The sequence below is a fragment of the Triturus cristatus genome, chromosome 4_1 (assembly GCF_964204655.1).
Source record: "Triturus cristatus chromosome 4_1, aTriCri1.1, whole genome shotgun sequence".
NCBI classification, from domain to species: domain Eukaryota; kingdom Metazoa; phylum Chordata; class Amphibia; order Caudata; family Salamandridae; genus Triturus; species Triturus cristatus.
The window spans coordinates 152,958,479-153,030,396 of NC_140585.1; the positions used below are offsets into that span (position 1 = coordinate 152,958,479).

Sequence of the window (71,918 nt, forward strand, 5' to 3'; positions counted from 1 at the left end):
CGGCGCGTGTTTCCAGGCGCCCCAGGAGCAAAGGAAGAAGAAGCCAGGAGCCCACCCTGGTTCAAGTGCAGCGGTTCAAGGAGCAGAGGAACGGCGCGGGAGCCCACCCCGGCCGCAACAACAACAGCGAGTGAGGAAAAGAAAAGGAGCCATCCGGCCGTGACTGCAAGCCGGTAAGAATATCCCAAGAAGAAAGCGCTAGCGAGCAAACAAAAAGAAAGTGAGAAGAAGGCGGCCATCTTAGGGTCAGGCAAAAGCGGCCATTCAGCGCCGCGGAAGGCCCGGCGGCCATCTTGGTATCAGGCGGGAACTCACAAGGACCCCGTGATCACGCGAGACTTGGGCGGCCATTTTGAAACCAAGCAAAATCAGCCAATCAGGAACGAGAAAGGCCCGGCGGCCATTTTATGGTCAGGAAAGAAAGGTGAATACAAGAAAAAGTGCAAAAAAAGAGAGAATAAGGACAAAAGAAGAAGACAAAGTGCACTAACAAAAATAAAGAGACAATAAGAAAGGAAAAAAAAAAGAATAAAGCAGTTTAAAGTCAGGAAATACAGAAAACAACAAAAAGTGCGGAAACAGCAGAAACAAAGTATAAAGAAGAAGAAAAGCTGTGCAACACAAAGAGACAATAAGAAAGAAAGTAGGATAAGGAAAAGAAAACACGGAAAAACAAAAGGAAGTGAGAAAAAAGAAGGAAAAGCTAAACGAAAGGGACAAATAAGAGAAGAACAGAATAAAAGAAAGAAGTGCCACAGGCCCATAATGACTGAACAAGCGAGTGACAAACCCAGCGCTCAGTACCGTAGACCCCTTCCATTCAACCTATATGAACCACAAGTAGGTATCAAATGGGAGCGATGGGTTCGCAAGTTCGAAAGATACATGCGCTCCACAGATGTAGCAGACGCTAAGCAGGTGGATCTATTTTTAAATCTCGTAGGGGACGAAGTAGACGACCTACTAGTGACATTCCCTGATGACCAAACGGCAACATATAAAGGGCTAATCAAGTGCCTCTCAGACAGATTTGATCCGCAAAGAAACATTGACTTTGAGAGATACACCTTTACAATTGCATTTCAGCACACAGACGAGTCCCTCGACGACTTTGCGACAAGACTGCGCAAATTGGTCACATACTGCGAATTTGACAAGTTTGACAACGAACAAGCAATTTGCCTGCGCATCATTGAGGGATGTCGGTCAATGGAATTCCGCACACAAATTCTGAAAGAACCGACCTCGCTGGAGAAAATTCTAACGATGGCCAGGGCAGGAGCGAGGGCGACGGCGCAAGCAAAGCAGATGTAACTGGGTAAGGAGAGGCAAAGAGAACAAGCTAACCGCATGGTCGGAAGAAGCCGCATGAACAACTGGAAGAAAGAGAACAATGAGCAACAGCCAAGGAAACAACATGAAAAAACATGCTACAGATGCGGACTTGAGTTCCCACACACCGGCGCATGCCCGGCAATGGGTCAGACATGCAGAAAGTGCAACAGGAGCAATCATTTTGCAAGCGCGTGTCTGGGCACACAATTCAGAAGTGAGAGAGGACGACCTGGAAGACCGCGGATGATGACAAACAGATATGCCAGGCACATGGAAACGGCAAACCGCAGCTCGTCAGCTGAATCTGATGGAGAAGCCATGCAAGAAAACGTAGAACGACTATACTTGATGTCCGAAGTTGCTTCTGCAGAAGAAGGGCGAGAAAGCATCCGCCTAATAGAGAAACATCAAGTAAAAAAGACAACAACCGTGAACATAGATGTGGGACAACACAAAACACGTTTCGTGTTAGACAGCGGCACCACATGCAACATCATGTGTGTATCAGAATATGAAAAGATGGAAACAATGCCGGCGCTAGTGCCATCCACGGTTGACGTATTCACGTGGGGATCAAAAAAATCAGTGATCAACATGGGGAAATTTACAGAGACACTGATATATAAAGACAGATCAAGCAAGGAAGACATACATGTACTGAAGGGTGACATTCCAGCACCATGCTTACTGAGTAACGTCACAGCGCAGGTGGTGGGCCTCCTCGCAATTACATACCACATGTCAGAGAAGAAGAACATCCTGCAATGAAGCAGTGAAACCAGTAGTTCAACATCACAGGCGAGTGCCGATACACTTGCAACCGCAAGAAGAGGGGGAAATACAAGCATTGCTAAGTCAGGACATCATAGAGCTGGCAGACGGACCGACACCATGGGTGTCACCAATAGTGGCAGTCCCAAAGAAGAACACATCCAAAATTTGTATCTGTGTCGACATGAGAATACCAAACACAGCAATTGAACGGGAAAGACACCCTGGACCACATCTCAACGACCTGATCAGCTGCCTAACTGGCACATGCCGATTCTCAAAGCTGGACCTGTGCAAAGGATATAATCAGCTAGAGCTTGACCAATAGTCAAGGTACATTACGACATTCTCCACGCACATGGGTCTATTTCGCTACAAGCGGCTGAGTTTTGGCATCTCATGGGCGGCAGAAATATTTCAAGAAACAATACGGCAAGTCATAAGGCCGGTAAAAAACAGCCTCAACTGCAGTGATGACATTCTGGTATTTGGTCGAACAGATGACGAGCATGACAAAGCATTGCGGGACGTATGCTCCCAACTGGAACAGGCAGGTCTAACACTGAATGAAGACAAGTGCGAAATAGGGAGAAACAAACTGGTGTTCTTCGGACACATCTTCTCTAAAAAAGGGATGCGACCAGATCGCAGCAAAGTGGAGACGCTGGAAAAAGCTAAACCTTCGAGCGACATTGCAGACGTGAGGTAATTCCTTGGGCTCGCCAGTTACTGCGCAAGATACATAAAATACTTTGCCACGGTAAGCACACCGCTGAGAGAACTGACAAAACAAGGCCAGACATTCATATGGATAGAAGACTGCAACAAAGCATTTGAGGCCATCAGACATGCAGTGATAGCGTGGACCATCTTGCGTACTTCGATCCCCTGCTGTGCACAGGATTGACGGTGGACGCCAGCCCGGTGTGGCTAGGAGCGATCTTGGCACAACATAGGGCAGGTAAAGAGTCCATAAGAAAAATAGTGGCATTCACAGGCAAAAGCCTGTCCGAAGTTGAGAGGGCATACTCACAGCCGGAAAAAGAAAGCCTCGCAGTAGTATGGGCATGTGAACACTATCACATGTTCATATATGGGAAGCCATTCACCATTATAATGGATCATCAGGCCCTAGTAACGATCTATGGAAATCCCAACGCGAAAATACCACCTAGAATCGAGAGATGGGGCATAAGGCAGATGGACTACAACTTCAAGATCGTGCACAATCCAGCGAAAGAACACAACCCGGTGGACTACATGTCGCGACACCCTTTGCCACAGACACCTGAGGCAACATCAATAGCGGAGGAATACCTGACTGTACTAAAACAAAACACTCCAGCATCAATAACGGTGGCAGAGTTGGAGCTAGAAACAGAGAGGGACGCCACAATGCAGGCGGTCAAAATGGTAACAAGACAACAAAGATGGAGGCATGTCAACAACAACAGCATCATGGAAAATGGAGTGATCAAAGAGGAAATGCTGGCATTCAAAAAGATTCATGAAGAGCTATCAGAGACCAAAAATGAAATAATAATGAAAGGAACAAGAATAGTGATGCCAAGAGCTCTGCGGAGACAGACTGTAAACTTGGCGCACGAATCACACAGAGGCAAAGAGGCAGCAAAGAAACTGTTACGGGAGAAAGTGTGGTTCCCATGGTTGGACAATATGGTGGAGGCCACCGTCACAAACTGCCACATCTGCCAAACGACGGGGCAGCCAGCAAAACCGTAATCGCTACAAATGTCAGAGCTCCCTCAGGCAGTGTGGACTGAACTGGCAGCAGACTTCTATGGGCCTCTGGAAACGGGAAGCTACCTGCTTGTGATAATTGATGAATTCTCCAGGTTTCCCATCGTGCGACAAGTATCGTCAACATCAGCAAGCGCAACACTGCCTACTCTGGGTGACGTATCTGCGGCGTGGGGTTCCCCACAAACACTAAAGACAGACAATGGCCCGCCATTCTCAGGGGAAGAATTTCGAAAATGTATGGACTATTTAGGGATCCATCACAGGAAAATAACGCCTCTGTGGCCACAAGCAAATGGCATGGTGGAAAGATTCATGGGGAACATAAAGAAGGCTGTCCAAAGAGCAAAGCTGGTGCAAATATCAATAGGACAGGCTCTGTGTCAAGTACTAAGGAACTATCGGAACACCCCTCACAGCTCCACAGGACGGTGTCCCGCAGAGCTAGTTCTGGGCAGATCAAGCAGGACAAGGCTACCGCAGCTGTAAGCAACAACAACGCCAGAGCAGATCAGCATTGCCATCAAAGACCATGAGGCCAAGGAGAAAATGAAGGCATATGCCGATGCAAGGAGACATGCCACTCCTGCGCACCTCAAACAAGGGAATAATGTGGTGGTGCGGCAGCGGCAGCTAAGAAAATCGGACAGCCCGTTCTCAAAGGAGCCGTTGACGGTGACCGAGGTAAAAGGGCCCATGAAAACAGCATCAGCAGAACGCTACCACATCACACGAAACAGCTCACACTTCAAGGAACTCAAGATCATGGACGAAGACGGAAGAGATGTCGCAACAGGAGACGCAGGCATGAGACAGGATGAGGACAAGCAGATGGACAAAGGAGAAACACGTCAAAGAAGAGAGTGCAAAAGACCAAAGAGACTGATTGAAGAAATGTAATGAGGACACATTCTCTCTCTCTCTCTCTCTCTCTCTCTCTCTCTCTCTCCAACTATTTGGCATCAACCATCTCTCTGTCATTTCTGCAACAAAGGGTGAGATGTTGTGACCTGGGCACAGGGCACTAGGACCCTGGACCCGACTGGTGGGGAGGGGGGAAGGAACCAGACACCACTTCCGGTCAAGGGGTGGGGGACGGGCACAAAGCCAAGACCAGGGCATGAGGCAGGACATGTGGCCTTTCGATGTAAGCAATACATAAAAGTACTTGAATCCAGCAACCGACTCCTGTTGTGCTTCACTCAATACATACACGACAACTTAGATGAGCTAAACACTACACACCCTTCAGCTGCATTATTAGCCTTTGTATACTCCAGACTCCAGGCAGTGGCAAGGACCCTATGCCCACAAGTTTCCGAAAAGAACCGATTGTGCTGAAGGCGTTTCAGGGGATGCTGACATGCAGCTCAAGTAGGGGCTTGCAGTAGGGAAGAGCCAGAGGATAAGATGTTAGCCTTAGATAGATGGAATGCTGTATTTGACACACCAATGACTCAAAAGAACTGGGAGGCATGCTGCTCGCTCGCAGGGCATCTCACCGCTCATTACAACCTTAGAATAATCCATTTCAAGTATTTGAAACAAATATATGATACCCCTCTCCAAATGCATAGATATGGGCTCAGGGAAAACTCCCGATGTGTGCGATGTGGGAGCCAAGGCACCGACTTCCCGCATCTGGCCTGGGGCTGGGCTCACGTTTATAACTCTTGGTCGCAGGTGGTTCATACCCTGTCAGATATAGTGTGAGTGGGTGCTCCCCACAGCTGTGTCTACTGGGACTGCTCACATCGCCACAATCCTGCAACCGCAAGCTAGTGGCGGCTACCACCCTACAAGCCAAAAGACTGGCGTCGAAACTCTGGGGAGGGAAGTCAGCTCATGGGGCGGAGCAATGGGTGAAGGATGCTCTATTGAGCAGAGAACAGCTCGATATGTTTGTGGAGCAACTTCCGGCAGCATCTCGACCTAAGGCACCTGTTCCCACGTATTTGTTAGCGCACCCTGATGTGACATGATCGCTATACTTTGTAAAGCTATTAAGTGATGGAATATTACCATGGTAAACGCAGGGATAGGGTAGGGATGGACGCGGCCATTTCTGCTGAATGGAAATGTATGCCCTAATATGATGCACTCACTGCAATCAGTTGCTCTGTTTGTTTTAGTCTTTCTGCTTTTTATTGGTTGACTCATGATGAAAATGCTGTAATAAATAACAAATACTAGCAGAGATCCATCAAAAGCCATAAAGCAGGGGTCTCCAACCTATTCTCTAGTGAGAGCTACTTCTGTTCAACAAAAGTCTTCCCGAGGTAATAGCAAATTTTATACCTGTAAAATAGTGACTACACTATGACCACCCAAAACAAGATTTTCAGTAGTTACCACCCAAGTATACCAAGTGCGGTTACCAGCAGAAATTGCTGGGAAAAAGTTCTTCAATATTAAATGCATCCACTTGACTTATGAAGTAACATTCAAATCTTGACATGCCCAGTGGCACAAAGGACATAAGCACAGCAGTACATCTCCCCAGTTCAGCTTGAATTATCATTCACCAGTTTCTGAAAATGCACATTTTTCTATCTAATATTACTTTCCACTGTGGGCAAACAAACTCAATTTTCCAGAAGAAACCCCATTTTTGAAAACTAAAACCGCCTTTAAAATATCAAAATAACTAAATAAACAGTCACTATTGGAGCGATATTGTGTGCCTTTGTGTCTTTTGAGGATATACTTGTTTGCATTGTAAAGAAAATGGTGGTACATTAATGATACAATGCTAATTCTATATGTACTAGATGCCCTTTGACTAATGAATGTTTTTCATAACTGAATTGTAGCTTTAAAGAAGTTTAGGACCTTTGTTTCCTATACCAATAGTTACCCAGGTCCGTGGACAATTGTGGGTTACCCCATTATATCATAATGGATGCTCACCATAGCACCATGGATGCCTGGATTATGCCAGTAATACCCACCATTAAACTAGGGCCACAGTTGTGCCAAGGCTGGAAACCAGAAGGATCAGGGATAAGACCACATATCAGCCATGAACATTAATATGCCAGGAATACGTACATATAGGCCAGTCATTCTCAGAGTAGGTCTATGATGGTTGCCAGCATACCACAACTAGATCAAAAATACTAAAATAGTCAAGGATAGCCATAATTATGCCATTGGCACTATTATGTCAAGAATGGACACACTTATGCCAAATATAACACACTTATGATGGGGCTAGCATTTATTTTTGGCGGTTCTTGGCACAAGGCATAGTTTCAGGAAGCAATAGTGTTTATTATGGGCACACACATAAATGTTGATGAATCTCTTAGTTTTCTCTGTTCTGGATCATACCCTGTTCTCCTCAGGTCTTGAGCTGATCATGCATCTAACTGACACATTTTCACTCTGACTCCTGCAGTCCCGCACTTTGGTGGGTCAGCACTGATTACAGCTCAGGCTACTGCTGCCATACTTTTTTGATGGTGCACGGTTCACACACATGTTGTGACTGATAAAGGAGGGACTGTTAAATGGTCAATCTCCTTGTGGCTTAATTATATTGATATTGGATACAGACTGTCATGAAGCAGATCCTATAAGCTGGCACAGTGTGTGTTTGAGTGTTAATATGAGTTACTGTGATAAGTTTGGCTGGCTGTCACTCTTAGCGTCTTGAGATGATCAGTGCTGCCTTCTCTAATAGGCACCTACTCTGAAATTGATACAGGGCTTGACTTCCCCTCAGAGAGCTACTTTGAAGGTACTGGCGAGCTACCAGTAGCTCCCGAGCTACTCGTTGGAGACCCCTGCCATAAAGTGTCCTTGACGCTCCAAGGGGCTCTGCTGAAGCTGCCAATGCCCCCCAGAGCAGCTCCGTAAATTCGTCGAATCAAGGAAATGTCCAAGGATATGGCAGCGGCAGCCCGGTTCACAGTCAAAGCTATCTGGCCCCTAGTTCCTCTCTGGATTCCTTTCCTCTAGATGAAGACAAACTAATGTTAAAAAATACGGAAATGACGCAGAGCATCTGCTGTCGGATTGACATCAGTTGGAATACAGCGAAAGAAATGTATCAGACTCCGCTTCTCCTCGTAAAAAACTTTAACTTTAACAAAGGTCAAGCTGGGGAACCCGAGATGCCATCTGCCCATCCAATGTTAGGTCTAATGAACGTTTTGTGCAGGACGTTACATAGTCTAGCTGAGTCCGTGACAGTGCAGTCGACAAGATGAGCAAAGGCAAGTCCCGAGAGATTCCCCGACTTCAGTTGAGCGGGCAGTTCACACAGAATGGCCACAACCGAAGACGCGGTCAGGAATACCAACAATCAAGTGATCGCTGAAAGGGAATCATGTTCATGCCCCCCAAATCTGCACAGATTGCCCGCGGTGCCACCTGTTATTAGCTCAATATCGGAGGATTGCAAACAGAAACAAACCACCCAAGGCAACAACAGAGGATTTCAAGACTACATCAAGGGGGCCGCACAGGGAGAAGGCAACTCACATCCTTCAGACATCACAGAGACTGACCAAGAGGTAAGTGGTATTATACACATCCCAAAGGGAAATAAGTCGAAAGCAAGGCGGGCAAGAAACCTAATCTAACACCGAAAACCACATTTACTGTAGGAAAAACATGGAACAAATACGTCTAGAAGTGCCTAAAGTGGTACTGTGGGTATGGGTTCCCGAGAGCTGGCTGCTAGTCCATGCAAAGTTGATTAAGAAAGACCACAAATAAACTGCAAAGCTACAGAAGTGGTCGACAGCCTGGATGGGGAAATCGTAGGTCCACTGGGATCTGCTTTTAACCATCTTTCCCCTCCTTCATTGTCTAATTCTACTAATGCAGGTTTATGTTGTGATAAACTGTGTAAAATCTACACTCATATTAATGGATTCTCCACAGGTAAGAGACCGCCAAAAATAAATAGAGTATGGGCAAATAAAAGTGGAGTGAAAATATGCTCCTGCGCTTTAGAGACCACGTCCAATAGTAGGGAGGGTCTTGTATTTTCGCAAGCCATAGGAGGAAAATCAGGAAATTCAGCATACCAGGCAAGTCAGCCAGGAGAGGCCTATTCCCAGTGCTTAATTTGAGCCAATGGTTTCCGGCCCTCAGCTCCGGCACCTACTCGTCAACACCAGCTCTTATGATAGTCTGCCATATGGCGGCACTGCTTGTATAATTTAGAGACGACCACAGTTGCTTATTAATGCAATATACAGTAAAGATTAATAAAACCTGCCAACCAAGCCATTTTATAGCGTTGGGGAGCTGGAATAGATAGAATTGTCTGGTGTGTGATGGTTAGTAATTGTGTTGTTACTGTCACTGGCAGCACTGGCAGGGACAAAAGGTGGCGGAAGCTGCAGTGGCCTCCTCAAAAGGGCCCTGGAGCTTATTGTTCTACAAATTAAGCACTGCCGCTTCCAATTTTGCCAGGGGGATGATTTCAGCGAAACACAGTTTCATCATCCTAAGCAAAGGCAAGGCCGGTCAGAGTTGTTGACAGTGAGAGTCACTCCAGGATCTAGAGCCCGGGGAGCATTCCTTGGAGGGAGAATCCGCTAGCAAAGGCAAGGTCGGTCAGAGTTGTTGACAGTGAGAGTAACTCCAGGATCTAGAGCCCAGGGGAGCATTCCTTGGAGGGAGTCAAGTCAAGTCAAGTTAGATAATTTATATAGCGCTCTACATACCCAGAGGTCTCAAGGCGCTTGGAGAAGGGTGGGGAAATTACTTGTCGAATATCCAGGTTTTAAGTTGCTTTCTGAATGCTAAGTGGTTCTGAGTGAGGCGAAGGTGAGTGGGAAGTGTGTTCCAGGTTTTAGCCGCTAGGTAGGAGAAGGATCTTCCCCCCATGGTGGTTTTGTTGATGCGAGGTACAGCAGCAAGGGCTTGGTTGGAAGAGCGAAGTTGGCGGGAGGGGGTGTAGAAGGAGAGTCGTGTGTTGAGGCATTCTGGTCCAAGTTCGTAAAGTGCTTTGTGTGCGTGGGTAAGGAGGCGGAATGTTATCCTCTTATTGACGGGGAGCCAGTGGAGGTCTTTCAGGTGACCAGAAATGTGGTCTTTACGCAGGATGTTTAGTATGAGTCTGGCTGATGCGTTCTGGGTGCGTTGGAGTTTTTTCTGAAGTTTTGCGGTGGTACCGGCGTATAGGGTGTTTCCATAGTCCAGGCGGCTTGTAACCAGTGTGTGGGTGACCGTTTTTCTAGTTTCAGTGGGGATCCAGCGAAATGTTTTTTTGAGCATGCGAAGAATGTTGAAGCAAGATGATGAAACGGCGTTGACTTGTCTGGTCATCGAGAGTGAGGAGTCCAGGATGACGCCCAAGTTCCGTGCGTGGTCCGTCGGGATGGGTGCTTTTCCAAGGGCCTCTGGCCACCAAGAGTCGTCCCAGGCAGAGGGGGAGGTACCTAAGATAAGGACTTCTGTTTTGTCTGAATTCAGTTTCAGACGGCTGTGCTTCATCCACTCGGCTACTTCTTTCATTCCTTCATGTAGATTGGTTTTGGCGGTGTTAGGGTCTTTGGTGAGTGAGAGGATCAGTTGGGTGTCATCAGCGTAGGAGATGATGTTGAGGTTGTGTTGGCGAGCGATGGCCGCAAGGGGGCTCATGTATACGTTGAAGAGGGTAGGGCTGAGTGAAGATCCTTGTGGCACGCCACAAATGACTTCAGTGGCATCTGACTTGAATGGTGGGAGGCGGACTCTCTGAGTTCTTCCTGTAAGGAATGAGGTGATCCATTCCAGAGCTTTTCCTTGGATACCGATGTTTCTGAGGCGTTGTAATAGGGTGCTATGACAGACTGTGTCGAAGGCTGCGGAGAGGTCGAGGAGGATGAGGGCGACTGTGTCTCCATTGTCCAGTAGAGTTCGAATGTCGTCTGTTGCAGCGATGAGTGCGGTCTCAGTGCTGTGTTTGGCTCGGAAGCCGGACTGTGAGGAGTCGAGGGATCTGTTGGTTTCGAGGAAGGCGGTGAGCTGGTTGTTGACAGCTTTCTCGATGACTTTGCCCGGGAATGGTAGGAGCGAGATGGGGCAGTAGTTTTTGAGTTCGGTGGGGTCTGCTGTGGGGTTTTTCAGAAGGGCTCTGAGTTCGGCGTGTTTCCAGCTTTCCGGGAAGGTGGCGGAGTTGAGGGAGCAGTTGATGACGTCTCGGAGGTGTGGTGCTATGATGGAATCTGCTTTGTTGAAGATGTGGTGAGGGCATGGGTCTGTGGAGGATCCTGAATGGATGGAATTCATCAGGCGGATGGTGTCCTCAGTGGAGATTGGGTTCCAGTCGTTAAGGATGTTCAGGGGGGGTGGAGGTATGGCAGAAGGTTGGGTGGGTTGGTCTCCGGATTGGTTGTCAAAGCTGTTGTGGATGTCAGCGATTTTGTCGTGGAAGAACGAAGCTAGGGAATCGCAAAGTGTTTGAGAGGGAGTGATGTCGTTGGAGTTGGCAGTGGGGTTGGTAAACTATTTGATGATGTTGAATAATTCCTTGCTGTTGTGGGCGTTGTTGTCTAGTCGGTCTTTAAATGAGGCTTTCTTGGCGGTCCGGATCAGTTGGTGGTGTATGCGGGTGGCGTTTTTGAAGGCGTCCCTGGTGCTGGTGTTTGGGTCTTTTTTCCAGGCCTTCTCAAGGGATCGACAGAGTTTCTTGGATTTCTTAAGATCATCGTTGAACCAGGGGGCGTTTTTGCTGCCTAGTTTGATTTGACGTTTTTTCAAAGGTGCTAGGTTGTCGGCGCTGTTGGTTAGCCATTGAGTGAGGTTGATGGCTGCTTGGTTGGCGTTCGAAGAGTGGGCAGGGGGGTTTTGAAGAAGCGATGAGGAGATCTGGTCGATGGTGATTTTGTTCCAGTTTCTTCGCAAAGTGGGTTGAGGATGGTTGTGGGTTGTGGTCTTTTTGTAGGTAAAGTGAACGCAGCTGTGGTCCGTCCAATGGAGAACTGTGGTGTGACTGAAGGAGATGTGTTTGCTGGAGGTGAGGATAGGGTCGAGTGTGTGACCTGCGTAGTGGGTGGGGGTATTAACAAGTTGCTTGAGTCCGAGGTTGGCGAGATTGTCCAGGAGGGTGGTGGCATTGCTGTCGTTGCTATTATCTAGGTGAAAATTGAGGTCTCCCAGTAGAATGTAGTCCTCGGAGGGGAGGGCGTGTGGGGTGATGAAGTCAGTGATGTCTTCAATGAATTGTGCACGGGGTCCTGGTGGTCTGTAGAGTAGGGTGCCTCTTAGTGTGGTCTTGGGGTCGGTGTGAATCTGGAAGTGAAGGTGCTCGGCGCTAGCGAGGTTGACGTCTGAGCTGGTTGAGATGCGGATGGAATTCTTATGGACGATGGCGATGCCTCCTCCAGTTTGCTTGGTGCGGTCCTTACGGATGATCTTGTAGCCTTCCGGGATGGCAATGGTGATGTCTGGGGCTGAGGAGGCGTTCATCCATGTTTCTGTTAGGAAGGCGACGTCCGGAGAGATGGTGTCTAGTAGATTCCAAAGGTCGATGGCGTGTCTGTGGACCGAACGGGTGTTGAGCAAGATGCATTTAAGGTGGTTGGTGTTGGATCTCTGTTTGGTGTTAGTGGATGAGGAGTTGGTCTTGGTGCCGTCATACTTGCAGGAGTTGCATGTGAACGGTCCATTGGTGTGTCCAGGAGCGGCTTGGGCGCAGTTGGGGAGTCGGCCGGGGTTTAAGGCTAAGAGGGTGGAGGCGTCGTATGTAGTGCGGGTGGGGTGGGTGGTATGGGGGCCAGGGGGTCTGGCGCTGGACGCGGGCTTGGCGCGGACGGGCGTAGACGGGCTTACCTTTGGCGCACCTTCGGCGCAACTGGGGCGCGACCGCTGCGCGTGAATGCTGCGCGCGAATGTATCTGTCATAAGTGGATGGGGAGGGGGGAGGGGCGCGGGAGGGTCAGCAGGGAGGCGGGAGCGGGGAGGAGCCACGGGCTGGGAGTGGAAGCAACAACAACAACAAAAATGGCCTCTTAATGAGAAAACGAAACGGGGCACAGCCGAGGGTCAGCAAGCACAATTAAATAGTTATCAATAGCAGTCTCATGCACAGAGCAGCGCAAACGGCACCAAAAGCGAGCACCTTCTTCACTAATGAATCAATATCCAGCTGTCTAGCAAAGAGAAGTGAAAGTTAATTTAGCGCAGGTAGGGCACTGAAAAGCGCTTAGCGGAAACGATACCAGGCGGGGTCCAGCAGGGTATCAGGCAGCAATGAGGTAGGCAAGCTGGCAGCAGGCGTGGGAGCGTGGGTGAGCGACCGCTTCGGGACAAGCCCAGGTGGTCCCAGGAGGATCCCCTAGCAGCGGAGCAAAGGCAAGCCCGGTCAGAGTTGTTGACAATGAGAGTCACTCCAGGATCTAGAGCCCAGGGGAGCATTCCTTGGAGGGAGGATCCCATAGCAGCAGAGCAAAGGCAAGGCCGGTCAGAATTATTGACAGTGAGAGTCACTCCAGGATCTAGAGCCCGGGGAGCATTCCTTGGAGGGAGGATCCCCTAGCAGCGGAGCACAGGCAAGGCTGGTCAGAGTTGTTGACAGTGAGAGTCACTCCAGGATCTAGAGCCCAGGGAGAATTCCTTGGAGGGAGGATCCCCTGGCAGCGGAGCAAAGGCAAGGCCGGACACAGTTGTTGACAGTGAGAGTCACTCCATGATCTAGAGCCCGGGGAGCATTCCATGGAGGGAGGATCCCCTAGCAGCGGAGCACAGGCAAGGCCGGTCACAGTTGTTGACAGTGAGAGTCACTCCAGGATCTAGAGCCCGGGGAGCATTCCTTGGAGGAAGGATCCCCTAGCAGCGGAGCACAGGCAAGGCTGGTCACAGTTGTTGACAGTGAGAGTCACTCCAGGATCTAGAGCCCAGGGGAGCATTCGTTGGAGGGAGGATCCCCTGGCAGCGGAGCAAAGGCAAGGCCTGTCACAGTTGTTGACAGTGAGAGTCACTCCAGGATCTAGAGCCCGGGGAGCATTCCATGGAGGGAGGATCCCCTAGCAGCGGAGCACAGGCAAGGCCGGTCACAGTTGTTGACAGTGAGAGTCACTCCAGGATCTAGAGCCCGGGGAGCATTCCTTGGAGGGAGGATCCCCTAGCAGCGGAGCAAAGGCAAGGTCGGTCAAAGTTGTTGACAGTGAGAGTCACTCCAGGATCCAGAGCCCAGGGGAGCATTCCTTGGAGGGAGGATCCCCTAGCAGCGGAGCAAAGGCAAGGCCGGTCAGAGTTGTTGACAGTGAGAGTCACTCCAGGATCTAGAGCCCAGGGGAGCATTCGTTGGAGGGAGGATCCCCTAGCAGCGGAGCAAAGGCAAGGCCGGTCAGAGTTGTTGACAGTGAGAGTCACTCCAGGATCTAGAGCCCGGGGAGCATTCCTTGGAGGGAGGATCCCCTAGCAGCGGAGCAAAGGCAAGGCTGGTCAGAGTTGTTGACAGTGAGACTCACTCCAGGATCTAGAGCCGGCGGAGCATTCCTTGGAGGGAGGATCCCCTAGCAGCGGAGCAAAGGCAAGGCCGGTCACAGTTGTTGACAGTGAGAGTCACTCCAGGATCTAGAGCCCGGGGAGCATTCTTTGGAGGGAGGCACTCCTAGCAGCGGAGCACAGGCAAGGCCGGTCACAGTTGTTGACAGTGAGAGTCACTCCAGGATCTAGAGCCCAGGGAGCATTCCTTGGAGGGAGGATCCCCTAGCAGCGGAGCAAAGGCAAGGTCGGTCAGAGTTGTTGACAGTGAGAGTCACTCCAGGATCCAGAGCCCGGGGAGCATTCCTTGGAGGGAGGATCCCCTAGCAGCGGAGCACAGGCAAGGCCGGTCAGAGTTGTTGACAGTGAGAGTCAATCCAGGATCTAGAGCCCGGGGAGCATTCCTTGGAGGGAGGATCCCCTAGCAGCGCAGCAAAGGCAAGGCCGGTCAGAGTTGTTGAGAGTGAGAGTCACTCCAGGATCTAGAGCCCAGGGGAGAATTCCTTGGAGGAAGGATCCCCTAGCAGCGGAGCAAAGGCAAGGCTGGTCAGAGTTGTTGACAGTGAGAGTCACTCCAGGATCTAGAGCCCGGGGAGCCTTCCTTGGAGGGAGGATCCCCTAGCAGCGAAGCAAAGGCAAGGCCAGTCAGAGTTGTTGACAGTGAGAGTCACTCCAGGATCTAGAGCCCGTGGAGCATTCCTTGGAGGGAGGATCCCCTAGCAGCGGAGCACAGGCAAGGCCGGTCACAGTTGTTGACAGTGAGAGTCACTCCAGGATCTAGAGCCCAGGGGAGCATTCATTGGAGACAGGATCCCCTAGCAGCGGGGCAAAGGCAAGGACGGTCAGAGTTGTTGACAGTGAGAGTCACTCCAGGATCTAGAGCCCGGGGAGCATTCCTTGGAGGGAGGATTCCCTAGCAGCGGAGCAAAGGCAAGGCTAGTCAGAGTTGTTGACAGTGAGACTCACTCCAGGATCTAGAGCTCGGGGAGCATTCCTTGGAGGGAGGATCCCCTAGCAGCGGAGCACAGGCAAGGCCGGTCACAGTTGTTGACAGTGAGAGTCACTCCAGGATCTAGAGCCCGGGGAGCATTCCTTGGAGGGAGGAACTCCTAGCAGCGGAGCACAGGCAAGGCCGGTCACAGTTGTTGACAGTGACAGTCACTCCAGTATCTAGAGCCCGGGGAGCATTCCTTGGAGGGAGGATCCCCTAGCAGCGGAGCAAAGGCAAGGTCGGTCAGAGTTGTTGACAGTGAGAGTCACTCCAGGATCCAGAGCCCGGGGAGCATTCCTTGGAGGGAGGATGCCCTAGCAGCGGAGCACAGGCAAGGCCGGTCAGAGTTGTTGAGAGTGAGAGTCACTCCAGGATCTAGAGCCCAGGGGAGCATTCCTTGGAGGGAGGATCCCCTAGCAGCGGAGCAAAGGCAAGGCCTGTCACAGTTGTTGACAGTGAGAGTCACTCCAGGATCTAGAGCCCGGGGAGCATTCCATGGAGGGAGGATCCCCTAGCAGCGGAGCACAGGCAAGGCCGGTCACAGTTGTTGACAGTGAGAGTCACTCCAGGATCTAGAGCCCGGGGAGCATTCCTTGGAGGGAGGATCCCCTAGCAGCGGAGCAAAGGCAAGGTCGGTCAAAGTTGTTGACAGTTAGAGTCACTCCAGGATCCAGAGCCCAGGGGAGCATTCCTTGGAGGGAGGATCCCCTAGCAGCGGAGCACAGGCAAGGCCGGTCAGAGTTGTTGACAGTGAGAGTCACTCCAGGATCTAGAGCCCAGGGGAGCATTCGTTGGAGGGAGGATCCCCTAGCAGCGGAGCAAAGGCAAGGCCGGTCAGAGTTGTTGACAGTGAGAGTCACTCCAGGATCTAGAGCCCGGGGATCTAGAGCCCGGGGAGCATTCTTTGGAGGGAGGAACTCCTAGCAGCGGAGCACAGGCAAGGCCGGTCACAGTTGTTGACAGTGAGAGTCACTCCAGGATCTAGAGCCCAGGGAGCATTCCTTGGAGGGAGGATCCCCTAGCAGCGGAGCAAAGGCAAGGTCGGTCAGAGTTGTTGACAGTGAGAGTTACTCCAGGATCCAGAGCCCGGGGAGCATTCCTTGGAGGGAGGATCCCCTAGCAGCGGAGCACAGGCACAGGTTGTTGACAGTGAGAGTCAATCCAGGATCTAGAGCCCGGGGATTATTCCTTGGAGGGAGGATCCCCTAGCAGCGCAGCAAAGGCAAGGCCGGTCAGAGTTGTTGAGAGTGAGAGTCACTCCAGGATCTAGAGCCCAGGGGAGAATTCCTTGGAGGGAGGATCCTCTAGCAGCGGAGCAAAGGCAAGGCTGGTCAGAGTTGTTGACAGTGAGAGTCACTCCAGGATCTAGAGCCCGGGGAGCATTCCTTGGAGGGAGGATCCCCTAGCAGCGAAGCAAAGGCAAGGCCAGTCAGAGTTGTTGACTGTGAGAGTCACTCCAGGATCTAGAGCCCGTGGAGCATTCCTTGGAGGGAGGATCCCCTAGCAGCGGAGCACAGGCAAGGCCGGTCACAGTTGTTGACAGTGAGAGTCACTCCAGGATCTAGAGCCCAGGGGAGCATTCATTGGAGGCAGGATCCCCTAGCAGCAGGGCAAAGGCAAGGACGGTCAGAGTTGTTGACAGTGAGAGTCACTCCAGGATCTAGAGCCCGGAAAGCATTCCTTGGAGGGAGGATCCCCTAGCAGCGGAGCAAAGGCAAGGCTAGTCAGAGTTGTTGACAGTGAGACTCACTCCAGGATCTAGAGCTCGGGGAGCATTCCTTGGAGGGAGGATCCCCTAGCAGCGGAGCAAAGGCAAGGCCGGTCACAGTTGTTGACAGTGAGAGTCACTCCAGGATCTAGAGCCCAGGGGAGCATTCCTTGGAGGGAGGATCCCCTAGCAGCGGAGCAAAGGCAAGGCCTGTCACAGTTGTTGACAGTGAGAGTCACTCCAGGATCTAGAGCCCGGGGAGCATTCCATGGAGGGAGGATCCCCTGGCAGCGGAGCAAAGGCAAGGCCTGTCACAGTTGTTGACAGTGAGAGTCACTCCAGGATCTAGAGCCCGGGGAGCATTCCATGGAGGGAGGATCCCCTAGCAGCGGAGCACAGGCAAGGCCGGTCACAGTTGTTGACAGTGAGAGTCACTCCAGGATCTAGAGCCCGGGGAGCATTCCTTGGAGGGAGGATCCCCTAGCAGCGGAGCAAAGGCAAGGTCGGTCAAAGTTGTTGACAGTGAGAGTCACTCCAGGATCCAGAGCCCAGGGGAGCATTCCTTGGAGGGAGGATCCCCTAGCAGCGGAGCAAAGGCAAGGCCGGTCAGAGTTGTTGACAGTGAGAGTCACTCCAGGATCTAGAGCCCAGGGGAGCATTCGTTGGAGGGAGGATCCCCTAGCAGCGGAGCAAAGGCAAGGCCGGTCAGAGTTGTTGACAGTGAGAGTCACTCCAGGATCTAGAGCCCGGGGATCTAGAGCCCGGGGATCATTCTTTGGAGGGAGGAACTCCTAGCAGCGGAGCACAGGCAAGGCCGGTCACAGTTGTTGACAGTGAGAGTCACTCCAGGATCTAGAGCCCAGGGAGCATTCCTTGGAGGGAGGATCCCCTAGCAGCGGAGCAAAGGCAAGGTCGGTCAGAGTTGTTGACAGTGAGAGTCACTCCAGGATCCAGAGCCCGGGGAGCATTCCTTGGAGGGAGGATCCCCTAGCAGCGGAGCACAGGCACAGGTTGTTGACAGTGAGAGTCAATCCAGGATCTAGAGCCCGGGGATTATTCCTTGGAGGGAGGATCCCCTAGCAGCGCAGCAAAGGCAAGGCCGGTCAGAGTTGTTGAGAGTGAGAGTCACTCCAGGATCTAGAGCCCAGGGGAGAATTCCTTGGAGGGAGGATCCCCTAGCAGCGGAGCAAAGGCAAGGCTGGTCAGAGTTGTTGACAGTGAGAGTCACTCCAGGATCTAGAGCCCGGGGAGCATTCCTTGGAGGGAGGATCCCCTAGCAGCGAAGCAAAGGCAAGGCCAGTCAGAGTTGTTGACAGTGAGAGTCACTCCAGGATCTAGAGCCCGTGGAGCATTCCTTGGAGGGAGGATCCCCTAGCAGCGGAGCACAGGCAAGGCCGGTCACAGTTGTTGACAGTGAGAGTCACTCCAGGATCTAGAGCCCAGGGGAGCATTCATTGGAGGCAGGATCCCCTAGCAGCAGGGCAAAGGCAAGGACGGTCAGAGTTGTTGACAGTGAGAGTCACTCCAGGATCTAGAGCCCGGAAAGCATTCCTTGGAGGGAGTATCCCCTAGCAGCGGAACAAAGGCAAGGCTAGTCAGAGTTGTTGACAGTGAGACTCACTCCAGGATCTAGAGCTCGGGGAGCATTCCTTGGAGGGAGGATCCCCTAGCAGCGGAGCAAAGGCAAGGCCGGTCACAGTTGTTGACAGTGAGAGTCACTCCAGGATCTAGAGCCCGGGGAGCATTCCTTGGAGGGAGGAACTCCTAGCAGCGGAGCACAGGCAAGGCCGGTCACAGTTGTTGACAGTGACAGTCACTCCAGGATCTAGAGCCCGGGGAGCATTCCTTGGAGGGAGGATCCCCTAGCAGCGGAGCAAAGGCAAGGTCGGTCAGAGTTGTTGACAGTGAGAGTCACTCCAGGATCCAGAGCCCGGGGAGCATTCCTTGGAGGGAGGATGCCCTAGCAGCGGAGCACAGGCAAGGCCGGTCAGAGTTGTTGAGCGTGAGAGTCACTCCAGGATCTAGAGCCCAGGGGAGCATTCCTTGGAGGGAGGATCCCCTAGCAGCGGAGCAAAGGCAAGGCTGGTCAGATTTGTTGACAGTGAGAGTCACTCCAGGATCTAGAGCCCGGGGAGCATTTCTTTGAGGGAGGATCCCCTAGCAGCGAAGCAAAGGCAAGGCCGGTCAGAGTTGTTGACAGTGAGAGTCACTCCAGGATCTAGAGCCCAGGGAGCATTCCTTGGAGGGAGGATCCCCTACCAGCGGAGCAAAGGCAAGGCCGGTCAGAGTTGTTGACAGTGAGAGCCACTCCAGGATCTAGAGCCCGGGGAGCATTCCTTGGAGGGAGGATCCCCTAGCAGGGGAGCACAGGCAAGGCCGGTCACAGTTGTTGACAGTGAGAGTCACAACAGGATCTAGAGCCAAGGGGAGCATATCTTTGAGGGAGGATCCCCTAGCAGCGGAGCAAAGGCAAGGCCGCTCAGAGTTGTTGACAGTGAGAGTCACTCCAGGATCTAGAGCCCAGGGGAGCATTCCTTGGAGGGAGGATCCCCTAGCAGCGGAGCAAAGGCAAGGCCGGTCAGAGTTGTTGACAGTGAGAGTCACTCCAATATCTAGAGCCCGGGGAGCATTCCTTGGAGGGAGGATCCCCTAGTAGCGGAGCACAGGCAAGGCCGGTCAGAGTTGTTGACAGTGAGAGTCACTCCAGGATCTAGAGCCCGGGGAGCATTCCTTGGAAGGAGGATCCCATAGCAGCGGAGCACAGGCAAGGCCGGTCACAGTTGTTGACAGTGAGAGTCACTCCAGGATCTAGAGCCCGGGCGCATTCCTTGGAGGGAGGATCCCCTTGCAGGGGAGCACAGGCAAGGCCGGTCACAGTTGTTGACAGTGAGAGTCACTCCAGGATCGAGAGCCCGGGGAGCATTCCTTGGAGGGAGGATCCGCTAGCAGCAGAGCAAAGGCAAGGCTGGTCAGAGTTGTTGACAGTGAGAGTCACTCCGGGGTCTAGAGCCCAGGGAGCATTCATTGGAGGGAGGATCCCCTAGCAGCGGAGCACAGGCAAGGCCGGTCACAGTTGTTGACAGTGAGAGTCACTCCAGGATCTAGAGCCCAGGGGAGCATTCCTTGGAGGGAGGATCCCCTAGCAGCGGAGCAAAGGCAAGGCCGTCAGAGTTGTTGACAGTGAGAGTCACTCCAGGATCTAGAGCCCGGGGAGCATTCCTTGGAGGGAGGATCCCCTAGCAGCGGAGCACAGGTAAGGCTGGTCACAGTTGTTGACAGTGAGAGTCACTCCAGGATCTAGAGCCCGGGGAGCATTCCTTGGAGGGAGGATCCCCTAGCAGCGGAGCAAAGGCAAGGTCGGTCAAAGTTGTTGACAGTGAGAGTCACTCCAGGATCCAGAGCCCAGGGGAGCATTCCTTGGAGGGAGGATCCCCTAGCAGCGGAGCAAAGGCAAGGCCGGTCAGAGTTGTTGACAGTGAGAGTCACTCCAGGATCTAGAGCCCAGGGGAGCATTCGTTGGAGGGAGGATCCCCTAGCAGCGGAGCAAAGGCAAGGCCGGTCAGAGTTGTTGACAGTGAGAGTCACTCCAGGATCTAGAGCCCGGGGATCTAGAGCCCGGGGAGCATTCTTTGGAGGGAGGAACTCCTAGCAGCGGAGCACAGGCAAGGCCGGTCACAGTTGTTGACAGTGAGAGTCACTCCAGGATCTAGAGCCCAGGGAGCATTCCTTGGAGGGAGGATCCCCTAGCAGCGGAGCAAAGGCAAGGTCGGTCAGAGTTGTTGACAGTGAGAGTCACTCCAGGATCCAGAGCCCGGGGAGCATTCCTTGGAGGGAGGATCCCCTAGCAGCGGAGCACAGGCACAGGTTGTTGACAGTGAGAGTCAATCCAGGATCTAGAGCCCGGGGATTATTCCTTGGAGGGAGGATCCCCTAGCAGCGCAGCAAAGGCAAGGCCGGTCAGAGTTGTTGAGAGTGAGAGTCACTCCAGGATCTAGAGCCCAGGGGAGAATTCCTTGGAGGGAGGATCCCCTAGCAGCGGAGCAAAGGCAAGGCTGGTCAGAGTTGTTGACAGTGAGAGTCACTCCAGGATCTAGAGCCCGGGGAGCATTCCTTGGAGGGAGGATCCCCTAGCAGCGAAGCAAAGGCAAGGCCAGTCAGAGTTGTTGACAGTGAGAGTCACTCCAGGATCTAGAGCCCGTGGAGCATTCCTTGGAGGGAGGATCCCCTAGCAGCGGAGCACAGGCAAGGCCGGTCACAGTTGTTGACAGTGAGAGTCACTCCAGGATCTAGAGCCCAGGGGAGCATTCATTGGAGGCAGGATCCCCTAGCAGCAGGGCAAAGGCAAGGACGGTCAGAGTTGTTGACAGTGAGAGTCACTCCAGGATCTAGAGCCCGAAAAGCATTCCTTGGAGGGAGGATCCCCTAGCAGCGGAGCAAAGGCAAGGCTAGTCAGAGTTGTTGACAGTGAGACTCACTCCAGGATCTAGAGCTCGGGGAGCATTCCTTGGAGGGAGGATCCCCTAGCAGCGGAGCAAAGGCAAGGCCGGTCAAAGTTGTTGACAGTGAGAGTCACTCCAGGATCCAGAGCCCGGGGAGCATTCCTTGGAGGGAGGAACTCCTAGCAGCGGAGCACAGGCAAGGCCGGTCACAGTTGTTGACAGTGACAGTCACTCCAGGATCTAGAGCCCGGGGAGCATTCCTTGGAGGGAGGATCCCCTAGCAGCGGAGCAAAGGCAAGGTCGGTCAGAGTTGTTGACAGTGAGAGTCACTCCAGGATCCAGAGCCCAGGGAGCATTCCTTGGAGGGAGGATGCCCTAGCAGCGGAGCACAGGCAAGGCCGGTCAGAGTTGTTGAGAGTGAGAGTCACTCCAGGATCTAGAGCCCAGGGGAGCATTCCTTGGAGGGAGGATCCCCTAGCAGCGGAGCAAAGGCAAGGCTGGTCAGATTTGTTGACAGTGAGAGTCACTCCAGGATCTAGAGCCCGGGGAGCATTTCTTTGAGGGAGGATCCCCTAGCAGCGAAGCAAAGGCAAGGCCGGTCAGAGTTGTTGACAGTGAGAGTCACTCCAGGATCTAGAGCCCAGGGGAGCATTCCTTGGAGGGAGGATCCCCTACCAGCGGAGCAAAGGCAAGGCCGGTCAGAGTTGTTGACAGTGAGAGTCACTCCAGGATCTAGAGCCCGGGGAGCATTCCTTGGAGGGAGGATCCCCTAGCAGGGGAGCACAGGCAAGGCCGGTCACAGTTGTTGACAGTGAGAGTCACAACAGGATCTAGAGCCAAGGGGAGCATATCTTTGAGGGAGGATCCCCTAGCAGCGGAGCAAAGGCAAGGCCGCTCAGAGTTGTTGACAGTGAGAGTCACTCCAGGATCTAGAGCCCAGGGGAGCATTCCTTGGAGGGAGGATCCCCTAGCAGCGGAGCAAAGGCAAGGCCGGTCAGAGTTGTTGACAGTGAGAGTCACTCCAATATCTAGAGCCCGGGGAGCATTCCTTGGAGGGAGGATCCCCTAGCAGCGGAGCACAGGCAAGGCCGGTCAGAGTTGTTGACAGTGAGAGTCACTCCAGGATCTAGAGCCCGGGGAGCATTCCTTGGAAGGAGGATCCCATAGCAGCGGAGCACAGGCAAGGCCGGTCACAGTTGTTGACAGTGAGAGTCACTCCAGGATCTAGAGCCCGGGGCGCATTCCTTGGAGGGAGGATCCCCTTGCAGGGGAGCACAGGCAAGGCCGGTCACAGTTGTTGACAGTGAGAGTCACTCCAGGATCGAGAGCCCGGGGAGCATTCCTTGGAGGGAGGATCCGCTAGCAGCAGAGCAAAGGCAAGGCTGGTCAGAGTTGTTGACAGTGAGAGTCACTCCGGGGTCTAGAGCCCAGGGAGCATTCATTGGAGGGAGGATCCCCTAGCAGCGGAGCACAGGCAAGGCCGGTCACAGTTGTTGACAGTGAGAGTCACTCCAGGATCTAGAGCCCAGGGGAGCATTCCTTGGAGGGAGGATCCCCTAGCAGCGGAGCAAAGGCAAGGCCGTCAGAGTTGTTGACAGTGAGAGTCACTCCAGGATCTAGAGCCCGGGGAGCATTCCTTGGAGGGAGGATCCCCTAGCAGCGGAGCACAGGTAAGGCTGGTCACAGTTGTTGACAGTGAGAGTCACTCCAGGATCTAGAGCCCGGGGAGCATTCCTTGGAGGGAGGATCCCCTAGCAGCGGAGCAAAGGCAAGGTCGGTCAGAGTTGTTGACAGTGAGAGTCACTCCAGGATCCAGAGCCCAGGGAAGCATTCCTTGGAGGGAGGATCCCCTAGCAGCGGAGCAAAGGCAAGGCCGGTCAGAGTTGTTGACAGTGAGAGTCACTCCAGGATCTAATGCCCAGGGGAGCATTCCTTGGAGGGAGGATCCCCTAGTAGCGGAGCAAAGGCAAGGCCAGTCAGAGTTGTTGACAGTGAGAGTCACTCCAGGATCTAGAGCACTGGGAGCATTCCTTGGAGGGAGGATCACCTAGCAGCCGAGCAAAGGCAAGGCCGGTCAGAGTTGTTGACAGTGAGAGTCACTCCAGGATCTAGAGCCCGGGGAGCATTCCTTGGAGGGAGGATCCACTAGCAGTGGAGCACAGGCAAGGCCAGTCAGAGTTGTTGACAGTGAGAGTCACTCCAGGATCTAGAGCCCGGGGAGCATTCCTTGGAGGGAGGATCCCCTAGCAGGGGAGCACAGGCAAGGCCGGTCACAGTTGTTGACAGTGAGAGTCACTCAAGGATCTAGAGCCCAGGGGAGCATTCCTTGGAGGGAGAATCCCCTAGCAGCGGAGCAAAGGCAAGTCCGGTCAGAGTTGTTGACAGTGAGAGTCACTCCAGGATCTAGAGCCCGGGGAGCATTCCTTGGAGGGAGGATCCCCTAGCAGCGGAGCACAGGCAAGGCCGGTCAGAGTTGTTGACAGTGAGAGTCACTCCAATATCTAGAGCCCGGGGAGCATTCCTTGGAGGGAGGATCCCCTAGCAGCGGAGCACAGGCAAGGCCGGTCAGAGTTGTTGACAGTGAGAGTCACTCCAGGATCTAGAGCCCGGGGAGCATTCCTTGGAGGGAGGATCCCATAGCAGCAGAGCTCAGGCAAGGCCGGTCACAGTTGTTGACAGTGAGAGTCACTCCGGGGTCTAGAGCACGGGGAGCATTCCTTGGAGGGAGGATCCCCTAGCAGCGGAGCACAGGCAAGGCCGGTCACAGTTGTTGACAGTGAGAGTCACTCCAGGATCTAGAGCCCAGGGGAGCATTCCTTGGAGGGAGGATCCCCTAGCAACGAAGCAAAGGCAAAGCCGGTCAGAGTTGTTGACAGTGAGAGTCACTCCAGGATCTAGAGCCCGGGGAGCATTCCTTGGAGGGAGGATCCCCTAGCAGAGGAGCACAGGTAAGGCAGGTCACAGTTGTTGACAGTGAGAGTCACCCCAGGATCTAGAGCCCGGGGAGCATTCCTTGGAGGGAGGATCCCTAGCAGCCGAGCAAAGGCAAGGTCGGTCAGAGTTGTTGACAGTGAGAGTCACTCCAGGATCTAGAGCACTGGGAGCATTCCTTGGAGGGAGGATCACCTAGCAGCGGAGCAAAGGCAAGGCCGGTCAGAGTTTTTGACAGTGAGAGTCACTCCAGGATCTAGAGCCCGGGTAGCATTCCTTGGAGGGAGGATCCACTAGCAGCAGAGCACAGGCAAGGCCGGTCAGAGTTGTTGACAGTGAGAGTCACTCCAGGATCTAGAGCCCGGGGAGCATTTCTTGGAGGGAGGATCCCCTAGCAGGGGAGCACAGGCAAGGCCTGTCACAGTTGTTGACAGTGAGAGTCACTCCAGGATCTAGAGCCCAGGGGAGCATTCTTTGGAGGGAGAATCCCCCAGCAGCGGAGCAAAGGCAAGGCCGGTCAGAGTTGTTGACAGTGAGAGTCACTCCAGGATCTAGAGCCCAGGGGAGCATTCCTTGGAGGGAGGATCCCCTAGCAGCGGTGCAAAGGCAAGGCCGGTCAGAGTTGTTGACAGTGAGAGTCACTCCAATATCTAGAGCCCGGGGAGCATTCCTTGGAGGGAGGATCCCCTAGCAGCGGAGCACAGGCAAGGCCGGTCAGAGTTGTTGACAGTGAGAGTCACTCCAATATCTAGAGCCCGGGGAGCATTCCTTGGAGGGAGGATCCCCTAGCAGCGGAGCACAGGCAAGGCCGGTCAGAGTTGTTGACAGTGAGAGTCACTCCAGGATCTAGAGCCCGGGGAGCATTCCTTGGAGTGAGGATCCCATAGCAGCAGAGCACAGGCAAGGCCGGTCACAGTTGTTGACAGTGAGAGTCACTCCAGGATCTAGAGCCCGGGGCTCATTCCTTGGAGGGAGGATCCCCTTGCAGGGGAGCACAGGCAAGGCCGGTCACAGTTGTTAACAGTGAGAGTCACTCCAGGATCCAGAGCCCGGGGAGCATTCCTTGGAGGGAGGAACTCCTAGCAGCGGAGCACAGGCAAGGCCGGTCACAGTTGTTGACAGTGACAGTCACTCCAGGATCTAGAGCCCGGGGAGCATTCCTTGGAGGGAGGATCCCCTAGCAGCGGAGCAAAGGCAAGGTCGGTCAGAGTTGTTGACAGTGAGAGTCACTCCAGGATCCAGAGCCCGGGGAGCATTCCTTGGAGGGAGGATGCCCTAGCAGCGAAGCACAGGCAAGGCCGGTCAGAGTTGTTGAGAGTGAGAGTCACTCCAGGATCTAGAGCCCAGGGGAGCATTCCTTGGAGGGAGGATCCCCTAGCAGCGGAGCAAAGGCAAGGCTGGTCAGATTTGTTGACAGTGAGAGTCACTCCAGGATCTAGAGCCCGGGGAGCATTTCTTTGAGGGAGGATCCCCTAGCAGCGAAGCAAAGGCAAGGCCAGTCAGAGTTGTTGACAGTGAGAGTCACTCTAGGATCTAGAGCCAGTGGAGCATTCCTTGGAGGGAGGATCCCCTAGCAGCGGAGCACAGGCAAGGCCGGTCACAGTTGTTGACAGTGAGAGTCACTCCAGGATCTAGAGCCCGGGAAGCATTCCTTGGAGGGAGGATCCCCTAGCAGCGGAGCAAAGGCAAGGCCGGTCAGAGTTGTTGACAGTGAGAGTCACTCCAGGATCTAGAGCCCAGGGGAGCATTCCTTGGAGGGAGGATCCCCTACCAGCGGAGCAAAGGCAAGGCCGGTCAGAGTTGTTGACAGTGAGAGTCACTCCAGGATCTAGAGCCCGGGGAGCATTCCTTGGAGGGAGGATCCCCTAGCAGGGGAGCACAGGCAAGGCCGGTCACAGTTGTTGACAGTGAGAGTCACAACAGGATCTAGAGCCAAGGGGAGCATATCTTTGAGGGAGGATCCCCTAGCAGCGGAGCAAAGGCAAGGCCGGTCAGAGTTGTTGACAGTGAGAGTCACTCTAGGATCTAGAGCCCAGGGGAGCATTCCTTGGAGGGAGGATCCCCTAGCAGCGGAGCAAAGGCAAGGCCGGTCAGAGTTGTTGACAGTGAGAGTCACTCCAATATCTAGAGCCCGGGGAGCATTCCTTGGAGGGAGGATCCCCTAGCAGCGGAGCACAGGCAAGGCCGGTCAGAGTTGTTGACAGTGAGAGTCACTCCAGGATCTAGAGCCCGGGGAGCATTCCTTGGAAGGAGGATCCATAGCAGCGGAGCACAGGCAAGGCCGGTCACAGTTGTTGACAGTGAGAGTCACTCCAGGATCTAGAGCCCGGGGCGCATTCCTTGGAGGGAGGATCCCCTTGCAGGGGAGCACAGGAAAGGCCGGTCACAGTTGTTGACAGTGAGAGTCACTCCAGGATCGAGAGCCCGGGGAGCATTCCTTGGAGGGAGGATCCGCTAGCAGCAGAGCAAAGGCAAGGCTGGTCAGAGTTGTTGACAGTGAGAGTCACTCCGGGGTCTAGAGCCCAGGGAGCATTCATTGGAGGGAGGATCCCCTAGCAGCGGAGCACAGGCAAGGCCGGTCACAGTTGTTGACAGTGAGAGTCACTCCAGGATCTAGAGCCCAGGGGAGCATTCCTTGGAGGGAGGATCCCCTAGCCGCGGAGCAAAGGCAAGGCCGGTCAGAGTTGTTGACAGTGAGAGTCACTCCAGGATCTAGAGCCCGGGGAGCATTCCTTGGAGGGAGGATCCCCTAGCAGCGGAGCACAGGTAAGGCTGGTCACAGTTGTTGACAGTGAGAGTCACTCCAGGATCTAGAGCCCGGGGAGCATTCCTTGGAGGGAGGATCCCCTAGCAGCGGAGCAAAGGCAAGGTCGGTCAGAGTTGTTGACAGTGAGAGTCACTCCAGGATCCAGAGCCCAGGGAAGCATTCCTTGGAGGGAGGATCCCCTAGCAGCGGAGCAAAGGCAAGGCCGGTCAGAGTTGTTGACAGTGAGAGTCACTCCAGGATCTAATGCCCAGGGGAGCATTCCTTGGAGGGAGGCTCCCCTAGCAGTGGAGCAAAGGCAAGGCCAGTCAGAGTTGTTGACAGTGAGAGTCACTCCAGGATCTAGAGCACTGGGAGCATTCCTTGGAGGGAGGATCACCTAGCAGCGGAGCAAAGGCAAGGCCGGTCAGAGTTCTTGACAGTGAGAGTCACTCCAGGATCTAGAGCCCGGGGAGCATTCCTTGGAGGGAGGATCCACTAGCAGCGGAGCACAGGCAAGGCCAGTCAGAGTTGTTGACAGTGAGAGTCACTCCAGGATCTAGAGCCCGGGGAGCATTTCTTGGAGGGAGGATCCCCTAGCAGGGGAGCACAGGCAAGGCCGGTCACAGTTGTTGACAGTGAGAGTCACTCAAGGATCTAGAGCCCAGGGGAGCATTCCTTGGAGGGAGAATCCCCTAGCAGCGGAGCAAAGGCAAGTCCGGTCAGAGTTGTTGACAGTGAGAGTCACTCCAATATCTAGAGCCCGGGGAGCATTCCTTGGAGGGAGGATCCCCTAGCAGCGGAGCACAGGCAAGGCCGGTCAGAGTTGTTGACAGTGAGAGTCACTCCAATATCTAGAGCCCGGGGAGCATTCCTTGGAGGGAGGATCCCCTAGCAGCGGAGCACAGGCAAGGCCGGTCAGAGTTGTTGACAGTGAGAGTCACTCCAGGATCTAGAGCCCGGGGAGCATTCCTTGGAGGGAGGATCCCATAGCAGCAGAACTCAGGCAAGGCCGGTCACAGTTGTTGACAGTGAGAGTCACTCCGGGGTCTAGAGCACGGGGAGCATTCCTTGGAGGGAGGATCCCCTAGCAGCGGAGCACAGGCAAGGCCGGTCACAGTTGTTGACAGTGAGAGTCACTCCAGGATCTAGAGCCCAGGGGAGCATTCCTTGGAGGGAGGATCCCCTAGCAACGAAGCAAAGGCAAGGCCGGTCAGAGTTGTTGACAGTGAGAGTCACTCCAGGATCTAGAGCCCGGGGAGCATTCCTTGGAGGGAGGATCCCCTAGCAGAGGAGCACAGGTAAGGCAGGTCACAGTTGTTGACAGTGAGAGTCACCCCAGGATCTAGAGCCAGGGGAGCATTCCTTGGAGGGAGGATCCCTAGCAGCCGAGCAAAGGCAAGGTCGGTCAGAGTTGTTGACAGTGAGAGTCACTCCAGGATCTAGAGCACTGGGAGCATTCTTTGGAGGGAGGATCACCTAGCAGCGGAGCAAAGGCAAGGCCGGTCAGAGTTTTTGACAGTGAGAGTCACTCCAGGATCTAGAGCCCGGGGAGCATTCTTTGGAGGGAGGATCCACTAGCAGCAGAGCACAGGCAAGGCCGGTCAGAGTTGTTGACAGTGAGAGTCACTCCAGGATCTAGAGCCCGGGGAGCATTTCTTGGAGGGAGGATCCCCTAGCAGGGGAGCACAGGCAAGGCCTGTCACAGTTGTTGACAGTGAGAGTCACTCCAGGATCTAGAGCCCAGGGGAGCATTCTTTGGAGGGAGAATCCCCCAGCAGCGGAGCAAAGGCAAGGCCGGTCAGAGTTGTTGACAGTGAGAGTCACTCCAGGATCTAGAGCCCAGGTGAGCATTCCTTGGAGGGAGGATCCCCTAGCAGCGGTGCAAAGGCAAGGCCGGTCAGAGTTGTTGACAGTGAGAGTCACTCCAATATCTAGAGCCCGGGGAGCATTCCTTGGAGGGAGGATCCCCTAGCAGCGGAGCACAGGCAAGTCCGGTCAGAGTTGTTGACAGTGAGAGTCACTCCAATATCTAGAGCCCGGGGAGCATTCCTTGGAGGGAGGATCCCCTAGCAGCGGAGCACAGGCAAGGCCGGTCAGAGTTGTTGACAGTGAGAGTCACTCCAGGATCTAGAGCCCGGGGAGCATTCCTTGGAGTGAGGATCCCATAGCAGCAGAGCACAGGCAAGGCCGGTCACAGTTGTTGACAGTGAGAGTCACTCCAGGATCTAGAGCCCGGGGCTCATTCCTTGGAGGGAGGATCCCCTTGCAGGGGAGCACAGGCAAGGCCGGTCAGAGTTGTTAACAGTGAGAGTCACTCCAGGATCCAGAGCCCGGGGAGCATTCCTTGGAGGGAGGATCCCCTAGCAGCGGAGCAAAGGCAAGGCCGGTCAGAGTTGTTGACAGTGAGAGTCACTCCGGAGTCTAGAGCCTGGGGAGCATTCATTGGAGGGAGGATCCCCTAGCAGCGGAGCACAGGCAAGGCCGGTCACAGTTGTTGACAGTTAGAGTCACTCCAGGATCTAGAGCCCAGGGGAGCATTCCTTGGAGGGAGGATCCCCTAGCAGCGAAGCAAAGGCAAGGCCGGTCACAGTTGTTGACAGTGAGAGTCACTCCAGGATCTAGAGCCCGGGGAGCATTCCTTGGAGGGAGGATCCCCTAGCAGAGGAGCACAGGTAAGGCTGGTCACAGTTGTTGACAGTGAGAGTCACCCCAGGATCTAGAGCCCAGGGAGCATTCCTTGGAGGGAGGATCCCTAGCAGCCGAGCAAAGGCAAGGTCGGTCAGAGTTGTTGACAGTGAGAGTCACTCCAGGATCCAGAGCTCAGGGGAGCATTCCTTGGAGGGAGGATCCCCTAGCAGCGGAGCAAAGGCAAGGCCGGTCAGAGTTGTTGACAATGAGAGTCACTCCAGGATCTAGAGCCCAGGGGAGCATTCCTTGGAGGGAGGATCCCCTAGCAGCGGAGCAAAGGCAAGGCCGGTCAGAGTTGTTGACAGTGAGAGTCACTCCAGGATCTAGAGCACGGGGAGCATTCCTTGGAGGGAGGATCCCCTAGCAGCGGAGCAAAGGCAAGGCCGGTCAGAATTGATGACAGTGAGAGTCACTCCAGGATCCAGAGCCCAGGGGAGCATTCCTTGGAGGGAGGATCCCCTAGCAGCGGAGCAAAGGCAAGGCCGGTCAGAGTTGTTGACAGTGAGAGTCACTCCAGGATCTAGAGCCCAGGGGAGCATTCCTTGGAGGGAGGATCCCTTAGCAGTGGAGCAAAGACAAGGCCGGTCAGAGTTGTTGACAGTGAGAGTCACTCCAGGATCTAGAGCACGGGGAGCATTCCTTGGAGGGAGGATCCCCTAGCAGTGGAGCAAAGGCAAGGCCGGTCAGATTTGTTGACAGTGAGAGTCACTCCAGGATCTAGAGCCCGGGGAGCATTCCTTGGAGGGAGGATCCACTAGCAGCAGAGCACATGCAAGGCCGGTCACAGTTGTTGACAGTGAGAGTCACTCCAGGATCTAGAGCCCGGGGCACATTCCTGGAAGGGAGGATCCCCTAGCAGGGGAGCACAGGCAAGGCCAGTCACAGTTGTTGACAGTGAGAGTCACTCCAGGATCCAGAGCCCGGGGAGCATTCCTTGGAGGGAGGATCCCCTAGCAGCGGAGCAAAGGCAAGGCCGGTCAGAGTTGTTGACAGTGAGAGTCACTCCAGGATCTAGAGCCCGGGGAGCATTCCTTGGAGGGAGGATCCCCTAGCAGCGGAGCACAGGCAAGGCCGGTCACAGTTGTTGACAGTTAGAGTCACTCCAGGATCTAGAGCCCAGGGGAGCATTCCTTGGAGGGAGGATCCCCTAGCAGCAGAGCAAAGGCAAGGCCGGTCAGAGTTGTTGACAGTGAGAGTCACTCCAGGATCTAGAGCCCGGGGAGCATTCCTTGGAGGGAGGATCCCCTAGCAGCGTAGCACAGGCTAGGCCGGTCACAGTTGTTGACAGTGAGAGTCACTTCAGGATCTAGAGCCCGGGGAGCATTCCTTGGAGGGAGGATCCCCTAGCAGCGGAGCACAGGCAAGGCCGGTCAGAGTTGTTGACAGTGAGAGTCAATCCAGGATCTAGAGCCCGGGGAGCATTCCTTGGAGGGAGGATCCCCTAGCAGCGGAGCAAAGCAAGGCCGGTCAGAGTTGTTGACAGTGAGAGTCACTCCAGGATCTAGAGCCCAGGGGAGCATTCCTTGGAGGGAGGATCCCCTAGCAGCGGAGCAGAGGCAAGGCCGGTCACAGTTGTTGACAATGAGAGTCACTCCAGGATCTAGAGCCCGGGGAGCATTCCTTGGAGGGAGGATCCCCTAGCAGCGGAGCAAAGGCAAGGCCGTTCAGAGTTGTTGACAGTGAGAGTCACTCCAGGATCTAGAGCCCGGGGAGCATTCCTTGGAGGGAGGATCCCCTAGCAGCGGAGCACAGGCAAGGCCGGTCACAGTTGTTGACAGTGAGAGTCACTCCAGGATCTAGAGCCCGGGAAGCATTCCTTGGAGGGAGGATCCCCTAGCAGCGGAGCAAAGGCAAGGCCGGTCACAGTTGTTGACAGTGAGAGTCACTCCAGGATCCAGAGCCCGTGGAGCATTCCTTGGAGGGAGGATCCCCTAGCAGCGGAGCAAAGGCAAGGCCGGTCAGAGTTGTTGACAGTGAGAGTCACTCCAGGATCTAGAGCACGGGGAGCATTCCTTGGAGGGAGGATCCCCTAGCAGTGGAGCAAAGGCAAGGCCGGTCAGATTTGTTGACAGTGAGAGTCACTCCAGGATCTAGAGCCCGGGGAGCATTCCTTGGAGGGAGGATCCACTAGCAGCAGAGCACATGCAAGGCCGGTCACAGTTGTTGACAGTGAGAGTCACTCCAGGATCTAGAGCCCGGGGCACATTCCTGGGAGGGAGGATCCCCTAGCAGGGGAGCACAGGCAAGGCCAGTCACAGTTGTTGACAGTGAGAGTCACTCCAGGATCCAGAGCCCGGGGAGCATTCCTTGGAGGGAGGATCCCCTAGCAGCGGAGCAAAGGCAAGGCCGGTCAGAGTTGTTGACAGTGAGAGTCACTCCTGGATCTAGAGCCCGGGGAGCATTCCTTGGTGGGAGGATCCCCTAGCAGCGGAGCACAGGCAAGGCCGGTCACAGTTGTTGACAGTGAGAGTCACTCCAGGATCTAGAGCCCAGGGGAGCATTCCTTGGAGGGAGGATCCCCTAGCAGCAGAGCAAAGGCAAGGCCGGTCAGAGTTGTTGACAGTGAGAGTCACTCCAGGATCTAGAGCCCGGGGAGCATTCCTTGGAGGGAGGATCCCCTAGCAGCGTAGCACAGGCTAGGCCGGTCACAGTTGTTGACAGTGAGAGTCACTTCAGGATCTAGAGCCCGGGGAGCATTCCTTGGAGGGAGGATCCCCTAGCAGCGGAGCACAGGCAAGGCCGGTCAGAGTTGTTGACAGTGAGAGTCAATCCAGGATCTAGAGCCCGGGGAGCATTCCTTGGAGGGAGGATCCCCTAGCAGCGGAGCAAAGGCAAGGCCGGTCAGAGTTGTTGACAGTGAGAGTCACTCCAGGATCTAGAGCCCAGGGGAGCATTCCTTGGAGGGAGGATCCCCTAGCAGCGGAGCAGAGGCAAGGCCGGTCACAGTTGTTGACAATGAGAGTCACTCCAGGATCTAGAGCCCGGGGAGCATTCCTTGGAGGGAGGATCCCCTAGCAGCGGAGCAAAGGCAAGGCCGTTCAGAGTTGTTGACAGTGAGAGTCACTCCAGGATCTAGAGCCCGGGGAGCATTCCTTGGAGGGAGGATCCCCTAGCAGCGGAGCACAGGCAAGGCCGGTCACAGTTGTTGACAGTGAGAGTCACTCCAGGATCTAGAGCCCGGGAAGCATTCCTTGGAGGGAGGATCTCCTAGCAGCGGAGCAAAGGCAAGGCCGGTCACAGTTGTTGACAGTGAGAGTCACTCCAGGATCCAGAGCCCGTGGAGCATTCCTTGGAGGGAGGATCCCCTAGCAGCGGAGCAAAGGCAAGGCCGGTCAGAGTTGTTGACAGTGAGAGTCACTCCAAGATCTAGAGCCCAGGGGAGCATTCCTTGGAGAGAGGATCCCCTAGCAGCGGAGCACAGGCAAGGCCGGTCAGAGTTGTTGACAGTGAGAGTCACTCCAGGAGCTAGAACCCAGGGGAGCATTCCTGGGAGGGAGGATCTCCTAGTACCGTACTCACCTAGGACATCATTTGGTAATGGTGCCCCGATTTTTCATGAATTGGGGGCGCATTTGATGTGGCTTCGACTACTAAGGTTAATGGACATATTAGGCACCATGCACAAATGGTTCTCTTCATTCGTAGAGAATTGGGGACAAAGAATGACACAATCCAACTCTCCAGTGAACATTTCCAAAATGCAACAAGGGGCGCCCCAATGCTCTGCCCTTTTTCCAAAAAATTTCAACCTCTGTATGGAGCTCTTGACCGACCTAGTAAGAAACGTGAACATTTCATGTTACTTGATTACTAACGATGCTTTATACTACATAAACATCTTTTTCATGAATGACATCAGAATCTGGGTGCAAATTCTGAAAGAAACTTCTTCCTGAATGTCTCATCAACACCTTAAAAATAACCCCCTAAAGATCAAGCCAGCTTTGTCTAATCTCCAGACCCAACTGATCAATTCTGGTCCAGCAATGGATCTACAATTGTTGGATACCAGAACACAGCCCAGGGGCTGAGGAATGCACAAAGCCTCCTCTGCCTTCCATCTGTATACAAACCTCAACCTGCAGGCCCACACACATGCTGAAGCTAAGGGAGCACTGTGTGCATGGCGTGTGAGTGAGAAGTAATAGTGTGCATGGCGTGTGTGTGAATTATAAGACTATGTATGGCATGTGTGGACATTATATTAGTGTGCATGTCATGTGTGTGTGCACGTTATAATAGTGTGCACGAAGTGTGTGTGAGTTATAATAGTGTGCATGGCTTGTGTGCATATTATAATAGTGTGCATGTCATGTGTGCAAGTTATAATTGTGTGCATGGTGTGTGTGAGTTTTAGTAGTGTGCATGGTGTGTGTGTGAGTTTTAATAGTGTGCATGGTGTTTTTGTGAGTTATAATAGTGTGTATGGCTTGTGTGCACATTATAATAGTGTGCATGTCATGTGTGCAAGTTATAATTGTGTGCTTGGCATGTGTGCACATTATATTAGGGTGTCTGTCATGTGTGCAATTTAATATTGTGTGCATGGTGTGTGTGTGAGTTTTAATAGTGTGCATGGTGTGTGTGAGTTATAATAGTGTGCATGGTGTGTGGGCAAGGTATAATAGTGTGCATGACATGTGTGCAAGTTATAATTATGTACATGGTATGTGTGCAAGATATAATAGTATGCATGTTATGTGTGCAAGTTATAATTGTGTGCATGGCATGTGTATGGGTTCTCAGTGGTGTAACATAGGCCCCCGCAGCTGCCGCAATTCGGGGGGGGGCATGCTCCAGGCAGCCCCCTTAGCACATTTCTCTAGCCAGAGAGCTCCGGATTGAGTTCAGAGGGGGCCATCCAGGTACCTAGCAGGCCCCCCCCCCCCAAGTTTTGTTACGCCATTGTGAGTTATAATAGTGTGCATGGTGTGTGTGCAAGGTATAATAGGGTGCATGTCATGTGTGTGAGTTATAATAGTGTGCGTGGTGTGTGTGCAAAGTATAATAGTGTGCATGGTGTGTGTGCAAGATATAATAGTGTGCATGCTATAATAGTGTGCATAATGTATATGCAAGATATAATAGTGTGCATGTCATGTGTGTTTGTTATAATAGTGTGTATGGTGTGTGTGTAAGGTATAATAGTTTGCAAGGCATGTGTGTGAGTTATAATAGTGTGTGTGACGTGTGTGTGAGTTATGGTTTCTAGAACTAATCATTACTGGCAAATGTCAGGCTCCCTTCTGCATTGCATTTGCACAGGTTAGAAAGATGATTCCCTGAGCATAACTGGTTTATTAATACAGTGGTGACTGGAACCATTGGTGCGGCCCTGTCCAACAGGCCCCACTAATTTAGCTGCCAGGGCTGAAATGTGATTACGTGTTAGCTTTAAACTGCTGTGCAAGAGCTGCATCTGGATAAGAATCCTAAATACTTGTGTGTTTCTGGCATCAGTTTATTCTCACACTTGTAATTTATATTACATTGCACACTTATACTGCTGTTATCATTGTTTCGCTCAAACGTTTAATTCTTTGCCAACGTCACATGTGTTTATGTTGTGCTTTATTTTCACATTCAGGTGATGGAAAATACAACAGATGTGGCCGAATTCATTCTCTTGGGCCTCACTCCCTTCCTTAAGTTGAAGATCCCCCTGTTCATATTATTTTCCCTTATCTACTCATTGACATTGCTTGGGAATGCTCTCATTATCTCCCTCACATGTGCAGAGCCTCGCCTCCACACTCCCATGTATTTCCTCCTCAGGAACCTCTCCTGCCTGGACGTTGGCTTCTCCTCCACAATTCTGCCAAAGATGTTGCAAGGTTTCCTCACCAGCAACAGCACCATCTCCTACCGTGGCTGCTTGACCCAACTTTACTTTTTCATCTCCTTCGCAGCATCAGAGAGCATCCTCCTGTCGGCCATGTCCTATGACCGCTACTTGGCCATATGCCAACCTTTGCATTATGCCAGGATCATGAGCCCAACAGTTTGCGTCAAGATGGCTGCCGCCTGCTGGCTCACTGGATTCCTTGATTCTTTGCTGCTTACTCTTTTGATTTCTAGGCTGTCCTTCTGCAAAGCAAACATCATTGGCCATTTCTTCTGTGATGTCCCGCCCCTGCTACTGCTCTCATGCACTGACATTTCTTTCACCCTAACAGTGATCTTCATTTCTGGGGCCTTCTTTGGCCTTGTCTGCTCTGCAGTTCCCATTGCCTCCTACATCAAAATCATCCTTGCCATTCTGAAAATTGGTTCTGTGGAAGGAAAGCTAAGGGCCTTCTCCACCTGCACTTCCCACCTCACAGTCTTTACTCTCTTCTACGCCAGCGTGATCTTTGTCTACCTCCGTCCCACCACCATGTACTCAATCAATAAAGACAAGCTGGTGGCCCTGGCCTACACAGCCATTACTCCAATGCTTAATCCTGTTATATATAGTCTGAGGAACAATGATGTAAAGGGAGCTTTGAAGAAATTATTTTTCAGAAAACAGTTATAATAAAAGCTATATATTTAACAATCAGGGTAAACTAGATCACGTGGCCTGCCTCAACTCCCATGGTTTTCCTATCAGCCTGTGCTACATTTACCTCCTTCCATTCTCATGAGAAGCTCAGCTCATCATGAGTCACAGTGGAGCTGTGCTCATGACGAGCTGAGCTCGTCATAACGGCCGCGGCCCGCCCACGCGTGATAAATTCCCTGCCTGTGCGGGAGAATTAATCAGTGGGCGGGGTCGTGAGGAGCTGAGCTCGTCATGAGCACAGCTCCACTGTGAGTCATGATGAGCTGAGCTCGTCACGAGCACAGCGGCGCAGCGGACCTCCCCCCTGCACTGTGGGGGAATTACCCCCGCAGCGAAGGGGTTACATCACACTGCATATTCTCCTAGGCTATCAACCACAAATACCTACCTCCTACCTTATTATACTTAGAGCACACTTTACCAGAATGCGCTGTGGTGCACTTTAATAAGGTGCGCTGGGTGCAGACAAGTACAGTACGCTCTATTACATAGGATGCAGTGTCCTCTGGCAGCCACAAACCTGCAGCTGGTCTGAGGGCAGGATATTAGTGAAAGACAAAGCTGCTGTTTGAAGCAGTAGGCCCATCTTTCATAGTGCAGGTGGCACGCTGAACAGAGATCTCCCTGCAGATAGGTGCAGTCAGTGGGTACATCCACCTGCAGGGGGATGTGTGGGTCCTCTAGGGGACTCCGTTCACCCTTTTCTTTCAGGGTGTGCTGGGGCGTCAGTGTTGCTCAACACCTTTTGGTGGAGCACAGTCTATGCATCTCCTGAAAGCCTCTTTACCTCTAACCATAGCCCAAAATACAGCGTGAGCACAGAGGCAAAGTGTTTCTCTCATTTGCATGAGTGTGTAAACTTAAGACAGCACTGATGATATATGTGTACTGGCACTATCTGTATGACAGTCGGAAATGCACCAACATCTGCACTCTCTTCTACATTACCACAGCATCCCAGGGCACAGCGAATGGGTGCAGATGTCTGTTGCATTCCCAGGACACCGGATATAATATGGCACGGTGCAGAACCATTGTCCATTCATCACCACCTACCCTCCATCCATAACTATTCAATAGCACACATGGAGATCCAGCTATGTCAGAATACAGGAAATAAAAAACTCTCCTACTTAACAATACCAGGCTCTGAAATGAAGTTACTCTACTGTTCAGACTCTCCTACATCTACAACACTTCTGCAAGAAACACTTGCCTTAATTTTCACTCTGCATCTGCCATCTCTAAGTTGGCACTACCCTGGACCATTCATAACTAGGAAGTGGCCCACCAGAGAAAGTTCCTTGTAGTCACGTTGGATTTTGAAAGAGAGTTTGAGCAGCAGCTCAGGCATAGCAATAGACTGGCTCTAGGACAGTGACCTTCTGATTCCCATAAAGTTAAGAATAATCCTAGGGTACCATTGAAACTCTGTTGCATTGTTCTCCCTAGAAGACATGTCGCATTGTTCTCCCTAGAAGACATGCTGCTTGAGTGCTCTGTGAGAAGACAAGCTACCTCCACATAAATAATGCCCACTGTTAGAAATGGGGGTCTCTAGTTGGCAGAGGTACCTTTGTCCGAATATGGACCCTTGCTTCTTGTCAGGATAAGGAGGATACACTCCTAAAATAATCCCTGCTGACCCCCTTGGTAGCTTGGCACAAGCAGACAGGCTTATCTCAGAGGCAGTTTGTAAGGCATTTGTGAACAAATACAGTAATACAGTGAAAACACTACAAATGGGCACCACACCAATTTCTAAAAATAAGTAACCTTTATCTAAACCAAACAAGACCAAAACAACAAAATCCACAATACAGTAATACAAATATGACTTTCAAATGGTAGAAATAGTTCAATTCAAAGCAAATTGCAGATGCAACACTTTTCACACAAAGTACTTTGGATGCATCACGCACACAAACAAAAAGGGTCGCAGGGAAGGTGATGCGTATGTTCCTTACACTCAGAGAAGGTGATGCGTTGGTTCCTTACTCCCAGGGAGGTGATGCATCGGTTCCTTACTGCTGCGCAGGGGAGGTGATGCGTTGGTTCCTTACCTGAGAGGAGGTGATGGGTCAGTTTCTTATTGCATGGGGAGGTGATGAGTTGGTTTCTTATTGTTGGGTCCCCCAATGATGCGACAGACCTGGCGCCTCGATGCAATGCAACGATCCGGAATGATGTGTGGACTCTTGCAGCTGCACAGCATGCCTTGCATCGGAATCGGTGTAGTGATCTTGGACTTCGGAGATCAGTGCACTCCATGCGGTGTGGGCCGATTTCTCTAGTCACGGGCAGCCGCTGTGACAATTTCTGCAGCGATGCATCGGAAACAGGTGCGGATGCATCACGCTTCTCAAAGTTGCTTTACTTTTTCTAGCTCCCAGCGGTCAACAGCCTCCAGAGGTCCGAAACTAACAGCAGGCACCTCTTAGCAGGTCAGAACTCCCATCAAGGAAGTTCAGGGGAGCTGAGTCCCTGAGACTTCAGAACAGGAGGCAAGCTCAGTTTCAAGCCCTTGGAGAGCTTCCTCAAGCAGGGGATACAGTAAATAGAAAAGTCATTTTCCCTTTCCTTGGCAGAAAGTAGCCACTGCAGGCCAATCCCAGACATCAAACAGCACAGGGGCAGTATTCCTTCTCAGTTTCTCCAGCTCTTCATCTTAGCAAAGGTTCCTCTTGATTCTCAGAAGTGATTGAAAGTTCTGGGGTCTGGGCCCCAATATATATACAGCAAAATCGTTTGATCTCTTGTGGCAGAGAAGCCCAGTGCTCAGTCAAAACCAGTTCTGTCCTCTCTGGTCCAGCTTCCTGGCAGGGAGTGGAGACAGCATTGTGAAGGCAAACCAGTCCCATTCAGGTGAAAGGAAATCTCCTCCCCCTATTCTAAATGCAGCCCAGCCCTGACTCATCTAGACTCTCTGGATCCACTGCACATTCCCAGCCCCTGTCGCTCTAAAGCCAGACAGTCAATACACATCCTAGCAGAGGCACACTGGATGGGTAAGCAAGAAAATACCTGCTTTGTAAAACTGGTATTTTCAAACACAGAATGTAAAGATTACCCTCACTAACAGATGCATTTTAACATTCTGAGTTCAGGCATACTAAGCTTTATATTCCTACCTTGTTCCCAGGGGTAGTTATGTTTATAAGATGTTATAAGCAAACTCTACATTCTATCCTATGGGAACAGATAGCCTTACAATATTGAAAAATAAAATGTGCAGTATTTCACTATTAGTACATGCCACACACATCAGGGCATGTTCTACCTTTCACATACACTGCACCCTGCCTACAGGGGTATCTTGTGCCTAACTTAAGGGTGATTAGCATGTAAGAAAGGGGAAGGTTAGAGCCTGGCCAGTGAGTGCACTTGGCAGGTCGACATGGCAGGACTAGACTGTACACAGGCTCTGCAATGGCAGGCCTGAGTTACATATATAGGCTTCTTATGTGGGTGGCACAATCAGTGCTGCAGGCCCACAAGCAGCATTTGATTTACAGGCCTAGGGCACACATAGTGTACTGTACTAGGGACCGACTAGTTAATCTATTATAATCATGGAATCACCAATCCATAACAACAATTTACAAAGGGAGCACTTGCACTTTGGCACTGAACAGCAGTGGCAAAGTGCCCAAAGCATCTTAGACCTGCAAAACACAGCAAAATGACAGAAGGCAAAGGCAAAAATACAGGGGGAACCAAGGCCAATGATGCCAAGTCTAACACTCACAAGGACTTCTCCACTGACTCCCCCCATTAGTATTAACACACTGCATAATCTCCCAGACTATCCACCACAAATGTCATTAATCATCTTAGGTCACCAACATTCCACCAGCAGCTTGTCCCTAGTGAGGCTGGAGATCCAGAGTGGTGAAAAAAAGGACTAGAAAACAGATCTTCGGTATTAACAATGCCCTAGAGAATTCAGAACTTCATCTCACTCTCCTATCAAGTCCTATGGTCAACTCCTGTAGCATCCCTTGGGTGAGGAGAACTAACTGAGGGGCATATTAGCATGAACCTCGTTAAAATTACCGCCGTTTTAGTGGCAGCAAACTGCCGCTAAAACGGCGATAATGGGCTTGCTAATATGCGTTATAGATTTCCAATAGAAGCCCAGGTTATATGTCCTGCACATCTAACCTGGGCTTCTTTTGGAATTCTATAACGCATATTAGCAAGCCCATTATCGACGTTTTAGCGGTAGTTTCCTGCCGCTAAAATGGCAATAATTTTAACGAAGTTCTTGCTAATATGCCCCTGAATCTTTAGTCATCTACCCTCTTTGACCTATGTAAATGCATTTCTGTGTATTTTGTAATACTGCACTACTTGACATACTCCCTGGTATGAACTACAAAAAAAGAGTTTGACATTTAGAATGTTTTAGCTCAGTAATATAAGGACCTTAATGGTGGTATTAACAGTATTTGAGCTTTTCCAGTTGATAGTGCCTTTATAAAAAAAACTGGACTGAGAACAAAAAGAAGTCCTGGCAAAAAATGTTCAACCCGGGCAAATGCCTTTCTCTCGCACTCACCTCACTCGCTTTATTCTCCCCATCCCTTGTCCCTCTAATTCTCTCTTCCCCAACTTTTTTCTCTCATCTCCAACTTGTTCCCTCTCTTTCTTCCAATACCCACGACTATGGCTGCCGTAATAAGCCATGGGGACTTAAAGAGAATGGGAGAGGTAAGGGGGAAGCTGTGGACCTTTAAAATCTTGTGTCCAATGGCTCCTGGCTAGCGGGAAAATACCTGATAAAATAATAGGTATTCTGGCTCTGGAAATCAGGGGTGTCTTAGCCAGGTCTTGAAGGATTGTAGCTGGGAATATCGAACAATGAAAATCGATGGGACAGAATATCATTGCAACAATATTGAGGGACAAAACATCAAAAGAAGGAGGTATGGATTTACTATGCTTTACTCCATGTCTACATGGCTTGATGATATATATAGTAACCTATATTTTAATATATATAGTAACCTATCTTTTAATATTTTTCCTTCAATATTGTTGTAATTATATCTGTCCCGTCAACATCTGTGATTCAGTATTTCCAGCGTCCAGTAGATAATAATTGTATGCATGTGAGAAATTACGTTATTGGTTGAAGGAGAGAAAAAACATGTTTCAAGCAACAACCACAATTCTTGTCAGGGTGAAACGCAAAAGTTTCTAAATTAGCCTGTGCTTAACCCTCTGGTAGCTTAGCACAAAAATAGTCAGGTTTAACTTAGAGAGAATGTGTGAACTATTTATACAGCGCACAAATATTAATAACATTTAAACAAAACACAAGAACAATCCAAACCAATTTAGAAAAATAGGATACACTTTATAAATAATATCATAGTGTAATGGCAAAAATCTAACCAGCTGATCTAAAATCAATAAAGTGCCACTTGCGTTAATCTGGTTGCCATGTTATGAATCGCAATGTAACCCAATATAGGCTTGGATAGTCTCCTAACCTTTTACCTACATTTACCCTGCCATTGTACTACATAACGGTTTTAGTGCTGACCTTTTACCTTGTTAGGTGCTGCATAAATGTTGTGTGGTTTTTATGCATGAGGCTTCGCAAAATCATAGCAGGACTACCATCTCTGCATAATAACTATGTATAAGGTTCATCACCATTGTCATCCTCAGCCGACATAATACAGCAAGGTAAAACCACTGAGGGTACCTTTTTGGGTATGTAAGCACAATATCTTTGCAGGGGCAGGCAGAGGAGAAAAGACTTCCATACTGACATTGCTGACACGAGACGCTGAAGTCCCTGCACGCAGACACTCCAGGACGCAGTGTTCTGACATACCTTGCGTGGTGTTCAGCTCGAAACCAAGATGGAGTCCTTCATTCTCTCACATCAGTTAATGGAGTTGGCTCTATCCTAGTGGGATTCTGGCTATACACCTACATACATGCTAGGTATACTTAGGTACATCTAGTTAGGGTTAGCATCATAGGAGTATGCATTATTACTGTCATATATTCATATGCCAGCATATATCCATTGTTTTATCATTATGGTAGAATTCTACCATGTATTTACTGTTTCTGTCATATGGTTGTTGCAGCACACGGATTTCATTACAAGACCGGAGGCTACATTATGCATTAATCCTTTAATGCAGTCACAGACAGCCGCACTACATCATAAAAAAAGAAACAGTTCTAGAATGTAGTGATCAGGATACAAATGGCATGAGGCACAAACAGACGGCCTCTTTTAAATGCGGCTCACAGGCAGATAAGTAACAATCCTACCCTCTTATTACAATTGTCTTAAGATATTTGTTTAATTAAAAAAAAAAAAAAAAACGATCTACCATTAACATCTTGCTAACTTTATTGAATTTGATGGTGTTTAAATTGATTTTGATGATGTTTAAACGTTATGCCAATATTTCTTCTAACTAACGAACCTTTTACCCAACCGCTCTGCTATCGTGCGAGTGACTGACTATGGGCTCTACCCCCCTCCTTCCCCTACCTCCCTTACCATCGACTTCCTATTAAGGTCGTCGATCCCCTACCTCCTCGCGCGTACTCAATCTCTCCAAACTAATTTATCAACAATACCTCAAAGGTTATTTCCATTTACCTCTTTAGATCTTAATCCCTTCGTAACAAAAATCGACACCCTCGTGATTATTTGGGAAACCTAGACGCGCTCGCGTAGAACCGAGCGAGCGCGTCACATCCTTAGAGGAATGCACCTTAGAAACGGTGCATGCTTGCAAGCCTTCCCCCGAGGCTCTTTCCTCTGATTCTGACGGCTCCCTGGCAGCAGCTGATCTCGAGCAAGAGCTTCAGTTATTCTGCTCGATCAGCTGCTGCCAGAGATCGCTCTTCAACGGATTTCCATAGAAAGAATACCTTAGCAGAAACAAGCTTATAAATCAAACTAAATCTACCATTTTTTCTGCCCATTCAACTTACCTGATTGCTTAAGGTTACCTAATCTAATTATTACCTTTGCCATCTCCTAAAAAAAAAAAAAAAAAGGGGAGAATTTAATATTCACAAAATAATAAATAAATAAAATATATATAAAAAAAAAAATATATATATACATTTATATATTATTAACCAATCTCATTTATTACCAGATGTCAGACCTTTACTCGGATGATGCCACTGCTAGCTCCCCCCTCCACGATAATGACTCCTTTAAACAATTCTTACAGAAAGAAATGCGATCCTGCATGTTATCTACCTTTAAAGAAGTGATGTCTTCAAAAAGATCTCTCCCCTCTGGTCAGGATGACCCTACCTACGACCTCACAACTCACGGTAAAAAGAATAAAAAACTGAAATACTGCGAACATCCTTACATTACAAGAGGTCGTACTACCTCAATTGACCTAGGAGGTCCTAGCACCTCATCTATGTTGGGAGGCCCTCGCGCCCCAAACAAGAATATTGCCGCTCGCGGCATAAATTTGATGGGTGCCCCTAGCGGCACAAACTTGACTGGTGCACTTCGCGGTACAACCCGTTATGACAGGAAGGATGACGCAGACTCTGATTCAGAGGAAGAAAATTTCCACAACCCTTATGATGAATTCGTCTTAGACCTTGACGACCCAAACCAAGACCCAGACCTTAACCCTGACGAAGGAGAATCACCCTCCTCTTCTGATAACATCATTCTCAATCCTCTAGGAGAAGAAATGTTCTCCCCACTAAGTATTTCCCACCCTACCAGCTCAAAGTGGTTCCCTCAAGAACACGTTTCTAAATTCATTAGGAGATGGCTAAGATACTCTCTGGAAAGAGAAACCAGGAATACCCTCAAATCTGAGTGCCCGAGACCCACCATTCATGACAAGGTCTCCCAAACCCCTAACCTCGACCCCGACCTAATAAAATTCTTATTTAAATTAGGAAAAGACCCTAGAAGAGGTCTGGAGAGAGCACTCAAAGGGTGCCAGGACCGCCTCCTTGACGTTCTCGACCCCCTCACCAGGATCCTAGACCTAGCAGAGGAGTCACACATTTCTAATACGCCTCTCGATACCAACCTCATTCGCGGATGGAGCCAAAGAGCTATTGTCCTCCTTGGTAATGCGAATTTGAGTCTAAACATCGAAAGAAGGAGAACTATCCTGACAAAGATCAACCCCAAACTCAGTGACCTGGCAGAAAAAGAACCTTCTGACAACCCTAAGGGTCTTCTCTTCGGAGAATACATTATCAAATCAATCGGCAAATATGTCGCCACCTTTACCGCCCTTGACAGGGCTCAATCAAATATGAAGCGTGTCTTCAACACAAACCTTTTTGGACAGGCTGGAAGAAGGGGCCGTTCTTCCGGCCGCAATACCCAGCGGCCCTTCTCGTCCTTCAGAGGTTCTGGTAGAGGCTTCTACCCCTCAAATCAACAATTCTACACCCATCGAGCCAGAGGACCTCGCAATAGAGGCTACAGATCCTGTGGAAATACAAACATCTCCAATCCTGCAAGTAAGTCTTCCTCTTCTTTCCTCTTTTTCCCAAATAGGGGGTAGATTAAAACTATTCTACCATATATGGGAGTCACTAACTCAAGATCCTTGGGTTCTAGAGACCGTCCAGGGTTTCAAAATAGACTTTATAGAAATTCTCTTTCAATCTCATTCCCCAAATCCTTTAACTCTTTCAGTCGACCATCAGAAGATCGTGGAAGAGGAAATCTCTTCAATGCTCAAAAAAGGAGCTATCATACAGGTTCCCTGGTCCTTAAAAACATTTATCAGCACCCTTTTCTTAGTTCAAAAAAAGGACAAAGGATGGAGACCAGTGATAAACCTTCGAGAGGTGAACAAATACTTAGTTTACAGGCATTTCAAAATGGAAGGTATTCACCTTCTGAGGGACCTTCTTCTGAAGGGAGACTGGTTGGTAAAATTAGACCTCAAGGACGCCTACTTTACCATTCTGATGGCACAAGAACACCAACCCTTTCTCCAGTTTACCTGGAAAGAACGTCTGTACCAATTCAAAGCTCTCCCCTTCGGTCTCTCCTCCGCCCCCTGGTGCTTTACCAAGATCATGAGAACTATTGTCTCTATTCTGAGAGAGAGGGGTATTCGCCTCATTATTTACCTAGACGACATTCTGATCATGTCTCAAATCTACTCCCAAATTCAGAAAGACCTCAATACCGCCATCCACCTTATCGAAAGTCTCGGTTTCATTAAAAACAGAGAGAAGTCTATCCTTACACCTTCCAAATCCATAGAATTTCTCGGTTTCACCGTAGACACCTCGAGCTGTCTCCTCCTTCTCCCTACCAAGAAGATTGCCAAAATTCGAAAAGAAATCAGGTATGTTCTAAAACAAGACTCTATTACCCTACGAGAATTAGCCCGTCTTATAGGTCTCCTCTCATCCAGCATTCAAGCTATCTTTCCAGGGCCACTGAACTACCGCGCCCTTCAGAGATTAAAGGGGAAAGCTCTCAAATCTGGTCTCTGGTACGAGGACTCTGTGACTCTCGACCAAGAAGGGAAATTGGAACTCTCCTGGTGGCTAGAGAACCTGCATGCCTGGAATGGCAAAGCAATTTTCGGCCCTGCCCCGGAATTCGTCTTGGAATGAGATGCGAGCCTCCACGGTTGGGGCGCTCACTTCCTCTATCAAAACACTGCTGGCGCATGGTCCTCTGCGGAATCTTCCCACCACATAAACTTCTTAGAATTTACAGCCGGTCTATATGCCCTAATGAGCTTCAGACACTCTCTTCAAGGCAGATCTGTCCTTCTCAAGATGGACAACATCTCTGCAGTATCATATATCAACCGCCTTGGCGGTACCAAATCAGCAGACTTATCTGCTTTAGCGAGAAAACTCTGGATGTTCTGTCTGGAACACAAGATTTCCTTGAAGGTGGAATACCTTCCAGGGAAGTCAAATCTCTCTGCAGATTGGAACTCAAGATTCATCTCAGACCGTACAGATTGGAAACTCAATGTGAACATTTTCAATACCCTCTCTCTCTTTTGGGGTCCACTAGATGTGGATTTATTCGCAAGCAGATTGACTTTCCAACTCCCAAAATATTTCAGCTGGATGCTAGACCCGGGAGCTCTAGCGGTGAATGCCTTTCTTCAATCCTGGTCAAACCTTCAAGGTTACGCATTCCCTCCCTTTGCTATGATACAAAGGGTCCTACAGAAAGTCAGAATAGACCAATGCTTGGTCCTGATAACCCCATTCTGGCCCTCTCAGGCATGGTTCCCACTCGAACTTTCTTGCGATATCCCCTTCCTCATCCCAGCGAGCAAGGGTCTGGTCACCAACGCAGACGGACAAGATCACCACCTAATCTCTTCAGGGAATTTGAACCTTCTTGCTTGGAAAGTGTCAGGCAATCCAACGAATTGTCTGGCCTTTCGTCATCAGCTCTTTCTCTCCTCGGAGAATCATGGGCACCCAGAACACACTATAGATACAACAACATTTGGAAAAAATGGGTTTGTTGGTGCATGGAGAGGAACTTGGATCCCTTGGAAGCTCCTATCGTCTATATAGTCAACTTCCTCGTCGAACAATTTGACAGGGGTTTATCTTATAGATCTATTAATTGCTATAGATCAGCAATCTCCGCTGGACACTCCCTAGTCAATGGTAAGACGGTAGGTAAGAATAATATTATTATTTGTAGAGTGATGAAAAGTATCAGACTAAAAAGACCTCCCAGGCCCAAATACCAATCCATGTGGGATGTTAAAGCTATCCTAGACCTTTTCTGTTCCTGGCCAGATAACGCCTACCTCAACAGAAAATACCTTTCTTTTAAACTTGCTACACTTTTATGCCTAATCTCTTGTCGTAGAGTTTCAGATGTGAAATTTCTGGATATTTCTCATAGATCTTACGATATGTTTGGAGTTAAATTTGATATATTTAGAAGAACTAAAACCATGTCAGATTCTATTTTTTATCCTCGTTTTGACCTTTGCAAGAAATTGTGTGTCTTAGACTGTATGAGAGAATATGACTTGAGAACAAAGGACCTTCGTCCTCCAGATGCCAATCAACTCCTTATCTCATTCATTAAACCCTTTAAACCAGTTGCTTCGTCCTCCATCTCTAGATGGGTCAAGTCTGTAATGAATCTAGCTGGAATTGATCTCTATAAGTTCCAAGCTCATTCTCTCAGAGGTGCTATGGCAAGCAAATCCTTCTGGTCTGGAGGTAAGTTAGATGATATTCTTAAAGCGGCCGATTGGTCAAATGCTTCAACCTTCGCTCACCATTACTGTAAACCTATTGAACACATGTCGGATGTAGTACTTCATGGCTACCAACATGCATAATGTAGCCTCCGGTCTTGTAATGAAATTGCGATTCTCCTATTAACATGACTAGAGAATCTGGATTTCATTAAAGACACGGAGGCTATCATTATCCCACCCATTTCCTCCACTCCCTTGGTTAGTATACTTTTTGAACTATTTACTTGAAGTATGAACTTTGTGATTTGTATTTGTATTGTACATCAAGTCATGACCTTACTATTATATTACCTTTATACTACCATATTATCACTCTCCTTTTCCTTTCAGATAATTCTACATGATCATCTAACCTTCTTCCTACCTCTCTTCGGACTTGCGACTACCTTCAGTTTCAAGATCAAGTTGGACCTTACTTCTGAACTTTATCTACTTCTTTGCATTTAAAAGAGGCAGTCTGTTTGTGCCTCATGCCATTTGTATCCTGATAACTACATTCTAGAACTGTTTCTTTCTTTATGATGTAGTGCGGCTGTCTGTGACTGCATTAAAGGATTAATGCATAATGATAGCCTCCGTGTCTTTAATGAAATCCAGATTCTCTAGTCAGGTTAATAGGAGAATCGCAATTTTACACTAGGATGACACTGGTTTAATAAATGCTTATTGAAAGCGTCCCCATCCTTTATTCTGTGTATTTCTCTGAGACAAAGTGAGCACGAGCGACTGAGCAAAAAGTACTTTACTGTTTCCACGATCCCTGAGGCGTCAGGGTTGTCATGTTCGATGGTTGCCAGAATCTCTTCGCTCCTTGGTAAGAAGAGTTAATGCTGGGACTGTGACCTAGCTGGTATACAGGGGAACATATCTGGTGGAGGTGTCTGGAACCAGTCTGGACACCGATCCCACAATTTATGTTGATAAACGTGCAGATCCTATATAGATTTATACGAATTACATGACAGCCCTAGACCAGGAGATAGTCACAATTTCATACTAACAACGATGGAGCGCTGGCCAGTTACAGGGGCTAGGTTAGGCCTACTCAAAAAGTTACCTTCTCATAGTCTGGTGTAGAGAATTAAAAACTTCAGTATTTCCCCTTTTCTTGTGGAGGAGTGCATTCTGATGCCAGCTAAGAGAACAAGACCTGGGGAGGAACCCCGTGGGGATCAGGGACTCACTGTAGCAGAGGCCAGAAGGGCTCAGGCAGGTGCAGTTGCATGTCTAAGCAGGTTCTGCTGCAGCAGACCAGCTGGGTGTCCCTGTAACTCAGACAGGAGGTCTGCCAGCTTGCCATTGGAGTCACTCAGGTTGGCCAGAGAGGAAGGGATCAGATCCATTCTTCCTTCTCAAAGAACAGGGCAGGCCTTAAGCAGCTGGGCAGCCCTTCGGGGAACAAGGCAGGCCTCAAGCAGCAGGGTTGTCCTATGGCAGCAGCAGGCAGGTCCTCTGGGTAACAAGGTAGTCCTTCTTCTGCAGTCCAAAGGGCCAGGAGTGTACTGATGCTTTGCTCAGGAGGTCCAATATTTATACCTGGTGCCAGCCTTTGAAGTGGGTGGATTCCCTATGCTACCCACCCCCTGGTTCTGGAAAGTTCTTCCCTTTCCCTGTCAAGGCTACAAAAAGTCTGGGGTGACAAAAGACAGGCCAGTTCTGGTGTCAGATTTCTTTGTGTATGAAAGAGCTATAGCCCTTTGAAATGTAAGTTGGACAGGGCACAGATCCACACCCAGCTATCCTGGCATCCAGTCCCTATTGTTCACTGTCTGGAAGCAAAGCACATTGTAAATGAGGGAGCCATTAAAAGACCCAGGCAGCTGAAAACTCCAAGAAGGCCTTAAAAACATTTAGCCAGGAAAATGTTGACATTATAAAATCGGACGAACTCATGTATAGTAAGTCCAAATGACAACTGATTTTAAATCGTGCAGTGCAGTCACTTGATAAATAATTATTTTAATGAATGCAGCACCTTTCCCCTTCTTGTAGAGTCCCCAATTGAATAGTTCCGGTCCATGCTCTGCAACCTTCGTGCAAGGTACATTTAAATAAATTCTGTTTACCGGCATTTAAAGGTTTAGAGGCAAGTCGAGAACAGAGTAGAAGTTTTCATTCCATGAACGATTTTTTTCTTGCAGAATTACCACAGTTAAAAGTGTGCACGTGGCGCTTTAATGGTACAGTGGAACTAATCCACTGACATATAGATAAAACGCGTGGAATCAACGAACTGGAGCGGCTGCTCCTATTTCAAGAATCAGGTCAACAATACATTAGCGATACATACGAGAGAGAAAGTGAGTTACAGGGTTGATGCTGTTGTTGCATCACGTTCTCCATTCTTCTTTATTTTGTTTTAGAATATCCTGATCATTTGTTTGAAGCCCTGACGAGAGTTCCAGTACTATCAAGCCTGGGTCTCGAAACGCGTTGGCATTTCGAGAGGCACTTCAAGAGGCATTTAGTTAAATCTAAATGTGTTGAGTGTAGGATGTTTTAAAAGATTAATTCATTGTTTTCAACGCTTTTGGGATATTCTTGCTGAAGCAACAAGTTTAGTCCATAACATTGGATACTTTCCACAATCACTTTGGTGTTTTCCACAGATGATGCAAGCTTTAAATGTTTTTTGTGTTTGATTTATGTTTATATTTATTTAGTGATCTTGTTGTTTATTGTAATTTGTTAAATAATTCTAATTTTGGTGTATGTTCAATTTGTGTTTGATTGTGAATTGTGTTATTCAGATGTGATGTTTTCTGTGTCAATTTGAGAAATATGTGTTTCTTTTTCAGTCTTTTTGAAAACATAGTTTTGGATTAATTCTAAGGCTATTTAATAATAAAAACTTTCTAAAAATGGCATTTTAAACGTTATCTAAAATTACACTTAACCATTAAAGGCAATTTTAAATTACAATGCATTTGAGTCTAAACAGCATAATTCTATCAGCTCCCAATCAAACCTTAGCACTTATTAAATGTAATAGGTAACCCAATATTATCAAAAGAGAGAGATAGACCTCACATTAGAAAAAATGAATTTAGGAGTTTTTCACTACCAGGACATATTAAAATTAAGAACACATGTCCTGCTTTTAAAATACAATGCAACCTGCTCTATGGACCTCTAGGGTCTACCTTAGTGGCCAGGTCAAAATGGCAGTTTAAAACTGCACTAGAGGCCTTAGACATGTGTATGAGGTATACTTCTGTGGGTGGCACAATTATTGCTGCAGGTCTAAAAGTAGTATTTAATTGCAGGCCCTAGGTATACATAGCACCATATACTAGGAACTTAAAAATAAATTAAATGTGCCAATCATGTGTAAGCCAATCGTAACATGTTTTAGGAAGACTACACAAGCACTCTAGAACTGGTTAGCAGTGGGAACGTGCAGAGTCCTAGTGCCAACAAAAATGAATAAAAGAAACAGGAGGGGTGAATGCAAAATGTTCGGAGGAAGGCCATACCAAGGATGTCACGTATAACAGTGTGGGTATGTGGACAACCTCATATTGATCTGACACTCTTGAGTGAGAGACTAAGGGCTATATGTACCAAGGTAAGTGTTTGCGATTACCAAATAGCGAATTTCTGTGAAGCGCTATTTGGTAATTTCAAACACCCATGTACAGATGTGTTTTGTTTACACATTTTGCAATTCACTGTGGGTCACAAATAGACCTACCTCATGAATATTAAAGAGATAGGACTTGGTTTGCGACTCATTGGGAATCGCAAAAATCACAGGAATGGTGTCATATATCACAGGGATGGTGTCTGTGATACCTTTTTTAAATGGTGGCCGTTTTCTTTAAAGTAAATCGGGATGTGTTTAAATAAAATATGAAAAGTTTTCTTTTCATTTTTTAAGAGCAGGCAGGCAGTGGGACCACTGCCTGCTCCTAAAAAATGTTTTTACAAACATTCACAAAGGTGAAGGGGTGCAAATGGGCAGTAAAATGTGAATGTATTAGGAAAGGATGCTCTGAACACGCCCCTTCCTAATACTTTACCCAGTTTGTGATTCAGTAATATGTTCCCAAATTGTAAATGTTGGATTGTACCTTTTTTTGAAAAAAGGCTTTGTACATATGGCCCTAAACCCTTATAGCGCAGTGCTATATTGTTGTTCTCACATGCCTGGATAGATTAAATAAACCACACACAGATCTATGTTTTGCCCACTTCTGACATAGGATAAGGGTTATGTTTATCCATGTTTTTGAAATTATTCATTAACCAAAGCATCACACTGTATGTATCACTATGATGTTTGTTGTGAAAGAAGAGTTCACTTTTTCTTAAATGTCTTATAGTAATTTTCTACAGTTCACATAACACTTAGGGGCTTATTATGATGTCGGGCGGAATCACTTCTTCCCAACACCGACTCGATCATGGGACCAAACAATACCAAACCACCCCAGACCACCTCATTAGGATGCGACCACACACTGTTCAGTCGCATTCCTATTTTCACTACGGGAGCATGCATTACGGCCGTAAACCAGCTGTAATGCATGCTCCCATAGTGAAATGTGTGGAGTGGTTCATCCCTGCACCCCGTGGCAGGCACCTTAAGGTGCCTGCCACAAGGTGCAGGGATCAACAGGGGTTAGAGAAAAACAACAATGTCTCAACCGATATTATTGAGAGAACTAATTAGCATGTATGTACACGACATTACAAGAACAGAAAGTAGGAAGACTTATAATTTGGAGATATATAAGAAAACCAATGGTTGTGGAAACAATTGGGAACAGTTGTATTAGCACTGTAAGCAATTATTGCACAGGCAACCCGAAAGTGCTCGTGACACTCAAAGGTGAATGGTGCAGGTGACAAGTGGCGAAACAGCGAGGGTGCAATGTGAAAAAAGTGATTGGTATATACAATGAGTTATGGTGTAGAAAAGGATTATTTACATAGATTTATCATATATTTCAGACATTTAAGTGAACCGTAGTAGAAGAAGCGCCGCAAGTCGCGCTGGTATGTCGATGGCGTTTCGATCCTAGTCAATTTGGATCATCATCAGGACCAGGTCGCCATTTGAAGGGGCTAAGGAAGGTGTAGTGGCACGAGGGTGGATAGGGCAGTGGGGCTTGTCCCATCTGGATTGCAGAGAGTCATGGGGAAGGTCCGATGGGGAAGTCGGGATCAGTGACGCCTAGGCGGAGTGATTGTGCCAAAGGCCGGTGCCGAGTAGGGCTGATTCAACCAGTTAAAGAATTTAACATCCGGTCACGAAGGACTTCGGAGTGGGGACTGCCGGAAATTGAGTTGGAGGGCAAGGGCCTGAGGGTCGGAATAGGGCAAGAACAGGGTCGGAGCCCCGATTCACTGTTAAAGGGCTGGAGGAGCAGGAAACAGAGGAGCCGTCTAGTGGGTCCAACCGCAGATATGTAGAGTCAATCCGGGCTGGGTGGAGAGCTGGGGAATGGTTATGTGGGTCCTGGGTCGGAGTCCTCTCTCCAGGAAGTCCCCACAGTGGTGATCAGCCCCCAACTGATGGGCGTGCACCAAAGGGGGCCCTCCTAGGGGCCCCTTAACACGCTTTGCGACATGGTTTCCATGTCAGACAGACCTGCATGAAAACCATGTCAGAAAGTGTGACCATAATCTCAAGGGTGAAAAAGTCGCCCTTGAGATTACAGGCTGGATTTAGACTGGCGACGGGCTATCCAAGCCCGTCTGAAGCCAGCCAGAATGACTGGCTGGTTTCCTTTCTGACCGCCTTCATCATAATGAGGCGGTCGGAGTCTTTACGGGCCGTATCGTAATCGACCCCTTAGAGCTGAATCATGTAAAGTATATTGTCACTTTATCATATAATCATTTTCTGTATTCGTTACCGTGCCTGATAACACAAAAAGAAGGAGAATATTGGAACCTCCAATAGCAAATGTTTAGAAAAATGTGCTAGCATTCTGAAATCATGATGTTACTCTTTCTGTAACTAGTACAATGTGTCCGGATCAATAGTTCGCAAAGACTATTTTAAGTGTTAGCAAAAGCGTTTCATGCATTTTTTTATATTTATAGATAACTGATTATTATGAATGTAACGCATTTACATATTACCCTGAAATTCACATACACTTTTAATTAAAGGAAAATATCATTTGCGTGGTTTCATGGAGTCAATGAACTCTGGCCAGACGTTTGTTTTTCATTGTCCATTTAATGTCCTTTGATTGCATTGCTTAAAACATTTATTTGAACTTTCGCAATATAGGTCTGTGGAGTACTAAAGATTTAATGAAAATGCATACCACCTGCATTAAGCAGGAATGAGCTTTACTCTAAGATGACTGCAAAAAATTGAGTTTAATTAAAAATGTTGTGACGGTCTAAATCCATAGTATCTCTGTTTGTTCGGTCTACTGTACATGTTTTGTGTCTTTAGCGCGAAAGGATCTACGGATGGAATAAGGTGCAAGATTTCCTGAATGAAAATACATCCTAATACAGAAAGACTGTCCATTTAAGTGGTATTGATGTGATTGGCTTCCAACAAAGCCGAGGACACGCTGTCCAAGTATTACTCTGAGTCTCTTTCCATAGTCAAGTAGGCTTTTGTTAATTGAAAACAGTAAAAATCACACGCAGGCATTTGTATGGAGCTCAAACCCTTTCACTGGCAGTTGTTTGTAGTAGGAGTTAGAACGAAATCAATTCACCAGGGAGTTGGGTGTTCTGATTTTAAAGTTGAAAGAACATGAGAACAGACAAATGTTCCAGGCAAAGAAGGACCTTCTCTGTAGGCAATGCTACGTGTGAGGTGGCCAGATGCAGTAAATACATGTATTTGGTTATTTCTTCTAGTGCAAAACGTCCAGAGAGTTAAGTGTTTCAGTAGGAAATGCAAACAACAATATGCTGCCTAAAATAGTGGTTTTGGATGCTGACGGTGAGAGGCCATTGGACAAAGGACCAGCAGGGTGACAAATCTCACACTGTCCACACATCAGTCCAGACCTATGTGGGACAGAAAGACACAAAAAAGAGGTTGCATGCTTTGAATCCCACAACAAATACTCATGTCTATTTGAGTCCAAGGCTACATTCAAAGGGGCAGATTTATGTTCCCTGGCGCATCCCTGCAAATCAGCATGGATGCGCCAGGGAAGATGCGTCATGCAAGTTTGCCCTTGCGCCACCGCAGATGCGCTGCATTTACAATGCAGCGCATCGTGGCGCAAGGATAAACAGATGCGTGACGCATCTGCTGGCGGAAGGGCGGCGCATGGCTGGAGTTGCGTCGCAAGCGCGACGCAGCTCCAGCAAGGCTCGGGGGTGCCCTATCGGTACAATGCTGCGTCAATCCTTACGCCTGCTTCAAGCAGGCGCAGGGATTTGACGCAGCATGGCCGGAAAAGTGACTGAGTGAAATCTTGTAGATTTCACTCAGCCACTTTTTGGAGGCGTTCCTGCGCTGGAACGCCCCCCGTGAAGGTACGCTCACATGTGGCGCAAGCTTTACAACGTGACGCATCTCCCTAGATGCGTCACGTTGTAAATCTGCCGCAGCATGGCGCTGGCTTTGCGCCGCCGCTGCGTCACAAAAGTGACGCAACGGCGGCGCAAAAGTGACGCACAGGGCTTATAAATTTGCCCCAAAGTTTGCATGCCGGCCATTGAATCAGCTAGTTGGGCAAGCTATAAACATCCATGTAATGCACTTAAGGAGAAAGGCCTCCTGTACTTCACCATGACCTCAGCTTGTCAATGTTTCTGTTGAATCAATGTCTTTGGTAGTGAGTCTCACTGTACTCATACATTCAACACCACAGTCTAGAACACTGTACAACCTCTCCTCGAGGCACTATTCTTTCTGTTCATTTCTCCATGACTCTCGATGCGACTTAGTCTCTGAGCATGAGTTATCTACCCCAGGAGGATGGCTTCACATTGAATAATGGGAGCCCCTAGCTGCCCAGAAACCTGCAACTCCTGCTGAAAAGAGAACGCAGGGGCATATGTGTTAAATACTCTATTTGCGATTCTCAAATAGCGATATTTTAATTAAAAATGAGCAAATATTTAGCGATTTCTTGTTATTCCTTAATTGCGACACGCAATCGTCGCAATTAAGGAATGTCTTCCTATTCATTCCTATCGGCCTAGCCGGCCCATAGGAATTTTCAAATGCAATTTCAAGGGTGTCATAAGGACACCCTGATGCTACCCCTGAAATAAGCATTGTGCACATGTGGCGCAGTAAGTGTGCCACATGGCACTTTGAAAAATGCCAAAAAGTGCATTTTTCAAAGAAATAGCAAATTACCACCAACTTGAAGTTGGTGGTAATTTGCGATTTCTTGAGGAGAAATTGCACAACTTGGGTGCTTTTTACATCGCATTCAAGGAATCGTAATCTGCGATTCCTTAAATGCTTTCGCAAAATAGGGAATCGCAAAAATTCCCTATTTTGCAAGGGCCTTTTGGGATGATACATCCCAAAAGTTTTTTTACCGTTCGCAAACAGGCTGATTCTGAGAATCGGCCCGTTTGCGAATGGGAAATGTGCTTCATACATATGGCCCGCAATCCTTAAAGCATAAATGTCACATGCAAGAGGTTTGCTAGGATAACAGTCCTACACTAAAATTAATCTGAACATCAGTCCATGAGGGTGGGTGAGGTGCTGTAAATCAATTCCAGTCCATGCCAAAAGACCAGCATCATACATAAAGCAGGATGTGCAGAGGGTGTGACACAATTGCCCTGGCTTTCAATAAGAATGTTTTCAATATTATTATTATATAATAAAAATATGAAAGGGCCATGACACAACCCTGCCTCACACCTGTATGGATCTCCGTGCATTCCCCATTTTGCCCACAGCACCCTGTGGCCTTAGTATTAGCATCAAGCTGCCTTAAAAATAAAATTAAAAACCCTCCTTGATCCCCATGTCCTTCATGATGGACCAGAGGTTGCCATGATGTACGCATTCAAACGCACATCTCATGTCCATAAATGGCAGGTAAGCAGACACATTTTTAGCCCTAACACATTCATGAACCAGGAGGGAGAGGTCTAAAGGTTGCTCCACTGCGCCTATTCTGCCCAGTCATGAAGGTGAGAAAGAAGAATTGTTCCTGTTGTCTTCAGAGTAGAGGACACTGAGGCGATAGGCCGGTAACAGGCTGGATCCGCCCTACTGCCCTTTTTGAATGTAGGTGCAATTATAGACTGATTCCAGGCAGGGGCGCTATCACAGACACAGCACTAAGCACATTTCTTAGTAGGGCCACCACAAATGGATATTACCCGGAAATAAGTCTGGCGGAACCCCTTCGGGCCTGTGCTTTACCCTTCCGGCTCCACTTAGGGCATTAGTTAATTCTTCAATAGAAAAGACACCTCGCCCCTTACCCACAGAGATAGATTTATCAAGAGAAGGTGAACAATCGTCTGATGTTATATGGGGAGTCAGATAAATACTTTAAAAATAGCTCTCACACACCTTTGGAGGTATGAAGGATTCCAAGGCCGGGCCGCCTGAATCCTTAATGATCGGTTCATCATTCACCCTCCAAAAAGCAGCAGTATCTATCCCTCATTTTACTATTTTACTATCCAGGCCCTACTCTTCCCAGGCTTCATCCTTAAACACCCCCCACCCCCCACCAGCAAGTATCTGTTTTAATGCTGTTGTGCCATTTTAGCTAAGGCAGAATTCACTGGAGTACTGATGAGAGCCATTATTAACAAATTGTCGCCTTAGAGAACACTCACTATCGAACCACCCATTGGGCCTGCAGAACGACTCCCTGTGTTTTTTGTAACAGATGAGGCAATTCCACTAGCAGGCAGCCTATAGGAGTAAATCACTTCCTTGGGTCTGACTTCCTGATTCAGACAACAATCAACCAAGCTGATATTTTTTCCGAATTCAACATCCTAAGCACTTAACTGGATCTCTACAGCCTATTCTCTAGTCCACACACCTCTCTGGAATGGTAAACCCATCTATGAGCATTAAAATATCCTAGCCAAACCATAGATATATTCCCTCCCACCAACAGCAGAAACTCTTTCAGAACGTGTTCTAAGTCACTTATCACACTGGCCCCAGATTGGAATAGACTTGTCAAAGTTAATAAACACACTCTTCTATTCCCCTCTGCAGCCGAGAAGCAAGATCTGATGGAACTATGAACTGGTGAACGTTTTTTTCACTGACTCTGCGATAGAAGTTTACAACAATATCGCTAAGTCCCCCCTTCACTCTACCCTGACTAGAGGGGGACATCATTTATGCAAAATGAAGAAAGCCCATTGATGAAGAAAGGGACAGCAGGCTACGTTTCATGTAAGCAAAAGATTCCATGCTCAGCGATAAAGCTCCCCCAGTCCGGGTTATCTCTCTTAGACAAGATTCCCACAATATTGCTGGTTACATCCCAACACTGTCCTTCTTCCCTCCAGGATTCTCCAAACCAGACACAACATCAACAAGAATCCCTAAAAACACTTGAGGTGAAGCTGAGTGGCCCTTATCATACTTCTCCCGATTGGTAGCATTATTGTTGTAATACACTACTTCTGTAAGTGCTTGTCTTCGGATAACCAGGGAAGCACACTTATGTGCAAGCTTCTCTCCTTGAATAAGAAAGGAGGCCATGCAGTCACTCCCCATCAATCCAAGGCCTACAAATATTTCAAAAAAGAAAATCTGTTAGATGATTGTGTAGTTAGCACCCAATTAGTACCTGTAGCAACTTGGTGATCATTGTAGGTGCCTGGGAGCAAATTCACTGTCCTTGTCAGTGACCTGCTTCCTTTCCTATGTAGCTCCACCTGGTAGCTGCTGCCCCTTGCTGGTGTAATGACCCTCGCTGGTTGGTGGTTTGAGGCCCTCCTCCACCCACAGGCTCCCACCTGCTCCACATCCCTGGTGGCCCAGTGGGGAGCATCCATGCTCTGCTGCTGGTCTGCCTGCTGTCCTCTGCTTTGTGCCCTTCTTTCCTTTGCTTTCTGCCTCTTGCGCTCTGCTCACTTTTTTCTCTCTTCAGCCTTTTCTTTGCTGTTTGTCACCTTTTACCCTCTCTTTGCACCGTGTTCCTGTGGCTGCTTGACCGCTGTGGCCCTGCCCCCTACATAGGGTCGCGTTTCCTGCTTCCCACCTTCCAGCTGTCTAGCCCTCCTTCTTACACGACTTAATGGCAGTCGCGCCGATGGCGTGCCAAAGGCAAGCCAATCTGCACCTGGATTGTGCCCAGTGCCAAGAAACCTGGTCATCAGACCTACCATGGTTAAGACATAAGCACCTTCATCACACTCAACACCGTACGCAATGCCGCCTGCCACATCCCATCGCCAATGAACACCCAATGACCTTTCTACTGCTGAAACTGCAGCTACAGCTCATCCACCCCTGCACTCCAACTCCACCTGCTGTCCGACCGACCCACAGCACCCCTGACCGGCTCAGCTGCATCCTGTTCAGCATGTATTCCCCTCCACAGGCACACCACAGAAATCTGGGACCTCCTTGACTCCATCTCCCCTGACATCGCCTTCCTCACAGAATCCTGGACAAAGCCAGTCTCGGGCCCAGAAATCACCATTCCCGACAGCTACTAGATCACCTGCAAGAATTGCACCAAACATCCACAAGGACTCCATCCATCTAACAACCCACATGGATGACCCTACAACAACCATGAAATATTTCCACTTCCAGGTCAAGAGCAACTCCATCACCACCCTCCGCGGGACCCTAGTCTACAGACCTCCTAGTACCCGCCACCCTTCACCAGTGCCATCAGGCTCTCCCATCCACTAATTATATCTATCCCGGTGACCTGACCTTCCATCTGGACAAACCCAATGACCAGAACACTCCATCCCTGCTGGAGAACCTCCTCGACATCGGACTAAAGCAGCTAGTCCCCTCACCGATGCATGCAGCAGGACACATGATCCACCCTGTTATCTACGCCAGTGAAGACATCACCTACACCCAAACCTCTGAACTCCTCTGGATCTACCACCAAAGTGCTCCCTTCATCTTCACCAAACCCACCATACACCAAAGCACCCACGCTCGCTGCTGCAACTAGAACAAGGTCACTGAAGAGCAGCTCACCACTTCCCTCATCTCAACCTTACCACAACATCCATAGATGCCAATACCACAACACGCAACCTCCACCAATAGATCTCCAACTTCTCTGGTGCGGCTGTGTCCCTCAAGATAGCACCCGGCAAGCAACACTCAAAGAAAGCTAGCTGGTTCACTCCCACCCTCCATTAATCCAGACGCACCTGCAGACAGCTCTAGAAGAGATGGAGGAATCACAAAACCCAATAAACCTATGCATCCTTTAAAGCCACTACCTCCACCCCCACCACACCATCTTAAAAATCACAAAGAAATTGGCCCTTCAGGTCAGAATCAATGCCAAAGCGCCCAACAGCGAAGAACTCTTTGCCATCATCAAGGAGTTTGCCAAACCCACAGTGAGGCCACAGAAGTCCCACCATCCCAAGATCTCTGCAACAAACTCGGCACCCACTTCCACCACAAGAGCAAACAGATCTATGACAGCTTCAACACCCAGGTCCCGCCCATCACTCCAACTACCCCCTCACTTGACGATGACACCTCTGAAAAGATCCTTCTCAACTGGACCACTCTCACTACAGACAACACCCTCAAGACCATGAAGAGCATCCACTCCGGAGCCCCCTTCGGCCCCTTCCCACACCACATGCTCCACAGAGCCGCCACCACTATCGCCCCTGAATTAAGCCGCACCATTAACTGCTCCATCAAGATCGCCACCTTCCCAAACTGGAAAAACGCTTAGATCAACCCCCTGCTGAAGAAACCATCAGCCAACCTCACAGACCTCAAGAACTTCAGACCCATCTCCCTGCTCCTCTTTCCAGTCAAATGCATTGAGAAGGCTATCAACGGCCAACTATCAGAGTTCATCGAAGCCAACTAGGTCCTGGACTCCTTTCAATCGACCTTCCAAAGCAACCCCAGAATCGATCCCACCCTACTCTCCGCTACCAATGACATCTGCTCCCTCCTTGACTGGGAAGAAACAGCAGCCCTCATCCTCCTCGACCTCTGGGCCGCTTTCAACACCATCTCCCACCACACCCTAATCATGAGAAAGCTGGATAGGTGGAAATGGCTTGTCTTGCCACAATGGAGAGGGACCAACTCAGCCCACTCCTACCACACAATTGTTTAAGTTGCTCCTCTTGCATCTTTTTAACAATGCAAAACATGATGATCCTATGTCTTTATCCAATGCGCCCGGCCTGCTAGAAATGAAGGCAAATTAATCTGCAAGCCACACTGATAAGTAGATTGGCAAATTTGGCTGCCACACTCTCCTCAAGGTGCTTACTCAATGGGGACCAGTCCAATGCACTTAGGCCGGAAAAACTAATCACACACCTTGATAGTCTCAGTAGAACTCATTCTATTTTTTGATTTTTGGGCTAGTGCTGTGGATTTAACTTTTTGGCTGATGGCTGAGCATCCATTTCCAGTGAACTTTCAAATAAAATATCCATAGAGAAATGCCCAGCACAGGGATTTAAAAAACACGGGGGCAAAAAGCAGGATTTGTCTCCATGGTATGTGCCACTCGTTCATCGTGCATATGTACCAAGATCCCAGTCTCCTTAACCATAACCTCTGAAAATTGCAGATTGGATAATTGAGTCAATACAGTCTCCGTGGAAGTAGATTAAACTGTCCTCGATACTGACAACTTACTAATTAGCAACCCCCATTGCATTAAAAACACCAAAATGATTATCCTTACCTGAGGTTTCAGCAACTAAATTTCGTCTACCCATCGTAAAAAGCCAAGAGTGGGGAAATAAAGGCAGTGGCCCTAGGTAGCCTCTGCAAGGCTCTGACAGGCTCAGATGGGCCCGTCTCGGCCTGGTCTACACCAGAGTGCCGCCCAGGCACGTTCCACAGTGCAGGGCACCAAAACGGTTTAAGAGGTGCAATGTCAGCATGTCCCTCATTCAACAGGTGCAGTGGCAGAAAAGCAATATGGGACCTGGAGCCCTGTCCCAAAACAGCCAAAGCACATTCCACGCTGCGGGGCACAAAAATGCCTTAATAGGCATAATGTCAGCGTGTTCTTGCTCCAACCGGTGCAGTGAAAGAAAAACAATATGGGACGTGGAGTCCTTCCCCAAACAGGCACAGGGTTGCCCTGCGCTGCGAGGCACCAAAACGTATTAAGAGGCATGATTACACTGGTTCACTCCTCCAGGTGCAATGGCAGAAAAGCAGAATGGGACTTGGAGTCCTGTCCTGAAACAGACGAAGTGTGTTAAAATTGAATCAAGAATATAATTAGGCTGTACCCAGCACATCGTTAACATTATATTATTTTATTCCTTGTAAAAAAATATATATATATGATGATTGGAATAAAGTTTAGTTAAATTCTTTGTATATATCCTATTGTTTATTTTTATTGGTTATTTTTAAGAAATGTCAATATATTTTTCATCTTTTTAATAGTATTTAGGGCCCAAGTACGACGCCGGTCAGAAAACTTTACAACCGACATGGTAGGTTTAAACTCAGACCGCCGTCAGTTTAAACCAGTGGAGGACTCCTACTTGGTTCCGAAGGGCTCAGGGAGTCTAACGGTCAGTGGGAACTTCAACATAACCCCTTGAGGAAGACGTTTCAGCTGTCAGGATTATGATGTTGGGTTCCGACAGCAATCCTTGTCGGCCTTGTCCGACATTGATTGGCTGTCGATAACTGACTTAGGGGCAACTAGCAGGGCCCCCTTCCCCCTGTCCCTCCCCATTTAGGCCTGGGAGGCACGGTGCAGGGATGTTTACAAATGTCCATTTTTCAATGGGAGCTTGTACCGAGCGCTTTTTTCCTTTGAAAAATGGAAGTTTGCAGCCGCACCATGTGTGGTTGCATCCTAATGGGGTTGTCCAAACTTCCGACCTACGGTCAGGCGGTTCCTTCCCCGAAATGGTGTTGATCAGAGGCCACTCTGAGAAACATTGTAAATAGGCCCTTTATATTTTGTAAATAATATTGGAATTTAATAGTAATTTATGTGTAGAAAATTATTTTATCATGTGTTGAAAATGTTTCTGAAGATTGAACATTTAGGAATTGTAATTGATTAGTATGTTTATTTTTGTTCTATTGGTTGATATGTTAATATTTGTTAATGTTTTCTTGGGTTTGTAGTGTACAGTGTGGGAAGAGGTTTAAGAAACACATTCTTCACACTCGTAATTACTTAATATTAATAATATAATGCAATGATGATTTAACAAATTCAAAATCCTTTTAATTAATTTATTCAGTAATCATTTTACAAATTAAGTTGAATGGGTTGATTGGTGTTGAAGGGAATAGTTAATATGTTATATTAATAAGTTGATTATTTTAGGCAGCATTTTGAATTATTTGTGCTATCAATTTAACATGGAAATGAAGGAATTAAAGGGAAAATATTTTCAAAATTAGATACAAATAAATATGTGTTTTGTCAAGTAAATAATCAGATATATTTTTATTTAATTATTTATAATCAATGTATTTTATTGTAGAAAAGACTGTCTGATAATAATTCAAATAGGCTATTAACTTTATAAAATTACATCACTGCTTGATTTTTAAAAACACAATTACAAATTATTAGATGAAAAAATTGTTCTTCAATTAAATTTAGAATTTGTAAAATGTTTCGATTAATAAATACAGAGGGCCTGATTCACAAAGGTAAACTTACACTTTTATTTTAGTTTACGATTTTTGTCGATATACAACAGAATTCTATGAGTAGTATACTGACAACTGCCTATCTTTTTATGTTTAGAGTCGTGAGAGCAGAGAATTCGCAGTCATTTAGATGCTACTCGTAAAATATCTTTGTGTATTGCAAAAAATCATAAAGTTATACAAAGGTGTAAATTTACAGTCAGGCCATTAATTTGAAATGTGTTTGAAATCCCTAAAACTGATAGATTGATGAATTATATGGAAAGTGAAAAGAGTAATTGCAAATGGATTTAGAATGTTTCATACTAAGTTAGTAAACAGTCGCGTCCTTGATCGTGGACTATGCTAAAGTCCTGGTCTTAGGAGACATGAATTTTTGGACCAATGAGGCGGAAGGGGGAAGGGTTGCTAAGGAACTGACTGAGTCCCTACTAAGTCTATAACTTATTCAACCCATCCAAGTACCCAAGCACTTTAAAGGTCATACACTCGACCAAGTTTGGTCTATTAACCTTACCCTTCAGAATTTAGCAATCCAGTCCTGTGTATGGTCAGATCATTACACACTTAGCTTTACTTTGAGTGAAATGATTCTGGCCAAAGCCTTGCCCCAAAAAAAAAGGCTCATCCAGAAACTGGAATCACATAAACTGGAATCACATAAACATGGAATCCTTATGTGATACTCTGAACTGTGGGCTGCCTATAAGTCTGGATTATATAGATATATCTGAGAGAGAGATAGCCAACTGGCAATTGAATGCCATTAATATTCATGCCCCTATACAGGCTAAAACCTCTAGCATTAGGCAGAATGAAGCATCTAAATGGTACACTGCCGATTTATAATCTGCTAAATTTAGTATACGACAGGCTGAAAGGAAATGGCAAATTTACAACATGAAAGTTATTAGTGCGTCCCTGTATGGTTTGGAACTATGGGGCTTTGCCAACCTGAATTGCTTAAGGCTGGCTGAAAACAAGTTCCTACGTAGCCTAACAGGTGTTCCCCAAAGCACTCCAATGATTCCGTTAAAATATGATCTAGGGAGGAAAAAAGTTGAAGACCTGGCGCGACTACGTCCACTTCTGTATTGGCGGCGGATCATAGCAACGCCAGAACTTGCACACTACGCTATTGCCCTGAAAGATATTATTAGGGCTGACCGTTTTCACTCCATCTTATGGCTCAAAGAAATTAAGAATTTGCTTATAAAACTGGAGCTAGGGCACCTATGGAATGATCTAAACGGTTTAAGTATCCCATCAAAGCCAATCCTCAAGAAATTGTACTGGGATATGACCTTGACATCTGCCTCTCGTGCTGGCCAAGACTCCAACTTGACTGGTCGTTTTTTTGATATTAAATTTTTACCATCTTGTGAGGCATTCTGGGATATTATAGAGAGGCCCATGGATAGGAAACTGTATTTCCAGTTCAGAATTGGGTCTCTCCCTGTAAAAGCTTTTACCCATAAATGGTCACCTTCCCAGGATGACAAATGTCATTATTGTTTAGACTCGATTGAGGATATTGGTCACTTGTTGTTTGTGTGTCCGTTATATATTGCCCCCCGCCTTAGGTGGTTAAAGCCAGTATGTTTAAATCTGGGAACACGTAGCTACAAGGAAGCCCTAAGAATTCTAGAATCTGATTGCACCCCCTGCTTGGCTATTGCTGTTGCTAAATTTCTGGGGTGGGCATGGACATTACGTCTTCGTGCCCTGAAATCCCTTGAAATTGATTAATGAATGTTTTGTCACCAAGAAATGTCTAACTTTTTATCCAGTAATTGATCTTTTAAGATTTTTTATCCATTGATGTCGTTTTTATCTGATGTTATTCGCCAGCATTATGATTTAATGTATTTTTATTGCATTTTAGATTAGTATTTATGAAATTGTTAGGATGTACTTGCTTTTATGACATGCTGTCGAATAAAGCTTTAAAAAAAAAAAAAAAAAAAATGGCGTAACACCTATTCGTCAGAATCCAGGGAACAATATGTGAACCTAAGGGCATATAAATAAGCCATCCTGGGAAAAAAACATTTCTTACAAACAAAGCACTAAACTCAAATAACAAGACAAAATATATTTTTAATACTGTAAGGGAGTAATCTAACCATGATCGTGTGACCCTCCACCATCATCGCTACTCAAAAATCATGCAATGATTTAAACTCTTCTTTTGTCTATAAAATTAGGAAAATCCAAGAATCTATAGATTCCAGCCACACGGATGTGGAAGAACTGTTAGGTAACATCAACTCTAATTTTATGGCCGCTTTCCCTTGCCTAAACAAAGAACATCTCTCTGAACTCCTGACTAAAGTAAAATCAGGCTGCCCCAAGGATGTCTGCACCCCTCCATATACAAAAATCTATTTTTACGGCATTTCAGAGACTATCCTTGCCCTCCTGAATCTATCTTTGACCCAAAGAATGGTGGCATCAGTCTTTAAAGAAGCAGTGGCTATTCCACTGCAAATAAAGCAAGGTATTGACCCTCAGAAGCTGGACAACTACAGGCCTATATCTCTTCTTCCCTTTCTGGTTATAATATTGGAGACACATGTAGCCAAATTCTTTAGCTCCTTAATAGAAGGAACACATTTTTCAGATTCCCACCAGGCAGGTTTTCGTCCTTTTCACTCCACCGACTCTGTCATGCTATCTGTTGTGGACGATCTAAAAGGAATAATGGACAATGTCCGCACTCGGGCCCTGATTCTCTTGGACCTGTCTGCAGCCTTCGATATTGTCAATCATGATATATTGATGGAACGTATTGCTGCAGCAGGTCTCAGAGGTGCTAACCTGAGCTGATTCAAAACCTTTCTAGAGGACCGGAAGCAATCAATATGGCTTTTGCCCTACAAATCCGACATTGTTATTATGAGCAATGGAGTACCGAAGGGTTCCTCTCTATCCCCGCTTCTCTTTAATGTCTACATTAATCCTCTCATACTTAGGCTTCTTCAGATGGGGGTCAAGATCTACAACTATGCTGATGACATGCAGCTGATTTTCTCAATCGACGATTCAATAAACTCCAAGGAGTTTCTTGGGAACACCATGCTATTCATTAGGAATTGGATGAACAACAATCAATTAAAACTCAATTCCCCAAAAAATGAAATCATCATCCCCAAACACAAACTCCTGTACTGGACTCCGGCAACTGGCCCCCGGAGCTAGGCCTTGCACGTACTCCTAAGAATACGATTAAGAGCCTGGGCACACAAATCGACTCGGATCTTTCTATGAGGACACTGATCGGCTCGGTTACCTCAGCATGTTTTTCCAACTCCGGAAATTGCAAAATATCAGGGTTTTCAGCAGAGAGGACAGCATTCAAATCATTATTGCTTTGATTTTATCAAAAATTGATAATGCAAACACGATTTACTTAGGCGTCCCGCAAAACCAGAAACATCATCTGCAGATGATACAAAATCAAGCTGCCAGAATTATCTACCAACAAGACAGACGCTGTCACATCAGGCCGCTGCTGAAAGAGCTTCACTGGCTCCCTGTGGAGCAGCTCTCCATGTTTGAAACAGGTGCGTCCTGTTTACAGCTATACATGGCATCGGTCCCAAGTATATATCCTCAAGAATTCACAAATACTCCTCACAGCGCACCCTAAGATCCATGGACATTAATTTACTGGTAGTCCCCCTATTCAGATGCAAACGGACAGGAGGGTCATGTTTTTCAATACAGGGACCCGAACTTTGGAATTCCCTGCTCACCCCTCTGAGATTAGACACTGACGATTTGCGATTCAGAAAAAAGCTGAAGACCTGGCTTTTAACCCAAGCTTACTTTTAGACATGGACTTCTTAACCGGTGACCCCAGAATGAAAAATCTCACCGCCACGAGACCTGTATGTGAATGTGTCCTTTAGAAATTCAGAATAACATAACATAACATGCTGAGTTGGAGTATGAATTATAAATCTGTTCTTTCCAAAATAAAAACATATATATGTAAGTGTGCAGGTTTGGCGTTAGAATGATAAATCTGAACACCCCAAAATGAAACATTTTCCTTAATGAGTGTGGATGTAGAGTAAGAGTACCAGCTTTACCAGCTAGATATAGGGTTGGAATAATAATAATAATAATAATGATAATAATAATAATGATAATAATAATAAGTATATAGCAGGATTTTGAATGGTAAATCTGAACTCCCACAAAATTACAACAAAATGCTCCTCCCGAGGTGTGCGTTTGTAGTTAAAATAGTAAATCTGAACTGCACAAAAATAAACACTATCCCGAGTTGTTACAGGTTTGGAGTTATAATAATACAGTTGAACTCCTGAAAATTCAAGAATAGCAGTTTTTTCAAAGGATTGAGAGTTGGAGTTAGAATAGTACACCTGAACACACATTTTTCCCAAAGTATTCTGGTTCAGAATTAAAATATAAAATATAAATTCCTCCAAAATAAATAGTTTTTCCAATCGGTTTATGGTTTGAATTAGTTAAACAGATCTCTCCCAAAATTAACCACTTTTGTTCCTCCCTGGCTAGCTGCCAGCAGTCTAGCGGTTACCCATGCAGCCACCGGCTATTGCCACTTCCATATCATGCCTCACGCCGCCATGCCCTTTACCACTATGGATTCACAGAGGGTACGTCCTTGAAGCTGTGTGATCTCCATTACTGTAAGTATATCAGCCCCAACCCGCCGTTGCCATTTCCTGCCGCTCCACCTAGCTCCATACTCGATCACGAGTTTACCAGCCAGCTCCTTTCTTTTACAGGAGTCGCCAGTGATGCCAGTGAGTGGCCCTTGACTCCAGACCAACGGCCTCCTCTGGCTTCTACCACCGCAAGTACCTCGACCCCCATCGAGGAGGCGCCAATGGCATTTTCCTTTTCCTCTCCCCCCGGGCAAAATACTGGTACACCTGACCTCGCAGTAGACACTGCTACTGCCTTTTCTCTCAGCTGCATCAGCGTGCCCAGCTGGCATCCTTACCAGTTTCATCTCCCCTTGGCCCAGTCATCCCAGGGCCCACCCCCCACTCCCTGAACCCTTAGAACTACCCAGTACTTCAAGGACTCTCTGAGCCTCCATAGCACTAGTTCACCCACTTGGAATTATTATGTTTTGCCTTCTGCATCCTACAATATTTGCAGAGGCCTTTTAATTAGTTGCTTCCTTTCCCCTTTCTACCTCTACCCATCCCCTTTCCCCTCGTGCCCCTCCCACTCTTCCTTCCCTCTTCTTCTACAACCCCCAACCCCTCCTTTTTTGTTTCCTTTCTATATCTAGGTCCCTACTTATGAGGAACCTGATTTAAGACGGTTTATGTTGGTGAGGGTATGGATTTAAATTCACACAAATCTATACTCACCACCCCTCATTGAGTAGACAATGAGGTATTTAGGTCCTGACGAAATGCCACGATCGACATGACAAAATAGACATGAAACATGTTGACCACTACCCTAATTCAAAAAGCTTGTAGAGACCATTGACATATCTCCAGTAACAAGCATCAGAGGCTTTTAATCCTTGGTGAGTTCCTATAGTTATTTTTAAATGTATTCACCTCACACGCTACTCACCCTTGTATATATACAAGAGATCCCACACACCCCCACTTCATCAAACAGCAGAACCAGCAGGTTAAAATATTCCGAGTAGCGGACTGTTGAGAAATTAAAACATTGGAATGGTGGGAGCTCCATTGAAAACAATGGAGTGCTCCGGGCTTATTATGGCTGGCATAAGCCCGGCGCTCCAACATTCCAATGTTTCTTTGTTCACAGTTCTGGCTTCAGGGAGCCTGAGGGGATTTGAATCCACTCCCACTCCCTGAAGGCTTTGTTTTATTTGTATGCCCTCTAGTGGCAGAATGTTCTAATAGCCTTATAGCCCTTCGTAGCAGGGCTATAATTATTATTAAAGTCCCGCTGCAGCGTTAAAGGCCCGAGTGGGCTATACGGCTATATTAAATCAATGGTTTCCACCAAAACCAATAGTAAACAAAATAATCCTGACCAGTGGAGTCATTTCTCATGATCCATCTCAGTAAGAAGTGATGTTACCACATTTCCCAGCATTCATGTCCACATGAGGTGACATCAGAACATTTTCCAGCATCCATATCAGCAATGCGTGATATCACTGGTTTAATGCCAAAAGTATATTTTAAAAGAACAAACTTGTGGTTCTCTTTTCGCAGAGGAATCTCAATAGAAAATGACATTGGTTAATTTCCCAGCATCCATCTCAACAGTAGGTGACATCACTGGTTCCCTGACAACACCATTTGAAAAAGAAGAAACCAGAAAAATGAATCCAATGTCTCAGCATCCATCTCACCAGAAAGTGACATCATAGTTCACAGCATCCATCACACCATTTCCCAGCATTCTTTGGAGCATGAAATGATATCATTGGTTTACCAACAAAATCATCTTTCAATGAAGAATCTTGAAATAGACACAATTTCCCAGAATCATTCTCAACAGGAAGTAACATCACTACATTTCCCATGAAGGAGATGTGTTCTAGTGAAAGGGGATGTGGTTTAGTGGCATCCAGCTCTACAGATCTTTGCCTTACAGGTTTCCTGCCAAAACCCTCTTTAAAATAAAAAAAAACATGCTAAATTGACCCATTTCCCAGGATTCTTTTCAAAAGCAAGTGTCAGGAACTTTCTATCCAAACATTCATCTCTACCGGAAGTGAAACACTGCATTTTTGCAGCATCAATCTGAAATGTAATTACTGGTCTCACGACAAAACTATCTTTACAGAAGAAATCAGAGACGTTGTCGGCATTTCCAGCATCTCTCCCAACAGTAAGCTACATTAGACTCACACTGAATTTTGTCCCACACCCCCTTTTACACCCCTGACAAGTCCTGAAAGGTCTCGCTAGCCTTGGCATCCTCTATTTCAGGGACCCTAAGTGTTAACAGACATTGTGTGTATATGACTTGGCAGGTATGCATTTTTATTGGCATTGTATCCCGTTTTATGAGAATGTGGTAAATCCTTGTGTTGGTTCTCTACCACTCTCAGTTTTCTCTTCCCCGTGTCTCTGATCCAGCGAGTTACTAACCTTAGGTACTCAACTACCATATACTCACCTGGGCCAATAAACACACACACATTCACATAGGCTAGTAGTTACCGCTGGGGTCAATTTATTGTACTAATACCTGTAAGGTGAATTTGTCTAATCATTTCTTACCAAACCTTTCTGACCAAATGTACTTTCCTCTGGTCAATGGACCTTTTAGTTAACTGTATAGGTAAAAATTGACATAGAATAATTTTTTTTTAAATAACCACAGATTCAGGAGAGTTTTAAATGTTTATCTAGTTACTTCATGTGAGCCAAGAACCAAAATACAGTTAGAACACCGTTTTCTCCAAGGAGAGGAAGTGAATTAAATTTAAGTAGAATAATCGTTAAGAAAGTTATCACGATGACAGAACCTGAATAGGGAGAAAACAGAGAGAGCAGTACAATGACATACTACACAGAATTATATTTACGTAGAATGGTGTGAAAACTAACCCCTTTGGCCAAGGAATTGGAATGGGTGCCCTGGGACAGATCAGGTGACAAAGACTCAGGACAGGATTCAGGGACAGGATAGATGACCTCTTCTAGATACGACGCCTGCGTCGCACCCCTCTCTGACACTATCTTCCTCCTCGATTCTTCCGCGATCTTCTTTTATTATGTGCCTCCTCGATTCTTCTGCGATGTTGTTCTAATTAATTGGCTCAAAGTTCTAAGTCTGGAAATTGATCTTTTTCAGTATTCTTTTAATTCTCAGACAGCATATCGGTCTCTCAGCATTCTGGTCTTGCTGCGGTCTGCGATCTGTTTATCTCTCTAATTAAACTACCTCAATTATACCTTTCTAATGGCATATACCACCCATAAATGTTTCAAATTTATGAAACTCCTGACTCTGATTGGACAGAAAAAGGGGAGATGATCATCACACCATGGTAAGTTTAATATTTTTCTTTAAGCTCATTGTACTGTGTTCCTGCCCCTTTATTTACTTTCCCATGCTTTATTTCCCACCCGAGTTCACATTTTTATCGATCAAAATTATACAATTTAATAATTTCTTCATTCATCAGTCAGGGAGACGATTCTGTTCCCAGGACATGTTGAGGTTGTGGCCTTGGATGAGTTTCAAATTCATTCGTCATGGTTCCTGGTGGGTTACAAGTACGCATGTGTGGAGGCCACGTGGAGTATGGACATCGGTCATCCTTTGAGGCCCAAAATACGAACTAATAAAAAAGTCAGAAAGAGACACATAAATTCAAAATAAAATGATTTCACTGTATACCACCTATCTCTACTCTAATCCCTTTTACTTATATAAATCTTTCGCATTAGCATTTTATTAAATTTGCAGCGTTTAGTTTCAGCAAAAGCATGCGCATTAACATGTGAGTTCCAAGTGGCCATTTTGAAAGCGATTGCGCAGCTGCAAAGATTTCCCTCCAAAGCGTAGGCAAATCATTACTACGTAGATGT

At 48.2% G+C, this 71,918-nt stretch overlaps 1 protein-coding gene across 1 annotated transcript; it reads left to right on the plus strand.

The window, feature by feature from the left end:
* The first annotated feature begins 8,138 nt into the window (after positions 1-8,138).
* On the plus strand, positions 8,139-36,318 carry LOC146853738 (olfactory receptor 5B12-like). Its single transcript, XM_085650852.1, has 3 exons — positions 8,139-8,387; positions 8,704-8,760; positions 35,389-36,318. Exons 1-3 carry the CDS (start codon positions 8,139-8,141, stop codon positions 36,316-36,318), a joined length of 1,236 nt encoding a protein of 411 aa, XP_085506978.1.
* The last annotated feature ends 35,600 nt before the right edge of the window (positions 36,319-71,918 follow it).

Bases quoted from the DNA above. Each gene is read 5' to 3' on its own strand.
- LOC146853738 (XM_085650852.1), top strand. From the start codon at position 8,139: ATGGCCACAACCGAAGACGCGGTCAGGAATACCAACAATCAAGTGATC. The intron at 8,388-8,703 runs GTAAGTGGTATT...CTACTAATGCAG, and splicing joins TCACAGAGACTGACCAAGAG to GTTTATGTTGTGATAAACTG. The intron at 8,761-35,388 runs GTAAGAGACCGC...TTTCACATTCAG, and splicing joins TATTAATGGATTCTCCACAG to GTGATGGAAAATACAACAGA.